Below are 72,089 nucleotides of genomic sequence, written 5' to 3' on the forward strand. Positions count from 1 at the left end.
CTTCTTCAAATGTACAGTTCATTTGGAATTATCCAGTCAGAGAAAAAAAAGAATAAAAAATGAAAGGAAATCAAGAAAGCCTGCAGGATTTATGGTTCATGCAACCATACCTATTATAAGAGTCCTAGGAGGAAGGGAAGGTAGGGGAGGAAGAGGAGAGAAAATCTTATTTAAAGAAATAATAACTCCTCAAATCTGGGGAGGAGAACACATATCAAAATCATAGAAGCCCAAGGGCCCAGACAGGTTGAATACAAAAGGTCTACACCTCTTCATACTATATCAGCACATTATAATTAACTGTGAAAGACAAAGATTCTCTTTAAATAATTTTAGAAGAAGCACAAGAAACGTGTCTTGTCACACCCAAGGGAACTCCATAACACTATTAGTGAATTTCCCAACAGAAACTTTATTATAGGTCAGGAGATAGTGGGATTATATGTTCAAAGTACTGGAAGAGAAGTACTGCCAAATAAGAATACAAAGAATAAGATGCAAAGCTATCTTTTAAAAATGAAGGAAAGAAAATTGAAGGAGTTTATCATCAATTATAGACCTTCCTTACAATAAGTACTTAAGGGAGGTTTTCAAATGGAACACAAAGTCTGTTAAATATCAACATGAAAGTATAAATCTCACTAGCAAAGATAAAGTATATTTGACTATCATATAACATTGTAATGGTGGTGCATGAATTACTATTAATACTAATGTAAAAGTTAAAAGACAAAAGTATTAACTATACCAACTACAACCACACAAATTGGTAATGGATTAATAATGTAAAAAGAAGTAAACTATAACTTCAGAAAGACAAATCATGTGTAGACTGGCAAACATATAGAATTTCTATATGTAATTGACCTTAAGTGGTTATCAAATTAAAATATATAGTAACAATTGCAAGCCTCATAGTACCACAAAAGAAAAACTTATAGTAGTTATACAAAAGAGAAAGATAAATGAATCAAATCAAACTATTATTTTAAAAAGTCATCTACTAATGAAGGAAAACAGCAAGAGATGAAGGGAGAACAAAATAAATGAAAACAGATAATGAACAAAATGGTAATAGTAGGTGCTCACCTATTATGTTAGCTTTTCATTGCGGTGACCAAAACACCCAACAAGAACAACATAGAGGAGAAAAAATTAATTTTGGTTCATGGTTTCAGAGGTTCAGTTCATGGTCAGCTCATTCTACTGTACTGGGTCCAACGTAAGGTGGAGCATCATGGGGAAAGGGCACAGCAGAGGAAACCAACTCAACTTATGGAGGCCAGGAAGCAAAGAGAGAGGGTGGGAATGGGCTTCAGGGAAGATGTACCTTCCAAGGAACACCCTCAGTAACCCACCTCCTCTAGCCATGTGCCACCTGTCTATAGTTACTACCCAGGTAGTCTGTTCAAGCTAGGATGGACTGATTTGGCTACAGGTCTTGTAGTCTAATATTTTCACCTCCTGCATAGATACAGGAGCTTTTGGGGGACATCTCTTCTCCAAACCATAATGTCTATCAACAAGCACTTTAATTGTAAATGAATTAAATTCTCCAATTAATGAGAAGAAAGAGGCTGAATGGATAAAAGAAATGAGATCCAGTGCTATGCTGTCCACAAGAGTCTCACTTTAGATATAAGAACACACACAGACTGAGGTAAAGGGATGGAAAAATATATTCCATGCAAATGAAAACCAAAAGAAAACAGGGGTTGCTATACTTATATCAGAAAAAATGGACTTAGAGAAAATCAATAGAGACAAAGAAGGTCTTTATATAATGATAAAATTGTCACTTCAACAGAAGGATATTACAATTACAAATTGTTATACCCAACATCAGAACACTTACATACATAATCAAATATTGGCAGATCTGAAGGGGAAATTTGACAACAATAAAATAGTAGTAGTGGACTTGAACCCCCACTTTCAATAATGATTAGAATGTCCAGGCAGAAAGTCAATAAGAAATAGCTGCTTTGAACAACACTAGGCCAAATGGATCTAAGAGATTATATGCAACATTCCACCCAACAGCATCAGAGTGGACTCTCTGTGCATATGGAATGTTCCAGGTCAGATCACATTTTAGGCTGTAAAAAAAATCAAGTTTAAGAAGACTGAAATTTTATCAACTATCTGCTCAAACCACAGTGCAATGTAACTAGAAATAACAGAAAAAAAGGAAAACTCACGAAAAACATGCAAACTAAACAACACAGTCTCAAATAGGAGGAAATAAAAAAGAATTTTAACAATTTTTAGACAAATAAAAATAAAACTTATTAACTTACCAAAACTTAAAAGTTGCAAAAAAAAAAAAAGCAGCCCTAGGAGGGAAGTTTATGACATTAAATGCCTATGAGCGTGAGGCTCTGGGTTTGTTCCCTAGCACCACATTAAAAAATAAATAAATAAATAAATAAATAAATAAATAAATAAACAAAATAAAGGTATTGTGACCATCTACCACTAAAAAAATTATTTAAAAAATACAAGAAAAAAGATTACAATTAAACAATTTAACTTCACAACTTAAGGAACTAGAAAAAGAACAAACTAAACCCAAAGTTAGCAGGAGGAAGGGAATAATAAAGAACAGAAATACATGAGGGGGGATAGTAGAGGATAGGAAAGGCAGCAGAATACAACAGACATGAGTATGTCAATAAGTAAATCAGTGGAAGTGTAACTGATGTGACTCTGCAATCTGTATACGGGGTAAAAATGGGAGTTCATAACCCACTTGAATCAAAGTGTGAAATATGATATATCAAGAACTATGTAATGTTTTGAACAACCAATAAAAAAAAGAAATAGAAAGTAGAAAAACAATATTAAAAAATCAGTGAAACAGGTGGAATTAGTGAACAATATGCTAAGTGAGATAAGTCAAGTACAGAAGACAGATATTGCATAGTTTTACTTACATGTGGAAATCCAAAACAATTGAACTCATAAAACAGAAGGTAAAATGGTGGTTACAGAGGCAAGGGGGTGGGTTGAAAGGATACAAAATATTAGGATGAAATAATTTTTTTATATCTATTGCACACTATAGTAATATAGTTAAAGTGTACTGTAAATTTCAAAATGGTTAAAGGTAGATTTTGAATGTTCTCACTATAAAAATGATCAGTATTTAAGGTTAAGAATATGTTAGTTTCATTTAATCATTCCACAATGTATTAATAAATAATGTCATTTTCTACCTCAATATATGTGTGTGTATATACTCACAATGATATGTAATCAATTTGCAATAATATAGAGTTGACAATGGCTACTTCAGGAGCAGTAGGGGTCAGAGAATTTTAATAAACATAAAAGCTTTTTAGTGCTATTTGACTTTAAGAATTATGTACATCCACTACTTCCATAAAGATGAAAAATAGATGATTAAACAAATCCTTTTTGCTTTTAGCAAAGTAAAGGAAAATGATGGAAGGATGTTGGGAGGATGATAGCATTATAATGGGATCTTTTTCTAGTTTTGTCTTATTCTGTTTCTGTCAAGGTTCCCCTGGTCCCACTTTCAACAAGTTTTATTACTTTGCATTCAGAAAAAAAAAGTCACTATTTAGGTGAAGTTAATACCTTATTATATCTTCAGGTACTTACTCTGGTGCCTTAGATCTTAGGTCAGAGAAGCTCCTTTTTTCTTTATCAAAAGCCATATTGCCCTCCCCCCTTTTTTTTCTAAATATTGTGGAACAGCTCCTTGCCTTCTTCCTTCAGGAAGCTACACGTTCCTGTCAGTGGCTGGCAGAGTGCTCTCTCACTTGAGAAGCTCTAGAAGAGCCAAGTGGAGTTGCAGCTGTGGGCGATGGAAATGGAGCTGAGGAAGGACACCTGGCTAGGCTGAATGCACTGGGGCCCATTGGCCAAGGAAGCCTGCTGCCAGAAACTCAAGCGAGAATCCATGACTGGTCTTGTCGTGAGAGAATAGATGTCTCCAGTGAAGGGTGTGAGTTCTCAGAGGAGAGGAGGAACTCAATGGAGGACCAGAGTGGTTCTTGGCTTATATGATGGAAAAGCATAGACAGAGGTTTATTTAGGAAGGTAAATTCACATGTAAGGGAGAATATGGGCTGTCTCAAGAATGAGAAGCAGCCCTGACTTGGGCTGAGGGTCCAATATTTCAGAAGGGCTGAATCAAGGGCCAGACTGGAGGTGGATTCAGGGTGGAGCTACACAATTTCTTGCCAGTTTTCCCATGCTTGCGTATTTCCCTCATTTTACAAGGGTGTGAGCCAAGGTTTACAACTGTGTTTTCTGAATCTCAACGGTTTGATCCTTCATTCCAATGGCTTGAGGGTGTGTAATTCTGTATTTCTCTTTCCTTATCCTAAATCCCTTTCTCAGTCTCATTTACCCAAGTCCAGAAGAGGGAGAGTTGAAGATGATTGAGGAGAGGACAGGAGGGACTGGGGTCTGGAAGTTGGGAGAGCAGATGGCTGAAAGCTCTCTCCTCTTGAGGCCAGAGGTCATATGGGATAGTGGGAGAACACTATACCTGGGAACTGTCCTGACCCTACAATTCTGTGCAAGTCTTTGCCTGTAAAGTAGAGCTCCTCTTGCAGGGCTGATGCAAAAATTAACTGTGTTAAGTGGTCTGTAAATTTAAGGTGCTTTAAAAAAGTACAAATAATTATTAATCGATATAGTTTAATATTATATAGGAAACTGGTGCTGGCTCAGTTTATCCTTAGATTTTTGTCTGGGATCTTTCAAGTATTTATCATTGTGGTTTCGTCTCATGACAAAGACATGTAGATTTTTCCCAGCAGCTACTGTTGATTCAATGAAAGAATTTCAACAGACTTAATATTAACTTCAACAGAAGTTATTTCTTTAAAAATTCAACACTTTAAATCCCCACTTTTTTATAGTAGGAAGAAAATAGATAAGGTCTAGAATGGAATATTAAGAACTAGCAGTATAGAAATAAAGAGATAAAGGCATAAATACCTTCATAGGGCTTTGAACAAAACTTCACAGTGCCTGGCATTTAGTCAGCCATTATGTTAAGCTTAATTATTATTATATTTTTGGGTACTGGGGATTGAACATAGGGATGCTTTACCACTAAGCTACATCCCCACCCCATCCCCCTTTTTTGGAGACAGGGTCTAAGTTGCTGAGGGTCGTACCAAGTTGCTGAGGTTAGCCTCAAACTTGATTGTCATACCTCAGCCTCCCAATTCACTAGGATTACAGGCATATGCTACCATGCCTAGCTCAGGGTTAGATTTTAAATGTGAAATTTTGGGAAATGTTTTTACAATGGAGTGGACCAGTCTTCCTAGCGAGGTTCCTATTACATCAAGCCTTACTGACCAACCCCAGTGAGGTTATATTTGAACTGGACCAAACATGATTTCTTCATAGAGAAGACAGAATAACCCTGAATTCCACAAGTTACTGAGTTTGTAGTTAGAAAATCAAATTTGAAGGAAACTATTATCATTACACACACTGAGCATCTGGATGGGATTCAGGGTAGAAAACTTCAATCTTTACCACTCATTTTTGCCAAAAGCAGGCAATGGGGGAAGCAGAACAGAGTGACTTAACACATAGACAGATACACTTAAGGGGCAGAAATCAGAGAAAGCACTGGTTGTACAATTTTCAAAGGAAAGGCTCTTTTTTTTTACCAGCAGATCACAGAATCAAATATTAAAGTTTAATACACATGATCCCTACCTTTTGATAGTTTAACTTAATGATTTTTTGACTTTATGATGGTGTGAAAGTGTACCCATATGTCATTCCAGTTTTCTCTTTCAGTACAGTATTCAATAAATCACAAGAGATATTCATCACTTTGTGATAAAATGGACTTTGTGTTAGATGATTCTGCCCATCTATTGGCTGAGTGTTTTTAGTATGTTTAAGGAAGGCTAGACTAAGCTATGATGTTCAGTAGGGTAGGTGCATTAAGTGCATTGTCAACTACATGTTCAATTTTTGATGTTTTTTTCAGGACATCAACTCAGTATGAATTGAGGAATGTTTGAGTGTAAAACCAGAGAGCAAGAAGAATGAAAACAGATTAGATAAGGGGCATCAAAACACAGATAGGAAGTAATTTGTTCTGGTGTTCTATAGCCTAGTAGGGTAACTATAGTCTACAATAAGCTATGGTATATTTCAAAATAGCTAGATGGGCACAAAGGTCAACCCAATAGATAGAAATGATTGTTTGAGAAGATGAAAATGCTAATTACCTTGATTTGATCATCATGCATTGTATACATGTATCAAATTACCCTACTGCACCCCACAAACACACACAAATATTATGTGTCAAAACAAAAACAAAACAAAATCCCAAACCCAATCAGATAGAAGTAGAGTGAACTGTGATGGCTGGTGGTTATCCACATGCCTACTCCTCACATCAGCTTTGGCTGAGCCTCCAGAAGGGTCTTTGAGGCCTCTTTGAGGTTTCCTAGAATACCTCCAAGTACAGACTGAAACCACAGTTTTACAGATGGGGAAATGAGGTCCCAACGTCAAGAGATAAATTAGAGAGAGCATATCCTTTCTACCACATCATTCCTCTGCCTGTGGACTGGTTGGAGATTCTGGGTGTCTCTTGATTCAGCTTCTGTTCCAGGAAGGCAAATGCCAAATTTGGGAGTTGTAAAGGGAAGCCAATGTGAGGCCTACCCTGAACCAGTATTCTAGGAAGAGGTGCTCACCTTCTAGAAGCAGGCTTAAGATCACTCAGAAAACAAGTCTTCTTCTCAACCAGCCTTAAAATCGAAGGACAAGGATGGGATCTTGAGGGATTTTCTTTTTTTTTTTTTATTATTAGTTGTTCAAAACATTACATAGCTCTTGACATATCATATTTCATACATTTGATTCAAGTGGGTTATGAAGGCTCTGGGTTCAATTCCAAGCACCACCACACACACACACAAAAAAAATATGAATGGGCTTTTTTCATGAGGGATTTTTTAAACACATTTCCTACATCAGACAGGACTTGGTAGCATACAATGCCAACTGCAATAACATAAAATTCCAGCAGAGGGCACCATTACTCAACAATTGAAAATGCCCACCAGCATCAGCTTGGAAAACCAAGATGTCTCTTTATAAAACGTTTTTCTTGCCCGCAATATTCCTAGTTCTCTGCAAAGAACATAAGAATAGTCATTCTGACAAATAAAAACTTATCAATCACACAGAAGTCTTCTAGAGTGTAACTTTCAAAGCGTTAGGTGACTACTAGACATTACTTCTTCTACACAGTTTGCCTATAGGCACTTTTCAACTCTCTTGAAAAATCTGGTTTAATGAATGGCCAGAGCCAACCTCTCAGAAGAAGACATTTTGAGTGAGGGGAAGGTGAGAGGGCCTGGGCTACCTGCTCAACTGGTGTCCGGGGACTGTTGTATACTTTACTTCTAGCCCCACCATTGCCGGAAAGCCAGGAACAGAGTCTCACTTCCCCAGGGGAAATCTGGGTTCAAAGGGTTGCTCCCAGAGATTGCAATATCCTTTGTAGATGTCCCATAGTCTAAGGGGTAGGAAGGACAGGTGGAGAGGTTGCCAATGCCATAAATGGGATGAGTGACAGGACCCTTCCTTTTAAAGAATGGTTTAGATTAGTGGTTCTCCAGTGGGGGGGGCATGTTTTATCACCACCCCCACAGGGAAATGTTTGACAATATGTGAAGACATTTTTTGGTTGTCACAATTTGGTGTGTGCAACTGACATTTAGCAAGTAGAGACTAGGGAAGCAGCCTAACACTCTACAATGTATAGGACAGTCCCCCACAAGACAGATGATCTGATCTAAAATGTCAAATAGTGCTGAGTTTGAGAAATTGTTGTCTAGACTTGGGATCAGTAATTTTCAAAGTGTGGTCCCCAGACGTAATGTGTCAGCATCACCTGGGGACTTATTACAAATGTAAATTCTTGAGCTCTACCTCTGACCCACTAAATCAGGAGCTCTGGGAGCAACCTGTGTTTTATACACCTTTCAGATGATCTAATGCAGGCTCAAGTCTGAGAAACTTGTCTAGGGAATATACCACTTGAGACGGAGTCTAATACTGCTTCAGAAATAACATGCTTACAGTCACTGCAGGCTTGTTAACATTTAGATTATGATTTAGTTGTAGTTAGAATTTATATTTCTTTTTTTGGTACCAGGGGTTGAACCCATGGTTGCAAAATTATTGAGTCACATCCCCAGCCCTTTTTAAAAATTTTTAAAATTTAGAAACCGAGTCTCCCTAAGTTACCTACGGCGGGCCTCGCCAAGTTGTTGAGGATGGCTTTGAATTCATGATCCTCCTTCCTTAGCCTCCCGAGTGGCTGGGATTATAGGCATGTGCTGTCACTACTGGCTAGAACTTATATCACACTTTGAGGATATAAAATAATGCTCCCAAATTTGCCTGTATAAAATATACTTGAAGTGCATTTTGAACTTTAGATTCCCAGGCTCCCCTGAGACCCACTAAGTGGGACATCTCCCTAGACAGGGCCTAGGGATGTGTATTTTAAATAAATGTCCCAGCGGGCTGGGGATGTGGCTCAAGCGGTAGCGCGCTCGCCTGGCATGCCTGCGGCCCCAGGTTCGATCCTCAGCACCACAAACAAACAAAGATGTTGTGTCCGCCGAAAAACTAAAAAATAAATATTAAAAAATTCTCTCTATCTCTCTTTAAAAAAAGAGTTTGATATTGGTGATATCTTCTACCTGTTTCCTAAACATCAAGATGATCTTGATTTATTAAAAAATAAATAAAATAAATGTCCCAGGAAAATACGATCAATCAGATCTGAAAACATTGACTTCAGAAGGCAGTTTTAAGAGTTATTGATCAATGACATCATCCCAGGATTACCCCTGTCTAAACTAAAAGTTCTCAAGGTTGAAGACAGTTACCTGGGAAACTTTGAACCCCCCTCCCCCTGCCCAGGCCATAAGGCAGAGAGAGATTACATCTGAACCTCTGAGGGTGGGATCTAGCAAATAGCACTTTGAAAAGCTGCCCAGATGATTTCAATGTGCAGCCATGTTTAGGAATCAGTGACCTTAGAAAACAGTCTGGCAGTTCCTCAAAAATCAAACATAAAGTTACCATATTACCCACTGATTCCACTCCTAAGCATTTACCCAGAGGACTGAAAACTTGTTCATACAAAAACTTGTTTACAAATGTTCATAGCAGTGCTATTCATATAGCCACAAAGTGGAAACCAAACAATGTCCATTGGCTGAAAAACAGATAAACAAATTAAGATGGAATATTATTTAGTGATAAGAAGGAATGATATGTTACAACATGGATGAACCTTGAACAAATTATGCTAAGCAAAAGAGGCCAGATGCAAAGAGATCACATTTGTATGAATTTATTTATATGAAATATCAATAATAAGCAAAACCATAAAAGCAGAAAGTAGATTAACAGTTGCTAGAAGTGGTGTGTATGTGTCAGGTGGGGGGATGTACAGTGATTGCTTAATGGATACTGGGTTTTATTTTGGGATGATAAAATGTTTTAGGACTAGAGGTGGTAGAATATTGCATGTACTAAATGCCACTGGATTGTACAATTTAAAATGATTAAAATGGCAAATTTTATGTTAAGCAACTTTCATATCAAAGACAAAATCAAAACAATGAAAGAAGTGGTTTATGAACTTTCCTAATAGAGGTAGATTTTAAGAAATCAGGCAAAATCTAGATATATTAGCTCAGCCGGGAAAAGATAATCTAAAATAGACAATATGCCGTATCTATGCTCCCATGGTCGTGGACTCTTGTTAGGGTATGGAGTAAATAATTCTTTTGGAGTTTGATTGGAATACATATCAAATCCTATGATTAAGAGCAAATAATCTAGTTTTCATTTGTCAGTTGAAATTTTGTTGATTTGTCTCCATAATCTGAAAGGTTAATTGTTTTATATGTTCAGAGGTTGATGGAGAAAGTTATTGTTGAGACCAGTTTTCTTCAAGTGTGGGGTGAAGTCTCAGGTTATTTAAACTGAATATAAACAGGAGAACCACCTCACAAAGCTGCAAGTTTAGGGACTTGTAGGCATTTGACAAGTCACATTTAGGTAGCTAGTCATCTGGAGAGGGAGGCTACAGTGCCTAACCTTGAGGTAGAAAGGTCATATGGAGGTCATAACCCCATATCCTCAGTCATTTGCAAATGAACCTAGTAGGCAGGGAAAAATAGGATTTTCTTCTGGAAATTCAGCTTGTTTTATTTTTATTTATTTATTTATTTATTTATTTATTTATTTATTTATTTATTTAATATCTGCCCCCACTTACTGGACTTTAAATTTTACAAGGGTGGAGAACATTTCTATTATATTTACCACCATATATTCAGTAGTACTCAGCACATAGTAGGTGGGTTCTCAATACATCTCTGTTGATTGACAGCTGAAGGCCCTAGGTCAGGCCCTGATAAGTAGTAAATGCTGACAGCAGGACTGCCAAACAGGTAGTAGGGTGGGTTAGGGCAAGCCTGAGCAAACCTTAAGAACACAGTTCTATGGGTACAGAGAGTGGGTTTAGCCCGTGACCAATGACCAGTGCCGGCTTCATGAATGAAGGTTCGAAATGTGAGAAACCTCTAGGGAGTTTTGAATTAAAGAGACAAGACTCTAATTACCTTTAAACCAGCTTCAGGACAGCTCCTCCTAGCTCCAGCCTCCAGCCACCTATTGTGGTAGCGAGGTTTACTGAAGAGGCTAGCAAGGGAGAGAGAACACGCCAGGTGGACTTTTATTGGGGAACAAAAAATTCTGGGGAAAACCCCATCCAATGAAAATTAAGGGGGGCAATGTCCCAAGGTCAGGGGCGACGATTGGGTGTTCGGGGTAGTGGTCAGACACGCCTCCGCCCGGATAAGCCCTCAGACCTGAGAAGGGTGGGGAAAGCTCTGGACACAAGATGTGCCTAAGCGCCTCTCACCCAGCCAGGGAGATAACTCAAATCACGTGAGAGGATGAACTCCCACAAGTGGGCTTGCTCAAACCTGAGGATGAAGGAGTACAAGTCAAAAGAGGCTTCCTGAAAGCAATGGATCCTGAGTTGAATCTCAGAGGACCAAGGGTTAGCGAGCCAGAGACTGGAAAGGCAGTTCCTGCAATGTGCAGGGCCATAGAGGTTGCCCAGCCCTGGGACTATGGGGCAACTGTAGGGGTCAGCCTGGTGAGATCAGGTGGACACATGAATGATAGGCCTGGCCTTGTTAGGATTCTACCCTGATGGGAGCAGGAAGCAACTAGAGGAAGGAAGACATAGATCTATGCTATTGTAGAACTCACTAGGGCTTCTATTTGAAGGTTGTGTCTGAATACAAATTAAAGTAGCAGTCTGCTGAAATAATCTTGGAGAAGGAATAGAAGGGAGGATAGGACTCTTTTGTTGAATTAACAGTGATTATGTACATGAAGAAGAAGGGAAATATTGTGTTTGGGGTAGATAGAAAATTGTTGAGATTTGGAGACTGCTGACTATTGAAAGTGACATAAAAGAAATCTAAAGGTAGTAATGCTGCTGCTGCTGCTGCATCTCACCTAATACCTATTAAATGCTTGTGTACCAATCCCTGTGCTAATTTCTTCCCATGTCATTGTCACTTGATTGCCAGCTCTGTCTCAATACAACTCACTGAGGTAGAGACTATTTTTATCCTCATGTGTGTGTGTGTGTGCGTGTGTGTGTGTGTGTGTATGAGGGAACTGTGACCCAGAGTTTATGGAGTAGTCAAGCCTTGACCTAGGGCAATTTGACTTGGAAAGTTGCACTCTTAACTGTATCTTGTATTGCCCTCAAGTTCAGTTTGTGTTGGCCAGGTGGGTGATGGCACCTCTCCCCCAGTCTGAGGATATAGGAGGAAAATGGTTGATAGAGGGGAAATTGAGTTTAGGACTAGTTGAGCTAGAGACACAGTGGATTATTCTGTGATAACCAATGGGTATTTATTTGCTATTCAAGAGAGCAGCTCTTGGGCTGAGGATGGAGCTCAGTGGTAGAATATTTGCCTAGCATGTATAAGACCCTGGGTTTAATCCCTAGCAACATACACACACAGTTTTTTTTTCTTTTTAAGAAGACAACTTGGAGAGACATTGGCCTACAGACAGTAGTGGAAGTCATGGGGATGAATAAAACAATGTAGGAGAGAGCATGAGAGTAAGGAGAGAAAAAAGTTAAGAATAGGACCAGAAGACAGCAAAGAACCAAACACGTCCTTTGGCAATGGACATCAGGAAGTGAAAGTGGAGCCCTTAATAGCATAAAGGAAGAAACTTGGGAGGTGACTAGGGGAGAGGTAAAAAATCTACTATTCTAAGAACTTGGCAGTACTAGTAGTAGGAGAGAATACCAAGAGAAAGGGACCAGGAGTACAGAAAGCCTTTTCTTTTCATCATTAAGATGAAAGAGATAGCAATGTTAGAGGTTAAAGAAATGGAGTTAGTAGAAAGGATATTTAATAATGAGTGGGAAAATTAGTACAACCACTTTAGAAAGCAGCATGGAGATTATTCAAAAGACTAGGAATGGAACTACCATGTGACCCAGCTATTCCATTCTGGTATTTATCCAAAAGATGTAAAATCAACATACTGTGGTGATATATGCACATAGATGTTCATAGTGGGCAATTCACAACAGCCTCATTATGGAACCAGCTCAGGTGTCCATCAACAGATGAATGGATAAATAAAATGTAATATATATATATATATATATATATATATATATATATGTGTGTGTGTGTGTGTGTGTGTATACAAACACACATACATAATGGAGTTTCACTTAGTCATAAAAAAGAAACTATGTCATTTGTGGGTAGATGGAAATGGGGAACATTATGCTAAGTGAAATAAGCCAGACTCAGAAAGTCAAGGATCAAATGTTTTCTCTCATACGTGGAAGCCTGAGAAAGAGAGATAAAGATATACACACATATGTTTGAGGAGAGAGACAGAGGGAGAGAAAATCTTTAGTCTAACACTAAAATAGGTGGGGGAGTCTCACAAAAACAGAAAAACAATAGAATAGAGGAAAGGAATCAAGAGGGAGGGAGGAGGAGAGAGTATAGGGAATAAAATCTACCAAATTATGCTGTGTTTATACCACAATGAATCTTGTGTGTGTGTGTGTGTGTATAATTATAATGCACAAATTAAAATAACAGCAATAGAAGGGAGAATAATAGAGTAAGTGAATCATTAGAAGATGGCAAGGAAAAGGTGGGAGAAAGGGAAAGTACAAGGGAATGAGATTAATCAAATTATGTTATGTGCATGTACAAATATGGTATGCTGAATACCACTATTATGTAGAATTATAATGTACCAATAAAAAAAATAACAAGTGGGAGAGAAGTGATGGAGTGACATACCTAGAGGGTAAGGGTATCAGCTTTCAGAAAGAATAGGAATGTTTTGATTCCAGAGAAAAATATAGGTTTGAATCCATTTCAAACAGTACACAAGGGCTTTAGAAAGGTAATATTTGGCTAACAGCTCCAGGCACCATGTTCTGATATCTATTGCTGTGCTTTCACTAAGGCACCCTTCCTATGGGTTGCCCGAAGTCAATGACTGAGCATGGCAGGTATATAATTTCCAAAGAGCCCACTTCTAGGAGATACAGGACCGACTCAAGGATCCCCTAGTGGCCTTGCTGAACCTTCTGTAGATTGTATAGTGATCTTGGCACTTTCACCCAACTTTCCTCCCCTCTTCCCTTAACTGGGAGGTCAGAACTGCATTGTGTCTGTTTGGCTCACTATGGCTTTTTCTAGTTTGTATCAAAGGAATTTTTCTTAAAATCTTTGTACATTTAGTCTGCTTTATAGAGAATCCAGACTCACATAGCCACTCGTAGGCACAAAATGGATAAAACTCTAAAGGTTGAGCCAAGGAAATATGGATCCCTCAATAACAGATGTTGACTACAGGGAGACTATAATGGGTCTGAGTGTGAGAGTAAAATGGGCAGTGCAGGATCCTGGTCACTATCACAGATGTTTGCACTGGGATCCAACACAGGCACAAAGTGGACTTTTAGGAGGTCTAGGCAGATATGGCCACATGAAGATGGGTGTGAATATAGATAGACACAGTGGTAAGGGGATGACAGGCAATGGGGGAGAAGCCAAAGGTGTTCCCACAGAATTATCTAAGAGTAGGAAGTGAAAGTCAGCTACTGAGAATATGGCCAGCGGAGTGGTATCTTGTAAAGTGAAGGAAAATGGTTGACTGAAGGGGAAAGAACAAAATGAGTTTAGGACAAGCTGAACTGGAGACTAGATTATTCTGTTATCCAAAGGCCATTCATTTACTACTTAAGATAGGGTTTCCTCCAGTTTTGGAAAAATTACTATGGGAAAATGAAGACAAAACTGATAATGGATGTAATGAAGGGAAGCAAGTGGGAAAGAGGTTGGAGTAGGAGGATGGGAAAATACTGAAGGGCCTTTTACAGAACCTGGGATGATCTTTGGATTTTATATTAACTGGTAAGGGAAGTAACTGGAAGTTTTTGAGCTGGGATACCACAAGATCTGACCTATATTTGAGAAAGGCCATTTTGGTCACTGTAATATGTAAGAACAGAAGAGTTTAGAGGCTTCTGCAGTCATGCAGAAAAGAGATGATATGGCTTTGGGTAGAGTGGGACTAGTACTGATGCTGGTACATGAGTAAATTTCCCTTTAATGACTTCTTTTCTGCCAGTAAAATATGAAATAAGGGCATCAACATAGAGGGGGGCTGAATGCATAGATGGGGTTGTGCTTTTATCTACGCAATGGACACTGGCCCATTGTTATTCACTGCTTATCAGAAGTTAGAATTTACCAGAAAAGCCAACAGTCTGGAAACTAGGAATATGCAGTTCTTAATTGTACCATATGACTGACATGTAACTATAGTTAAGAGAATGGCCAGATACTTATTAAGCCAGTTTAACTGGGACACTGGACCTACAACGGTAAGGGAAAAAAGGTAAAAAAATTAAAAGTTATAAAAATTAAAGTTTAAAACTGCATATTTAATGAAAGTCTTAAATATATGCACAGTTTCATAGAGAATCCAGACTCACATAGCCACTCGTAGGCACAAATGGATAAAACTCTAAAGGTTGATCCCACTATACATATTCTTTTAAATCACTTTATGTACTTTCCTTGGTAAAAGATTAGTACTCAGCTTATCTTCCCAATGAAGTATTTACTTTATTTCTTTTTGAAGCCATTAATTGCCTTAATTTCTATTTTGCAGTAGTTACTGACATGTATTCCTTGTTTACAGACTGTCCCTGATTTTTTAGTTCTGTAAAATTCTGTGTGTGTGTGTGTGTGTGTGTGTGTGTGTGTGTGTGTGTATGTGTGTGTCTGAATGTATGGGCACGTGCACTCATAAAAAGACAGTCCACATAATGAAAACTTTTTTTAACAAATATTTGCCTTTTAAAACAAAAGATGTGCCATATATTTTTATTAAATCATAGAAAACATTTGTATGCAAAAATGTCCTCTTTGGGGAAACTGGAATATTAAACATCTGGGTAACAAAACAGTTGAAAGATACATCTTGCTTTAATCTGAGACAAGTGTTAAGTGGTCACATTTACTAAAATTTTTTTTAAAAGTTGAGATAATTAGTAACAGGCTTTCCACCATTAGGCTAAAGGAATAATATCTCTTGTAACCCTCAGTTTTCTTTAAAGATGTTTTTATTACTTAAATCAACATGAGTTTAAAAGACAATACTTGGATTCTGAATACAAAATCTAGTTTTTAACCTATGCAGGCTTTTGAAATCTATAAATGCTGGATTTTAGGAGATGGTCTCATTCCACAGGGCTAAGTTTCCTTTCTACAACAGCAAAAATGTATAATAGTGTAGAATATATTTCAGAATAAGTTAAATATTAAGACAGAGTATGGCAATAATGTCCTACTTTTCTTTCTACCAAATAAATTTCAAAGTTCATCCTAATCTTATACATTTACAAAAGGGTGAAGACTGAGGGATCCACTGATACTGAAAATATACAAAAACCATCAGAACCATATCCTCTAAACACTTTGGCGGAATATATACAAATGGTTCTGCCAGAATCATACTTGTATTCATTCCACAGGGAATCAAAATGAACACACTCTGAAGTTCACCAAATGAAAATGGGCAGTGGTTTTGAAATGTTGTCACTTGTTCTGCTACTGAGCAGAGATCCAGAGGTGACACTGACATCTGCACTCACAGCAAATAATTATATAACATAAACACAAGTTAAATATTATCAAAATCATTTTAAATTAAATTGAAGACCACTACTTTTAAGTGCATGAAATATTTTCCCCCTAGTTTCTTAAATGCATCAGGAATCAACAAGGAACACATTAGAGGCCAATCCGCTTCTGCTGAGAAGTCCCAGGAGTAAGATATGAGATCTTCAGGGGAGGTAGGGAGCAATTATCCGCTCCAAATGGAGGCATGATTTCAGAAGGTCATTTTTCCAAAATCAAGCCTAGATTTCAGACTCATTAAAGAAGAAACTGAAAAATGGAATCTTTGGGACTGGTGTCTTGTCCATGTGGCAATCTTTTCCAGGTGAACATTTCTTCCCCAACATCCTTAATACTGTAGGCCTCACTTGAAACCACCCCCAGGTCCTGGGCCCTCATTGTTGATCTGTAAGACCTAAAGCTCTCCCAGGAAAAGTGTAAACAAATCTGGGGAATACGGGGTTTCTTCAAGGTTTCCTTATATCAGCAAAAAACCTCTTGGGCTAAGAAAAATTATAATAGGAAGAGCTACCCCAATTGTTGACTTTCCACAAGGGCTGTCTTTTGTTTATCCTGCTATGGAAAACTACATAGGCAAATCAAATACTTTTGGCCTGGCTTACTCAAAGAGTATTAAATAGTCAGACACATTTCTTTGGATTACATTATTCCTGAATTATGACAAATGCTTATCAGAGATTTTGGTCTACCACTTTGTTACTGGAGGTGACTTGGAGACAAGGCCAGACTCTTGTGCAGGTTGGGATTCTGGCTGTGTCTGTTTCTACTGCGAACAGATGAAAACATTGTGTTGCAGCCTGGCACTTTGCATTTGTGGAGCTGGCGGAGGTGCACAGTTTTGTAGTGGGCCCTAAAGGTTCCTTTGTTACTGTAGGTCTTTTGGCAGAGGTGACAGGTTATGGGCAACCCAGATGGCAAGCTGGCAAGACTCTGGTCAGCCTTCTCCATTAGGACACAGATGGGATATTCATCTTCCCCAGGGACAAGGCCTGGTCCTTCACAGTTCCCATCACTGTCCTCCATAAGCACAGTGCCTTCCTCACTCACCCCATCAGAGTCCCAGGAGGAATGGCTGCTGCTCTCTGACTTCATGCTTGAGGTAGTGCTCAAATCCAGGATGGTGCCCTCACTAGGGGGGCCAGAGTTGCAGCTCTCCAGGCTGGCACTGTGGACTTGGGTTATTGGGTAAATCAGACTGCCCATTCGACTTGTTCCCTTGAAGATGACAGATGTTTGGGATGCTTGCTGTGTGAAAGTCACATCCTGATAGGACTCCTTAGCCACATCTTTTATAAGGTAAGCTGCACGAAAATGGTCTTCACTGCTCTCCAGTGCTTCTTGGTTCAACACTTTTGGGTGGAGATTTAGATTTGAACTGTGTCTATAAGAGTGAAAAGATAGTTAGCAATCAGTTGGAATGTTTCAGAAAGAAACACTGTTCTTAGTAGAGAGACTTACTAGACATCAGGAAAAACTTGTGGAGTGAGAAAAGTGATGGTAAGGTTTTAGGTCCCTGTGTTTAGTGCATACCGGCCCAACTGTTATTCACTACTTGTCAGAAGTTAGCATTCACCAGGAAAACCAATAGTCTGGAAACTTTGGTTTTTATCATCAGATTAACATAATACCTCATCAATAGAGAATGGCTAGACTACTTCAATTAGGCCAGTTTAAGTAGAACACTAGAAACAGGAGATCCTAGAAGAATATCAGTCACAAACTACAAAGACCTAAGCAGAGGATTTTATTTCAATGAAACCAGGAAATATCACTTTCTTGAACTGCACTAATATAGTCATTGAGTACCTGAAAAATGGCTAGCATCATTTATTGAAATTACAATATTTTAGAATTGAATTAAATGTTATTAAGACTTAGCTAACTTGTTTCCTTTTATATTTTAATGTGGCTATTGGACAATATTAAAAATTTCCTATCTGGCTCATTTCATCTTTCTGTGGAATAGTGCAAGTCTAGAGCATCTGTACACACTTCTCAAGAAGCTCTACAGGTGTGGGTTAAAATCTGGCAATAAATTGTGTGTATGCATGTAGATTAGTTCATATTTGCAGCATTTCACAATATACCAGACGGAAGTTTTGCAAATACAGCAGTGTGAGCATACCACCAATCTTCTACCCAATGATTACTCCTAAAGGGCAGATAATGAACATCCATTATAACACATGCCTTTTACTCATATGTTATCATTTGGATGTAACTTGTAAATCAATGTTGTTCTTGCTTGGGGATCCCGTTAACCTCTGACAAGCAAAACTAACCTTTATGAAGGGTTACAATCTTATAGGGAACAGAAGAATAATCCCAAAGAAAATGCCTTTCCCAATACAGATAAGATTGTATGCCAGGGTCAAATTGGGAAAAACATTCTTACTAAAGTGACTAAGAATGGAATTTTCTTTTTCAAATCTCCTAAGATATGTGTGTATATTGGAGACTTAATAATATTTTATAAAACATATAACATTTACTATGTAATTTTTATTAATAATTTTTTGGGGACATAATCAAAATTATGCTCCTAGTTTACCCACTTTGCAAGCAGCACTTCTTAACTGTAATTCTGCCCTGTGATTATGTCAGCATTCTGAGTTGAAGGGCTAGTATGTGTTGGTAGAAAACCAGACACTAGATTAACATATAGGTTCCGGTACACACAAGTGGTTACAAAAGAAAAAAACCAGACAAATATATTGACTGGAACCTTGTACAGAAAGGTCTCTATTGCAACAAAGAAAACCTCTGAGTCTTTGCCCATCTAACTCTTTGAGTATCCATGAATATTAAGAGCTAACTTATGAGCTCCTCTTCATCCTTCTTTAGCCACAGAAGGTTAATTACATTTCCAAAGGTTCCATGTCCCCTTATGACCAATAACTACCACAAATGCAAAACCTTTCTAACCCTCTGGACCATGTGCCAGGCTTTTGTTTCCAAGACCTTGCAAACCCTGTTCCCTTATCTTCCCTTCAACTTCTAGCTTCCCCTTCAACTCTTCTTCCTGACTTCTATTTTAGTTGAGACCAGTGGTTCTCAAAGTATGGTCTGAACAATCCTAGTGGTCCCTGACTCTCTTTTAAGAGTTTTCAAGGGTGGTCTGAACAATGCCTGTGGTTCCCCAAGTCAAGTGTTCATAATTAACATATTATATACCCTTTTTACTCTTATTCTGGGTGTACAGTGGAGTTTTCCAGAGGTTACTGATATGTGATATTACAACAGACTAAATGCAGAAGCAGATTCTTACATCCAGTTGTCTTCTAACTAAACCAGATAATAAAGAGATTTGCAAAAATCTCTTGCAACAAAGCCACTCATCTCCCTAATTTTGTGTTTTTGAAAATGTAGTTATTTTTTCCTAAAAATGTTATTACAATAATATATACTTACTGTTATTTCAAAGTGATACAACAATTTTTTTTTTGTTTTGGAAAACATACTTATTTTTTCTTAAAAATGTTATTATAACATGTTTATTGTTTTTTCAAAGTGATATGATGAATATTTTTTGTTTCAATTTCTAATATGGTAAAATATTGATAGCTATAAACCAAACAGAGAAAAACTCTTGAGGGTTCTTTGCTAAGTGTTTATAAAGCGCTGTGCAATCAAAACATTTGAGAGTTCCTGGTTTAGAGGCATTCCTTCTTCCAAGAAGCTTCCTTAACTTCCCAAGGAATCTGGTGAGGCACCTTCCCCTGTGCCCACAGCAGCCTACATTTCTTCCACTGTAGCAGTTTTCATCATATTCATCTGTAAATGATTTTTACTGTTTTGTCTCCTCTACTACTCTGAAGGCCTTGTGGGTAGGGATGTGTCCCTACTAGCTAATACAGAAGATTCTTAATAAATATTTGTTGGCTAAATAAGCATTCAAGGTACTGACCCCCTCCCTCCCTGATGGGTCCTGATAATTGCTGCTGGCAGTTAACAGTGGCTCGAAGATGGAAAGTTAGTTGTCCTTAGAGCAACACATTTCTCATCTTTGACTCAGAAATGGTGGTAGGCTTGGGCCTGTCTACAAAGTCCCATTTAAAATGGTATCATTTTAAGCATAGATTCTAGGTACAATGCATTCCAAGTTCTACAGGAGTTAGTAGTTTTAAATTTAGAATACAAGACATGTTCTTCTTGTGGTGGGGGGCTCATATCTACAAATAGGCCAGAACATAAAAAAATTAAATACATAAAAAAGTAAATATCAAATAAAAAAGTATCCAGAATCAATGTACACTCTAATCTAGTGGATACTGAAGGCCAGAACAGTCCTGTAACTATCAAAGATAACCTGACTGATATGACTACCTCTTCTTAACAACAGCTTATTTATGGACAAACATTTCTCCTTTGAAAGGAGAAGGACTAGTTCACTAATTAGGGTACCTTGGTGGTTTGGTTTAACATCCTTGCAATGGAAACAGGAATTTTAATATCTCCTGTGCTCTATCCTATTTGTTAAAGACAATGAGTATGTTCTTATGAACCCTATCCAGGAATGTGTGTGGGAGTCTGTACATTTTCACCCTCTTAACAAATGCGGCATTACAATTTGGACTAGGTTAGTGGTTGTGTTAAACTGCTTCAAATTGAGCTTGTTTGAGCCAATATTTATGATACTATAAGTCATCTGATAGCTGATCCTTTCCCTAAGTCTGTTAGGGTTGTTTTTTGGCATGCTTGCTCTTCCTTTTATAGGGTGACCTGGAGTATGGTTAGGGACCCAAGTTCATGAAGAAAAGCATAAGCAAGATGGTAACACCAGCTTTGTGCCTCCAGAGTGATGAGACATGCTCCCCGGTTAGGCATAAACAGTTTGACTCTGTGTATCATGAACACCCAGCATCTTTCAAACATACAACACAGCCCCCAATCACCTTTATTTTTTGATATCCTAGTATTTAAAAAACTTTAATCAAGCAGTTATTCTTTCTTTCAAATGTATCTGTTTAACTAGAAATCAGAGAAAATTTTCACTTGATGGGCTTCATACTATGAAATTGAAATTAGACAAGTTTTGGGAAACTATAGTGATAACTTAAAAAGCTCCTTTCCCTGTCCTGAGTCAAATAGCTACTTGTCTTTTAACCAAGCTTCTGATGTGAGAACTACGAAAGTATTCCTTATCTCACACCTTTGGGCCTGATGTGTTTCTGAATTCAGAATTTCTCACACTTCAGAAAGGTAGAATGATTTATAAACTGAAATATTATGTTAATGCCCCTATAATAAATTCATTAACATTTCTGTACTAAATATACATAAAAGTCTGCACTAAGATAGATTAGAAAAAGATTACTAATAGCTTCATGTCATTTCAGGTCAGGTTTTATAGCCAAGAGAGTTGAGATTTTTGGAATTGAAAGTTTGTGAATGTGGAAATATGGAGATTCATAGAACAATGATTCTCACACTATGATCCCCAGAACAGCAACACCAGCATTGCCTGGAAACTTGCTAGAAATACAAAATTGCAGGTTTCATCCCAGAAATTCAAGGAGTAGGACCCAGAAGTCTGTGTTTTAACAAATTCTATGGATGTTAAAGTTTAAAAATCACCACCTTAGAAAAAATAATTGCCAAAAGATGCCTTACCTGTCTCTGCTCCTGCGGGATGGAAAAGTGGCACTACAGCCCTCCACTGTGCATGTGTGTGTTTCTTTGGAATGCATATTTTTGTGGTGCATTTTCACACTACAAGCATTTTTAAAGGTCTTTTTGCAGATGTCACACTGGAAGCGATTTTCTTCCTTCTGTCTTGCTAATGCATGCTGATCCATGTGTTCCAATTCTTTAGAATCTTCCAGACAAGGAAAAGTCATCCCCCTGTTTGACAAAGCACTGAAGAGTCCTCCAGCAAGTAGGCGCTGCTGTAGTTCCATGTAGTCAGGAAAAGGAACTTGGGACTCCATTTCAGGTGTGAAGTGATTTTCATGGCCACCATCCTCCACTTCCCTTGGCACCATGGTCAACGCTAGCTTCTGCTCAGTCTCCCTCTCTGAATTATGTGTGGCCTGTTCAGGGGTTCGGCTGACAGTTTCACAGGACTCTATCACTGAGTTAAGATGGCAGGGCCTCTTTAAGCTTCCTGAGTGTGTGTGCTGCTCCTCAGGTGTTCTGTCTGGCTGAGGACTACAGTCCTCTGGCTCATCTTCACTGACCACCTGCAGGGGCATGTCTTCATCTGAACTGAGATTGTGCCTTTTCTCATTAGCTATTTCCACAGCTTCCTTCTCTATTTTGATTGGCATACTGGACTTCCGGGATTTCTTCTTAGGAAGAATATCAAATGGCATTTCATTGGAAACCAGTTGTTCTGGGATTGAAGAGGACAGTAGAGGGAGAGAAGGCAGCATCCCAGGTGTATTTGCCAGTTCAGCAGGAGTAGCTGGACTACGGTAGAAAGGAAGGACTGGTTGGACTGTCTTTAGGTTGGGGAAAAGTACACCATTTTGTCCAATGCTGGAGAAGGATGGTTGGCCTTTGGAATCCTCCCCTGGGCTACTGTAGCTGGGTAGAGGCCCACAGTCTGGAGACATCACTGTGAAACCTGGGCGTTTGTAGTTCTCAGAGCTTGCCAGGCTAAGGCTGTTCCTGATATCTTTGTCCCGGTTATTTCTGTTCATTGGCATGTGAAGTCGAGGGTTGGGGTTGGCACTGTGGCGGTTCCGGCTCCTGAGGGAGCTAAACACCATGTTACACCCTTCGATGGTGCACTTATGCTTGATCTTCAGGTGGACGGCGTTGTAGTGGATTTTCAGAGTGCCTTTGTCATAGAAGGTCTTCTCACATGCAGTGCAGAACACCCGCCCCTTCTTTGTGCTAAGGTTGGTCCTCTCATGCTTCACTTTGGCCTCAGGGGATAACTGTGTCCTTTCAAGTTTAGTGACTATGCTGTATGAGCTGGAGTCACTTGAACGGACACTGTCTTCTTTTTGAATAACAGAATCTGGACAGTTTAAACATTGCTCTTTTTCAACCTGAAATGGTGTGGAACTAGAGGTTAAGAAGCTGCTGTCAGAGAAGGGCCCATGGATTTCCTGTTTGGGTTCCTGGCTTTGGTCCTGACCCTGTTCCAACATATATTGTTCAGGCAATGACCCTATCAGTGCAGGAGGCAGAGGGTTGAAGAACTGGAAAGGCAGCATGAAAGTCATGTTGCTTATGAGGTTCTCAAAAGGGTGTATGCTAGTGGGGTTTCCTTTGTCCATAGGAGTGGGGAGGCTAGAACTCCTGTGGCTGCAGCTCTCAATGAAAGCCCTGATATCTACATTTGCTGTGGAAGGAGGTATGATGATGGACTGTTCTTCTTTCTCTTGAATTGCCATGAGCTCAACTATGGACTTGGTCTCTCCAAAACGAAGGAACTGCTGCAAGGTAGCCACTTCTTCCTCGCTAGTCATGATGCTCCAGTGATCCAATACCTTCCCTGACGCATCCTACATGGAAATCAGAATTTAAAAGTGTGATCAATTTACCACTCTTTATGCATTCCTTTAAAAAAGTAGTCATTTGATTAAGGTCTTCATTAGACTACAGAGAGTCTTTGTGCATTATCAGAAAAAGATGACCCCTCTGGATGAAAGTGTACAGGGCTTGTGGACTTCAGCCCCTGCCCACCTCACCCTACTCTCCTAGGACAGAAACTTTGAATAAAACATAAACTGCACAAATGTAAGCAATGATCTTATGACAGGTTCAGAAAAGAGAAATAAAATTATATTACTTAAGCCCAAGTAAGGGAAATTCAGTTGTTATTTTTCACCTCATTTCAAACCAACTGATGTCTTACATGAGGCATAATCATTTTCCCCACTAAAATTAAAATATACATCATTTGAACAATAGTAACTTCTTTATCTAAAGAGTATAGATGAAGCAATCAGACTAGATATAGCTCAAGTATTCATTTGTTGCAAGTTTAATAATCTTCCCAAGCAACTACAGAAAACAAATGAACCTGTATTGATCTATTGCTCATGCTCACAAAGCAGAGCTGTAATTACACTGGAGTGTTGGAGATCTTTCAAACTCTAGCAAGGCCTAACTTTTCCCAAAACTACAATAAATATTTTATCACAGAACATGTATTTGATGGCCTACTGAGATTTTTCACAGTGTATGTAAGAGTTTTGAAGACGATAAGGAACGTAACATTATAAATTTTTCATGTACTAGAGGTTCAAGGTAATTGATTCCATATTTTTAATCCTAACACTAGAAAGCAAGATTATTAGGATCATTAAATATTGATCTATGTCATAATGTAATATCATAATGCTACTGTACATAAGTGGCTGTTTCTAGACTGCAAGGGGTCCAGCACTAGAAGTGAGCAAATATATTTCCAGGGTAACTTTATGGGTTTTAGAGTTAAGCAGAAGTGGGTTCAAACTACGGACTTAACATATACTAGTGCAATGAATTTCAGCCAGACCTTTAAAAAAATACTCTGAGATTCTGATTTTTCAGTTAGAAAATGGTGATAATATACTTACTTCATAAAATTACTGGAAGAGTGTCAGGTATTTAGTTTTTGTTTTTAATGATATTGTCCAAGACTGAAGTTTATTTTAGCATTGGAAATATATTCACTTCCCATTTCACTGCAATTTTTACTGAATTTTCTAGTATAGTAGCAAGAAAAAAGTTCTGCAAATGTTTCATATCTTTTCAAAAGATAAATATAATTCATCTCAGGAAATATGTTCTTTTCTTGAGAACCTTGATTGCCTCTCTCAATATAAAACACGAAGGCTTACATCTATGGCATGGTCTGGGAAGAAAGGTTAAATTGTTCTGAAAATAAATAACAGAAAAAGGTATGAAGGGAATGGAACATTGATGAAAAGATGAGAAAATGTGAGGAAGACAAAAGAACTGCAGGGGAGGAGAGGTAGGGGGAGGAGATGAGGGAGGAGGGAGAGTTGAGGGAGGGGGAGGAGATGAGGGAGAGGGAGAGGGAGCATGATCACACAGAGTGAGCAAGCTAGTGCACAAGTAATAGAGAACATATGAACAAGTGCAAGAACACAGAAATATTACAAGAAGTAGAGCCTAGGAAGGAAAATCAGCATTGGGATGCCAGAAAACTTTAAAGAACAAGATGGAGCTACATAAATTGTAAGCTGCTTTCTGTGTGGTTCTGGAATGTAAGTTTCCTTTCTGACCCCAAATTCTCAGTAAAATCTGATATAGTAGCATCTTGTGTCAGTAAGTAGTTTGAGAATAATAAAAGAACTGAAGGTACCACCTAATTGGGACAAAAAGTTTACTATAGTAAGAGGTAGCTTAGTGAAACCCACATTAAAAAAAATGTCACGGTCCCACAGCCTGAAGTTCCACAGATATCTTGGGAAGAGCAGAGGATTTCCCCCATAAAAAATATTATGTAGGGGCATAAGTCATTAAAAATATTAATGGGAAGGATGACCACCAATGACTATTACTAGTAGGCAACTAGGTCATATCAGTTACCGGGGTACTAATTTCAGAACAGTGACCATGGTCACTGTACCTGCAGCACATATCCACGAATGTAATCCTGAAGGGTCCAGTCCAAGGCATGCAAGATCTGGAGAACCTCATCTTGCTTCAACACACTGAAGAGCCGGTCCAGTAGGATTTTCAGGCGAACGGGGATGGCCTGCGTCCCATAGAGCATGAGGCTGCTGATATCAAACACCACATTGGATTGGACAATTTCCACCTGGCTTGTTGGATATACTGGGGGAATCCTCAGCTTACTTAGAGCTGAAAATAAAATTGAAGAAATATAATTTTGAAAAATTCTACATTTAGGAGAAGGACTATACAGAAAATAGGCTGGGGCTAATTCTCAGTTATCTGTCTCAGTAGAAAGAACATGAATATGCAAATGATTAGTAGCCTTAATACCTATCAGCTTTAAGTTATTCACAGGAACTTGTAAACTAAAATTGACCGGCTTTAAGGCTTTTCTCCCTTTCTTGAGGTATCCCTATGAGTGAAGTTATCACAAATAGGGAAGGGACAGGGAAAAACAAAGGTGGCAAGTGAAAATCAGTATGGAAAATCAGGAAGCAAAGAATCTAGAGGTGAAGAATCTGGACTTAGGAATCTGGAAGATCTTGGTTTAAGCCTTAACCTAATGTTTTCTACTTGTGGGGCTTGACAAATTAATTCATCTAAATCCAAGATGTTCAGTGCAACAGCCACTAGTCACATCTGACTATTTATATTTAGAGTAAAATAAATTTAAATATAAGAAATTCCATTCTTTGGTCACACTACTCCATAGTTACAAGCGGCTAGTACTGACGGATGTCCAGTTATAAATTTCAGGTAAACCATGAATAAGGGATATTTTTATATTAAAATTTTATTAGGGCAAACTGAAGCTAAAAAAATAGAGGTTACTTATTAGTCTATACCATTCCTATCAGTGCCAAATAAATAGCACTGAAGTTCCAGTTTCTGCATTTAGAATGGGGTTAATAATGCCACGTGTGGTGGTGCATGCCTGTGACTTGGGAGGCGGAGGCACAGGCTGAAGGATCACAAGTTTAAGTAGCCTCAGAAACTTAGTAAAGCCCTAAGCAACTTAGTGAGACCCTGTCTCGAAATTTAAAACAAAAGAGTGGGGGTATTGGGAATGTGGTTTAGTGGTAAAGTGTCTCTGGGTTCAATTCCTAGTACAAAAAAAAAAAAAAAGACTACTCTAGAATGGGGTTAATGAGATACCATATAAAGTTGTTAAAATTCAAAGAGATAACATGTAAAATCTTTCAGCCTGTTACCTAGAACATACTACTTAGTAGTTAGCTGCTATTCTTAGATACTAAACCAGTCCCTGAATATCTGTAAGTTATTATGAGGGAACACTATAAGCCAAGAGAGGGGGGAAAAATAAAGTTACCATGAGCCACCCATCCATGTCTGCATTGCTCACACTGACGATGGTTTATTTTTCCAGGTTTGAAACTTTGGCAACTACAGTTCAGAGTACAGCTGATAGCCTGCAAAAGAGAACACATGTGTGCACACCCATGTAAATGCTGTATTGAACATAACACTGCATTTATAAAACAAAACACATGCCTCCATTTAGCATCATTTATTGAGCAACAGTGCCCACTGTGGCAAGCCCAAAGGTGTATGTAGTACCTCGGAAAGGCAATCAACTGGCCCAGCACTCAGGAGACTATAAACTTCACAGATTTTTCTACATATGAAAATGGACAAAAAATATCAGGATTTATAAGATATAGCTTAGAAGGAAATATGCCACTTTGTTATTAAGAGCATAGAAAAGGTCAACAACCACACTTTTATCAGTCTCTAAGCTGACCACAGCAGTAACTCTGCAAGGTGTACAGAGGCCATCTTGGGATAAGTAAAATGGTGAACACTCTGAACCAAAAGTATTATAGGTATGGAATTTGTTACCCCCACCCCAGGATGCGGTAGAGGCTGAAAAGAGAAATAGATCTGAGAACATATAAGGGTTGACTACATGAGGATGATTTCCGGACCCCATTTACTGGAATATGTGGCTGTTAGAGAAAGAGGTTGGAAGATAGAATCCCTGCATTGATGCCCCAGTTACATGTTATTGCCCCAGTTTGGTGTGGATGTGTAGAATATACAAAAATAAAACTGAATCAGAAAACAGAGATGTGTATGTTCAACAAAGTTCTAGTGTTAAGAGCGAAGCTTCATATATATTTTTAAGATGAATTCTTGAAAGGAGATAGAGGCCTGAAGAATATAATCTATTATTAAAAAGAAAAAGCCTTAAAGGAAATCTGTCAGTGAGGTTCCTGGGAAGAGCCTTTGGGTAGAATCTACATGATTAAAGAAAGTCTTGAAACTGGGGAGACTGTGTATGTTTGGAAGAAGGAAGAAAATGCCTTACAATTATAGGTTGAGATCCCTAATCTGTCAATTGAGGAACTATGTGGCATTGCACGGAATACAGGGAAGGGAGAATATGGCCAAAGATTTGGGAAACTCATTCCAAAGAGTATATCACCAGTCTTCCTTTAAAAATCAGTTGCTTGTGGGATTTTAAGATGGTATAGACACTTTGGAAAAGTTTATATAAAAGTCTTTTGGAAACAGTCTGACAGCTCCTCAAAAAGGTGAGTTTATAGACCCAGAGGGGTTGGGGTTGTGGCTCAGCAGTAGAGTGCTTGCCTTGCATGTGCAAGGCCCTGGGTTCGATCCTCAGCACAACATAAAAATAAATAAAACAAAGGTATAAAAGAAATAAATTTTAAAAAATAATAGACTCAGAAATTCCACTCCTCAGTATATAGTCAAGAGAAGTGAAACATGTCTATACAAAAACCTGCACATGTATTTTCATAGCAGTATTATTCACAATAGCAACATTATTCAGCATTATTTCACAGAAGTGAAAAGAAACCCAATATACATCAACCAGTGAATGAATAAACAAATGGTATATTCATATAATGGAATACTATTTCCAATAAAATGGAATAAAGTACTGATATATGATACAACATGGCTAAAAACATTATGCTAAGAAGCCAGGTACAAAAAGTCACAGATGTTTATGATTTGTATGTGTATGATGTATGTGTATGAAATATATGATTTCATTTACATAAAAAAGTGGCTATGAGGAGCTGTGGAGGGAAGGGAAGTGACTGTTAATGGGTGGTGGTGGGAGAGTGTTGTTTTTATTCTGTTTACAAAAGCAACTTCATTGAGATATTTGCTTATCATTTAATCCATGCATTTAAAGCATACAGTTCAGTGATTCTTAGTGTATGCATAGAGTTATACAACAATTATCACAATATAATTTTAAAACATTTCATCATCTCCAAAAAGAACATTGTGCACAAGTTTATAATGGATATGTTTCATTTCTCTTGGGTAAAGTCTAGAAGTAGAACTGCTGGATCATATACAGGTATACCTCATTTTATTGCATGTTCATTTACTGTGCTTCATGGATATGCAATTTTTACAATTAGAAAGTTTGCAGTGGCCTGGTGAGGTGGTGTACATCTGTAATCCCAGCAACTCAGGAGGCTGAGGCAGGAGGATTGCAAGTTCAAAGCCAGCCACAGCAACTTGGCAAGGCTCTAAGCAACTTAGTGAGACCCTGTCTCAAAATAAAAAATGAAAAGTGTTGGAGATGTAGCTCAGTGGTAAGGCCCTTCTGGGTTCCATTTATGGTACCAAAAAAAAGAAGAAGAAGAATGTTAGTTTGTGGCAATCCTATGTTGGACAAGTCTATTAGTAGCATTTTCCCAACAGCTCAGATGATTATTAGTATTTTTTAGCAATAAAATGTTTTAATTAATTGTTTTTTTAAAACATAATGCTACCACACACTTAATAGTATGGCATAAACATAACTTTTGTACATACTGGGAAACCAAAAACATTTGTATGGTTTGCTTTATTGTGATATTTACTTTATTCCAGTAGTCTAGACTGAAGTTCATATTTCTGGTATGCCTGCAGTAGCACAACATTTACCCTTCTAAAGAACTGCCTGTTTTTCCAAGCACCTGTACCATTTTAATTCCCACCAGCAATGTGTGAGGGCTGTGATTTCTCAGAACATCCTCACCAATACTTGCCATTGTCTTTTTTTTTTTTTTTTTTGATTAGAGCCATTCAGGTGGGTGTGAGTGGTATCTCATTATGGTTTTTATTTCCATTTCCCTGATAGCTAATGGTTCATCATCTTTCCTGTGTTCATTGGCCATTTGTATGTCTTCTTTGGAGACATACCTGTTCAGCTATTTAGCCCATTTTTAGATTGGGTTGTCTTTTTTGCATTGAGTTGAAAGAATTCTTTATATTTTCTAGATACCAATTCATTACCAAATATATGATTTGTTAGTATTTTCTTGCATCCTTAGACTATCTTTTCACTTTCTATATCAATAGTAACTCTAAATGTTAATGGCTTAAACTCTCCAATAAAGCGACATAGGCTGGTAACATGGATTAAAAAAACAAATCCAACGATATGCTGCCTCCAGGAGACACATCTGACTGGAAAAGACATACACAGGCTCAAGGTAAAAGGTTGGGAAAAAATATACCAAGCACACGGTCCTCGTAAGCAAGCAGGCGTGGCCATTCTCATATCGAATAAAATCGACTTCAAGACTAAGTTAATCAAAAGGGATAAGGAAGGACATTATATACTGTTAAAAGGAACCATTCACCAACAAGACATAACAATTATCAATATTTATGCACCAAATAATGGTGCTGCGACGTTCATAAAACAAACTCTCCTCAAGTTCAAGAATCAAATAGACCACAACACAATAATCACGGGTGACTTCAACACACCTCTCTCACCATTGGACAGATCCTCCAAACAAAAGTTGAATAAAGAAACTATTGACCTCAATATCACAATCAATAACTTAGACTTAACTGACATATATAGAATATATCAACCATCATCAAGTGGATATACTTTTTTCTCAGCAGCACATGGAACCTTCTCAAAAATAGATCATATATTATGCCATAGGGCAACCCTCAGTAAATATAAAGGGGTTGAGATAATACCATGCACTTTATCAGATCATAATGGAATGAAACTGGAAATCAATGATAAGAGAAGGAAGGAAAAATCCTACATCACATGGACAATGAACAATACGTTACTAAATGATCAATGGGTTATAGAAGACATAAAGGAGGAAATCAAAAAATTCTTAGAGATAAATGAAAATACAGACACAACATATCGGAATCTATGGGACACAATGAAAGCAGTTTTAAGAGAGAAATTCATCGCCTGGTGGTCATTCCTCAAAAAAAGGAAAAACCAACAAATAAATGAGCTCACACTTCATCTCAAAGCCCTAGAAAAGGAAGAGCAAAACAATAGCAAATGTAGCAGAAGGCAAGAACTAATTAAAATCAGAGCAGAAATCAATGAAATTGAAACAAAAGAAACTATTGAAAAAATTAACAAAACAAAAAGTTGGTTCTTTGAAAAAATAAATAAGATCGACAGACCCCTAGCCATACTAACGAAGAGAAGAAGAGAGAGAACTCAAATCACTAACATACGGGATGAAAAAGGCAATGTTACAACAGATGCTTCAGAAATGATGGTGTCCTTTAAAGCACAAAAATTTACAATTTGACCAGGGTTTCTTCCCCTCCCCCATGGTGTCTGTGGATTAGAGCCCAGGGCCTTGTGTATGCAAGGCAATCACTCTACCAACGGAGCTGTATCCCCAACTCCCAGGGTTTCTTTTTGAGGTAATGAAAATGTTCTAAAATTAGAAATCATGGTTGCACAACTCTATGAGTACACTAAAAGTGACTCAACAGTACACTTTATAAGGGTCAATATTATGGTATGTGAAGAATGTGGAGAGAATGCTAAGAAATGGGAGAAAATCTTTGCCACCCACACGTCAGATAGAGCATTAATCTCCAGATATATAAAGAACTGAAAAACTTAATGTCCCAAACCCAAATAACCCAATTATCAAATGGGCAAAGGAACAGAACTGGCACTTCTATGAATGGTCAACAAATATATGAAAAAATGTTCAATATCTCTAGCAGTTAGAGAAACACATATTAAAACAACACTAAGATTTCATCTCACTCCAGTCAGAATGGCAATTATCAAGAATACAAGTAACAATAAATGTTGGTGAGGATATGGGGAAAAAGGTACACTCACACATTGCTGGAGAGACTGCAAATTGGTGCAACCACCATGGAAAGCAGTATAGAGATTCCTCAGAAAACTTGAAATGGAATCACCATTTAACTCAGTTATCCCATTCCTTGGTATATACCCAAAGAATTAAAATAAGCCGTACTACAGTAACATAGCTACATCAATGTTTATAGCAGCTCAATTCACAATAGCTAAGCTATGGAACCAACTTAGGTGCCCTTCAAAAGATGAATGGATAAAGAAAATGTGGCATATATACACAATGGAATATTACTCAGCCATAAAGAGAAATGAAATTATGGCATTTGCTGGTAAACAGATGGAACTGGAGGCTATCATGCCAAGTGAATATAAGCCAATCCCCAAAAAACAAAGACCAATGTTCTCTTTGATATGCAGATGTTGCAGGGGTGGGGGATGGGGGGTGTAAGTACTCTGGATTAGATAAAGAGGAATGAAGGGAAGGGAGGGGGAATAGGAAAAGATGACAGAATGAATCAGACATTTTAAATGGTCATGTAATCACATATGACATACTTTCCTATGTGCATATGTGATTACATGACCATTTAAAAAAAGAAACTAAAAAATAAGAATTTATCTTAAAAAAATAAAAACTAATGACCCTGTTTAAATACAGGTTAAAATTTCCATGATTTGACTGTCTTCTATTATTTCTTTAGGATTATGATGGGCCTAAATAGAGCTGCAACCAAGGATTTTCAGGTGAAGTTATTAGGGCTGTTCTTAACTGAGGTGTGCCACAGACAGTAACAGCAATGCCTTATCTATTCAAGAGGCTATTAAAAAACAGGAAACATATGAGAAAAGGTTTTGCTTTTTATAAAGTCACATAACATAACACAAAAAATGAAATCACAACTCTGAATTACTCTAATAAAGCATGCATTCTCCAGAGTGAATAACATCATCCCCAAAGGAGTGAAAATTGGTTCTTGTGAGGTGAAAAAAATTACTATTCTTTTCATGTAATAAGCACAGATACATATATATACATAAAAAGATATATAGTACATAGTATGGTACTAAAATTTCATTGGGGAGGCACAATTAGGAAAAGAATTCTAAAATCTCTTTAGGTGTGGGAGGTAATGAAAAGACTGAGAAATACTGTTCTAATGCTAGAAATTATTTCATTCTTTGGCTACAGAGTTTCTATTTGTACATGCATGTAAAATGTATAAAATACATCTATATAACTATACTTCACACATTATATAGTTATTGTGAAGGCAAGTTGAAATGTAAAAGTGAGTGATGGTTTAATTTACATTACATATCATCAAAACAAAAAAGCTTTAAAGGCACTGTTAGGTTTGTTTGTGGCACACGTTAAATGTTGTCCAGCATCTCAAACTTAGCCACAACCCTATAAACATCAGTTTATGGATGAATCAGTCATTTGTATATTGTCAGTAACACTCAGTACGGAACTCTGAAATATTTCGCAATCTAGATTTTATAACTATGACTGTCAAAGGAAATTTTAAAAGATGCCATTCACTCTTTAAAAACAAGATGTTGAAACTGTAAAAGTAAATGCATATTTCATTTATTTGGAAAATAAGATCTGTTTTATCCAGAGAAAGAGATATTCTTGAGCATACGCTTCCTCCAATTTATGAAGACTGATCAAAAGGCATGGGCACATGAAAAATCCCAGAAAATGCTGGGTGACCCTGTCTCAGACTCAAAAGTGCTAAACCATAGTGTGAACAATTCTAAGTACACCTAATAGTCTTAGACTGAATCGCATTTCTTGTCTTATCACCTGATTCAGGATTTCTCAACTTTGGCACTATTGACCTTTTTGGCCAAATAATACTTTGTGGCTGTTATGTGCATTTCAGTGTCTGGTAGCATCTACCCACCAGATGCCAGTTACACAAAAAATGTCTTCAGACATTACCAACTGGCCCTGGGACCTATATCACCCCCAGTTGAGACCAGTGACCTAATCTGACCATTCAGTTCCAACAGCTTTCAGTTTGGGGAACAACAATTTATGTACAGTTCCAACATATGCATGCTGCTTTATAAGAAACATTCATTAACAAGAAACTTTCATGTGTTCTACATGAACCCATCTGAATAAGGCTTAATAAAGCTCATTAAACAACTATGGAAATAAATCTCAGAGGAATTATTTATGAACTAAAAAACCTAATTACAAAGTCTAAGAAAACTTCCAATATTGAGGCCCTTGGATTTTTCCACCCATCTCAGAATTCCACAATGTTGTAAAATTATAGCACCATCATTTAAAGATAAATTAAAACTTCTAAAAGGAAATCAAACCAAAAAAATTCTAATTACAGGACGAAAAGTACTCATGTAAATCAAAATGGAAAACTCTTTTAAAATTTACATCCTTTCCTTTGGAATCCTAATACTTATTCCATTCTTCAGAAACATAAAGCAGATGTTTATAACATTCTGAACTCATCAAGACATGATTATTGCTTCTTATGCACTCGTCTTAATCAGACTATTTCCAGAATTGTTATTAGTCACTTTGATGTGCTACAAATCAACATTCAAAATTCTGGTTTACTTTTTTGTAACTATCATTTTCTCATTCATTCATCCAAAAACCACTGACACACCTAGAATGTGATGATTCTGTTTATTTGCTGTCTTGGAATAAAAAGTTATGACCTAGTTTTTTGGGGATGTTGGGGGACTTACTTCATCTTCCAGACACCAATGCTCTACCTTCAGATTGGGGAGACTATTTTGTGGCCCTCTTGCCAGAGATGCTGAACTGAATTCCTGGCAGTGGCTGGCCCAGGCTTATAGTGGGCTGGATGCACACATATCTAGCACTGGACAGTATAGGACTCTGATGGATTTTTATTGAGCTCAAGAATAAAAGCTGTTTTCTTTAAATATGTTTTCATGCAGATATTTTTATATCACCAAATATAAATTCTGGAGGATATTCTTAAGGGACTAGAAGGAAGGGGGAGAAGGGAAAACAGAAGATTTTGGGGATTCCCAGATTTATAACATTGGCCCTGGGAGGCCATCTGTGATGTGGCAGAGGCACAAAGCCGAATTGTATCCAGTCAGGTATTATTGTAGGGTTAAGTTAGTCTGCACTATGCAGTACACTAGACACATGTGGCTATTTAAAATAAATGAAGTCAAATAACATCTAAGAATTGAGTTCCTTGGTCACACTAGCCACAGTTCAAGAGCTCAGTAGTTATATGTGACTACTATATTGGACAGTAGAGATATAGAACATTTCCTCCATCACAGAAAGTTCTATCGCATAGTGCTGAATTCAACAGTGAGACTAGCCATCCTTTGACATGTAATGTGCATATTTAATATGTGATTTCATATAATCCTCACTGCCTTAGTGTGAGAAGGGAATTACTCTCAGGAAGCTTAAGTTTATGGAAGGGTGTAACATTTAAAGCCAAACAGTTGGTAAGCTTTACTGAAAATTTATTACAGTCAAGATACTATACTAAGCAGTACACATGTTCCCTCCCTCCCTCCCTCCCTCCCTCCCTCTCTTCCTTCCTTCCTTCCTTCCTTTTTATCACATCCACATAGGGAGGTATTACTAGCCCAATTTTATAGTTCAGAAAGTTGGGAAACTTATAGGCAGTAAGGGTGGTCTCAAATCTGGATACAAGGGGTGAACTATACATTGAAATATCAATATTTGGTGCTACCTGTGGTTTCATTTAATATTTATAATGCTCAGAGTTAGGCATTGACATATACTTCTGCACATAACAACATTAAATTTCCATGTAGCAAAGAGATTTCAACAATTGAATAAGTATTTACTGAACATTTATGAGCCAGGCATTATTCTAAATGTTGAAACAGACTCCTGTCCTCAAGGAGCTTATTATATTCCACAGGAGACAGAAAATGAACAAGTAGTCTATGGCCATACCACCCTTAGGGTCAGGCATGGTTAGTTCTTGGATAGGAGAAAATGAATAAGTAAACAAACAAGATCCTTTCAGAATAAGGCAAGTATTATCCAAGAATTAATACGAAGAATGCTAATAATTTCACTAGGTGGCATGGAGAAAAAGGGACAGGAGTAAGTATCTTCTAGATGGGGTTATCATTAAGGGCCTCTGAGGAGGTGGCATACAAACTGAGTTCTAAGGGATGGCAAAGAGCTGGCCATGTGAAGATATGAAAAGGGAGGGAGTGCTTTAGGCAGAAGGTACAGCAAGTACAAAGGCCCTGAAGCATGAAAGAGAATGGGGTGTTCAGGGAATAGAAAATAGGCCAGTATAGCTAGAGTGACCCTAATGTAGTGAATGGTAGAAAATGAGGGGCAGAGAGGCAACAGAGGCAATTCAACATAGGACCTTTTGGGGCAGGCTAAGGAGTGTGAGTTTTGTTCTAACAGCAAGTCTTTTTAAGCAGATGCAAAGTGAATATGATCTGCCTGTTAAAAAAAATACCTTTGGTTGCAAAGCCAGAGCATGTGAATTTCTTCCCATTTACCTCACTAAACTCCTTTCATGGAGAGATAGTAAAACCCAGGGTTGGCCTCAAACTATTCTTATTTCTGTTTAAGCCACATAGCCTTCTTCCATGCTGTGGCACCTTTGTCTTCAAAACAGGTTGGGTACCCATCCCTGTCAATCTCAGAGGCTGTTAGCCATATTAATGTGAACACAAAGATGGAGAGTTGAAAAGACCAACTAGGACTGCTAGACTGTTATTGCCACCTATCCATAAGTAAGTTCTTAGGTCCTCTGAGCTCTGATGATCTGACTCTGCATAGACATAGCAATCAAAAATATATGAGATAAAAACCTCCTTAAAGTTGCTCCACAATGAATCATTCCTGAAGAAGACAATACAACAATTAAAACTCTAAACTAATACCTAGTAACTAGCACTGGACCGAATACTTGGTAAATCATCTGCTGGTATCACACGAGAGAATAAATGAATGACTGAATGAACAAATCAATGGAGAACTGAGCCATGCTTAGGATTATGGATGCCCTCCTAATATTCTTTTTCCTGATCTGCCTTGGTAAAAGAACCTTAATTTCTAAGTCCCAACTGGTGACCAGGTGACTAAGTACTGGCTAATGGCATATAGGAGAAGTTACTGGTTGGAGCATCATGGAAAGCTCTTGATAAATCAGAGCTGACTGAGCTTAGATTCCTGTTTTCCTTTTCCTCCTTCCTGGAACAAGAAAATGATGGTTGAAGCCCAGAGGGCATTTTGTGACTATCAGGCATCCTTAAGGTCATACCCTAAGGATAGACTGAAAAGAAAGGATGGTGACCATTTAGGTGCACTAGCAGCCACATGTAGTTCCTAGTTTACACACTGATCCTCCTATTGACTGTGGAGAGGGCCACATTAATATCCACATGGAAACTAACTCACTAGTAGAGATTACTAAGGGTCAAGTTTAGAATCTGTGGTCCTTTCTTAATTTTGAAATTCTAAGGTTGTGCCAGATTCTCAGTGGTAAGAATCATTAAGTCCCCAATTTGAAATCAAAGAATCCAATCTGCCAAACCACAAATCACTTTTTACAAGTCATTAAGTTTTAAAATAAAATGCTTCAGGTTTTTCCAAATTGTATTTTCAAAATGTTGACTGTAGACAATTGCTATTAATATGTTTGAGTCCTAGAAAATTGCAGTGCATACCAAAAACTGCCAACAGGACACCATAATCCAAACAATGCATCTTTTAAAGAAGTGGGGACCACCCTTAGCTGTAACGAGAAGGTTTGGTTTCTCTTCGTTTGCAATGAAAATGACATTTCATCCCCTGTATGCTGCATCATTCAAAGGTGGAATCTACTGCTCTATAGAGCTGCTCTGCCTCATACCCATTCTATATTTCTTTCATGTTTTTCTTATTAGAACCAGTTTTTTCTTTCCTTCCTTTCCTCCTCTCACTTTTCACTAATTTCTTTCATTTTTTTTTAAGTTCATCTCTGTTTTTCTCACATACGTGAACCCACAGAGGTACAATCAGTATTCAATTGCAAATAGTACCACTATTTGCCAGATGGGCAATAAAGACAACTGGAAAGAAAGAAGAAATCTCGTGAAATTCCTTTATGTAAGAGAGCTTATCTTTGGCTGTTAGCACTGGAACTGAAGTCCACCTGGAGAAATACACATGGGCCAGATGTTCATCTCATCAACCTATTATGCCATCATCTTCCAACAATAGCTTAACAAAATGATGACAATTTACTCTAAAAGTTTTGTTGGAAAAGCTACTACCATGTACTAGGATCTATGAGGAGCTTTGTGACTGTACAAACATGAGTAACTTTCAGTGTTATTGCAGTAAAGGAGCACATGGCTTCACTGGGAATAAAAGTCACACAACTAAGTTGGCCAAGAACAGCAGAGCAAAGAATTTGATTTGTCAAAAATTATCACAAGCCATTCACCGTGTTAAAATCTAACTTAAAATACACTCAAACACAAAACTTATTTGCCACCTTCACAGAATGCTAGTTATTCTGAAAACTGGTAAACAAAGGGAAAGAACCAAGTATGAACCCTTTTCTATACAAGCTATATTTCAGAGTAACAGAATCAATGATGAGACAAAGATTGTTTTTGAATGTGAATCAAATAAATTAAGAACCCGAATACCACTGTTCCACAACTCCTAATGAAAAAGAAAACAACCAGGCCATTTTCCTTTGGATGGAAGGCTACATATCACCACACATCTGATGTTCCTACTAATCTGAATCAAATCAAACCTCAATTCCAATGTATGGGGGCGGGCAGAGGAATATTTAAATGATAATACAAGGAAGAAACCATTAAAATCCAGACTGGGGAGCACATATATAGGATAAATAGAAAAGCTACAAGAAAAAAAGTAAACCTGTACATTGAAAGACAATGAATAGACCTGACTTGGATCCCAATTTGAACAATGGTAATATAGTTTATTAGAAAGTTTCAACACTGAATGGAAATTTGTTGACCCTGATATTGAGAAATAATATTTTGATGCTGGGGGTTGAACCCAGGATCTTGCTCATGCTAAGCTGTCCTGACACTAAGCCATACCCCCATACTGTGTGTGTGTGCACGTGCGTGCGCAAGCGCTCTCCTGTATATTGTTTTTGTTAAAAAAGGTGCCTTTATATTTTAGAGCTACATATTAAAATATTTGTGAATGAAATTATGACACTAGGATTTGCTTCAAAGTAATCCAGTGCTGGTAGTGGTAAAGGGATAAGGGAATATAGATAAAATGAGACCGGCTAAGAGTTCACAACTTTTGAGCTCCCAAACATATCAGAAAGCTTCACTACACTACCCCAATTTTCATTTTAGAAATTTTCTGTAATAAAATATGAAAAAGTAAATAGGTCAAAATTTCCATCTCTCCAAAATTTTTGTTTGAGTGAGATGGCAAACAGATGAAGAGAGCAGTGTTATGCAGAGACCAGAGGAGACTGCCTCTAGGGGGAAGCAGGCATGCTTTCAGTGCATGTAGGAAATTCCATGGGCCTGTACACAAAGAAAGTCTCACCATGCCCATGTATGTCAGGCCCAGGAGCACAGAGCACAGGTTTCTGTTAAGGGCAGTGAGAGTAATCTTGAAAGGCAATCTAAGGTGGGGGTTGGGAATAGGCTTACCAGATGCGCACTCAGAAGTTTCTCTGTTGGGTTCAGGGAACATTAGGGTTCTGAACAACCGGGAGGCACTGTTAATCATGATCATGATTGAAAGAAGGGATTTGAAGAACCCCAGAAACCAGCATTTGTAATGTAAAAATGACACCAAAGGAGAACTGACAAAATCTGGGTTCTCATTACAAATAAGGAATAGCAGGAGAGGCTAGTCAAAGATAACTGAGAGCATGGAGAAGGGCCTGGCTAAGACAGGTGGGAGGTAAAGTTTTTTCAGGTGACAGATGCTGGGCCAAGTCTACTTGTGTACAAAATGCATGCATGACACACTTGCAGTGTTCTCTTGCTGCTTAGTTCAAAGAAGGTAATGGGGAAAAAACTTGTTCTTTGAAGTCTATAAATCAAAGTATAAATATTGTGCCAAAACAATTTAACATCTGTGCATTTTTTCTTAAAATTATTAGTTTTTAAAACTGAAAATATAAAAAAGTTTAAAATATGCAAATATTACCTTAGAAACCAAACCAAATCTTTCTTTTAAAATTTTTTTCCAATTATACAGAAGTAAAAGTGATATGGATATATAAAAATTTCCCTTTGTAACCTAAATTTGGGAGACCTCAGAGGTATTCTTCAAAAACATTTGATAACAAAAATCAAAGAAGTTAAATGAATGTATAGAGAGCTTCTAAACATAATTGAATCAACCAAGGGGGAGAAAAATAAACAAGACACTTAACTTTAGGATGTTAGCTAAAGTGGCCAGTTACATAAGGAATACAACTTCACTACTGGTGTGATCCAAAATAAAGGTGAAACTGTAAACATTTTTAAGTAAAATCTTATAAACATTTCTTTCAGGCACTTAATGAAAATTAGATTTTCAACGCTAAATTTTTAAAAAGAAAAGTTCAAATTAGTTAATTATGCCATCCTAATCCCTGTTTTAAAATTTAGCATCTGTATCATCAAATGATAGAGTTGGCAGTATAAAATTTTACCTTCATTATGAATAATGCAAGAAATAATCAGAGGGCTACGGAACAAGGACAATTCTTCTGGAAGCTGGTGTAGAGCTGGAAAATAATTTTCATGTTTGAGTATATGATATGATTACACAAACAATCTGCAAGAAGGGACAATCAAACTAATATAATTGTATGGAAAAGTTAAAAAGCCTGAATGAGAGTTTATCTGAGGTAAACATTTCCTTCTACCCATGTCTGCTTGGATCTGGCCTTCATATTTCATTTCCCACCTCTCTTTTCCTTCACATTAACTGAGTGAAATTATCATCCTCTGAAAATAGAGTTCTATTGTTATTTGTTAGACTGATTTATAATAATGAGCCCACATGTGGACAGGAACAGTGATGCTTGTTTGCTTATAACTATGCAAAGTTTGAGAAGGCCTTAAGTTGGACCCCAGAGAAGCAAGGCTGCTGTTTATACCCACCCTCTGACTAATGTAAGCCTGTGTCTACGTAGAGAAATGGTGCCACATTGGAATCCTGGAGTTTCCAGAATTAGGAAAAAGGACTTCAAAGAATGACAAGATAAGGAGAAATAAGGTTTTCAGGTAGAAACCAATTTAAAAGGGGCCGAGGGGGGGGGACAAAAAACCCCAAAAGTTCCAGATGCTTCTTTTAACTAACATAGTTATCTTTAACACTTGTCATATAAATTGTCAAAAATGAACGAATGAATAAAATGAAAACTCTGCAGCAGAATACTCAGAATAATGTAATTTTATAAAATAGTATACTGACTCCCTAAATCTTGATCTTAGATACCAAAATGATGGGTGGCTCAGCACTGAGATTTTGCCACAGCTAAGGTATTTCTAGGTCTTTCTAAAAAAGGCTGTTTCTGGCAAAAGTAACTCACTCTAAATGACATCTGTAGAGAAAATTCACCCTGGAGTGAAGCACACTCCTCCTGCAAATAATTTACCTTGTAGAACCTTCAGGGCGACTCTTTTAATGACCACCATCAAAATAACTTCTCAACTATATATACAAAAGCTGAAAGACACTTTGCCTCCCACCCCATATACTACAGCTTAATTTTACTAGCAAACTGAACTTTTAAAATGTTCTCCTGTTTATATTTATCCTTTGAAAATTATAAATGGAAATTATAAATGACAAGTGTAATGCTTATCTGTTCTATGGGGAAACCTATACATTCATGGAATGGATTGTCTTTCCAACCCAATGATCCTGAGGTATAGAATGTTGGCATGGGTCTGGTAAGCAGGGCTAACATGCATGGGAGAGATGTAATAAAAATATAATAATCTTCTATGTAAACCTTATGTTTCTAAGGCAACTACTCCCCATTGGTTAATATTTCTAGTAGAAATTATACCTACAGCAAATAGATAATTATTTCACATACTGGTAGACATCAGCGGCCAAATAACAACCTCAAACTTGTAACCAATGTCTCTCTAAATGAAGAAGAAACACGTCACTAAGTCCTTAGCAGTCTAAAGAGACTGTATGAGTACAGACAATATTAAAAATTAAATTACGCAGAGGTCTGAACATAATTATGAGTTTCCAAAGTATGAGCAGCACCTATGTTAAGTGAAGATTTCAACACTTCTTCTCATCATTTAACTATAACAGGAACATGTTCAACTAACAGTTGAGTTGAAACAGTAAGAGTTTCAGAGTAAAATTAAAGTTTTCAAACTTATTAGACAAGAAATCAAATAATGACTCATGTCTAATTATTTTTAACTGTCGGAAGGTATGCCAAAAAGAATAGTTATTTATCAAAATTCCTCTTAGCAAAAGGGGCAGGTATCTTTTCATACATATTTAAAGGAAAAAAAATCAGATCCAAATTTGTAATATTCAAAGTGATGTTCTTTTATATGCTGATTTTATTTTGACACATAATTTTAATGAGGTTTTAATAATGTCTGTCAATAAATCTGGGAAGGAATAATTGAGAAGGGAGTATATTATCATTGAACAAAAGTTTTAACACATAAACACATTTGCAAACTCAGTCTATGAAATCTTCTGAAGAGATCCCATAAAATCTAATCATATTAAGACAATAAAAGAATGAAAGGACACTAGGGGGAAAAAAGATCTGCAAATGCTATTTTTCAATTAAGTTATAGTGTCAAGCCAAAATCTTGTCGCTTTGATGAGAAGAACGTATTTTTTTTTTTTTTTTTTTAAAAAAGATTGTTGCTGCATCTGCTCCATGGTCCCATTCAGTAACACATGTCCTCCCCTCACCCTGACAGGGATTCCCAGGACACAGGGGGCCTCTTTCAGGCCCCTTAAGTGTTAACAGGAGGCCTGGCTGAGACCAGACGTCTGGTCCGATTTAAACGCCCTGTCTTCGGAGGGCCCTGGTGAGCGCGGTCATAAAACTAGGGGACATCACTGCACCCCAGTGTGCCTGGTCGCACCCGCAGAAACACACAGCTCCACTCATACCATCAAGGCTGCTAGCTGGCATTCCATTTAAACTGTCAAACCCAGGCCGATGGCAGCCCGCAGCCACAGAGATGCCTGAAATGAGAAGAACATGTTTCCACACCGCATCTGAGAAAGTTTGGCTCGGAGCGACGCATTGATTAATATCAGATCTCCTCCCTCGCTCCTCTCGACAATCGTGTCACATCTGGCTGACAACCTCTCAGGAGCTGACGCGAGCCAGGCCGGGGGCGCGCCACCCGCAGCGGCCTCGCTCGCGCCCGCCGCCGGCTGGCAGAGCGGAACCAGTCCCGCACTGGGCCCCGGCGCCTCAAGTCCCGGCACGGAGCAGCCCCGCACGCGGTCCGCGCTCCCGGGCAAGCACCTTCAGGCAGAGGCACTGCCGCCTCGGGGACCCGCGCTCGCTTCCTGCCGCTTGCAGGTGCGGGTCTCTCTTAGGAGTCCGACACCCCCTCGTCCGCTCTCACGTCGGGCACCGACGCCCCCACCCACCCCAGTGCTCTCCGGAGTTAGGACCGCCTCGCCTAACGTCCCGGGGACGAGGTCAGCAGTGGCCTTGATAAAGCCGCCCTGCAAGCTTTCTGACCAGACCCGTCTAGTTGTCCATTTGCAGTGTTTGGTCGTTTTGTTTTTTTAAAAGACACAGGACTTGTCCGCCGGCGGACAGGGCCCTCACTGCCCCCGTCTGTCTTCGCAGTTCTCACAGAACCCACCCCAGGCTACACCCGCAAAGCTCTCCACAGAAACAAACTTCAGGTAGAAAACCGGCGGCTTGAAATAGCAGCTGTCTCATTAATTCTGAGGTAAAAAGGGTTCGAGCGAGGGTAGGGGGAGGCTCTCTCACAAGTCGGAACGGTGAGTGCAAATGTCCCCGGCTGAAACGCGGGCGCTGGCAGAGCTGGAGCGTGTGGGCAGTGGCGGCAGGCAGACCCAGCGCTTGCGACGCGCCGGCGGCTCCGGGACGTCGGGCGTCCACGCGCGCGAGTACTCCGTGGCCCCCCAGAGGGAGGCGACGCTCCCCCCGCCCCCCCCCGCAACGCCTGCGCCGCTGCACAGGTGGCCCTGCGTCCCAGGTCCCGAGCGGCGCTCGTCGCCCTGCGCCCTGGAGGGCGCTGCGCTCACCTCGGCCATCCTGCGGCTGCAGCGTCGGGGCTCCCGGTGCGTGTTTCTGGCCCGGGCTGCCCCGCGTCCGCCCCAGCTCGGCGGACGCCGCCGCATCCAGCTCCGCCGTCGGGGCCCGACGCGGCGAAGTGGGCGGCTCCCCGCGCCGCGTGTGCCCGCGCCGCCCTGCGCCGGGCCTCCGCGCCGCCCCGCCCCTCCCCGCCCCTGGCTGCCGAGCCTCGGAGCTGCTGAACCGCCGCCGGAGCCGCCTCCAGCTCCGGACACCGCCCGCTTGAGCGCTAAGTCAGTGCAGCTGGTGCGCGACGGCGGCCCAGACCCGGAGATCGCCGGCCGCTGCGGGAGGGGTCCGCCCGCTGGGCTTGAAGGCACTTGTCGTGTCTGACGCAAACGTGTCCGCATTTGCCTCTTTGGGGAGGGCAGACGCTCTGAAGTTCTCTGGCTGTCCTCTCTGGGGCTGACTGCCTCCCCAACCTGCCTGGGGCGTCCTCGTCCTCGGGTCCCTCCCTCCTTGCACCAGAAACTCTTTGCAGCGAAGGTGTGCGGGCACGTCGCAGGACGCGAAAAAAGGGGGTCGCCAGGGGGCTCTATTAAAGAAACCAAACAAGCACCCCCTTTCCTTCTGCAGCGACTTTGCTCTTTGAGCTTCAGTTTGTTTCAGTTGTAAAATGGCGTTAATTTCTCACCTGTCTTCTTGTATACTAAGGACAAAATGATATTAAGTGTAGTGGAAAACCAAACTGGAGTTGAGCTCTGATGGACGGATGGGGAGGGGCCTGCCCTGAGAACCTGCTTTCTGGGGCCTGAGGACAGAGATGACCCACAGCTGTTGAAGCAGGACTCCACTTTCCTTCTGCCCAGGGCAGGGCAGAAAAGAACCTGAGACAATCAGGCCTTCTTTCCTCTCTCTTTCAGAGGATGCCTGACACTGACTCTGGAAGACATGGGCAGATCTCTGAAGTGACAGGAGGGAACTTAGCACAGGAGAATGAAAGTATACGGGCTGCATGGGGTCCAGAGGGCCCTGCTGCCTCTTCATAGGCTGGCCTCACATATCTGGCATTCTGGCCAGGTGAGTGTTCTAGGTCTATATCATGGGGCCCTTCTTGAAGGCTTGAAGTGACATGACCTCTTGCAATCAGCCTTGGCCTGTGGGGAAGATTCAGTTTTTCATATGGCTAACTTCATGAATCCTTGCTTTATTAATTTCCAGTCTAAACTGCTTACCTCCCATTCCCCTACATCACTCCCACCCAACACCCAGGATTTAAGACTTCCTTCTTTTTGCTCTTTTACTGTTGTTACACAATGCTTTCTTTAAAGAGTTCTGAAATGTCATCACCTTTCAGAGGCCTTCCCTGACCCACCAAACTTCCACTTCATGTGCTTTTGCCCTCTCTTGCCCCTGTCCCCAAGCACTTTTTTTTTTAAATTTTAGTTGTAGATGGACACAATACCTTTTATTTATTTATTTATATTTTTATATAGTGCTGAGTATCAAACCCAGTGCCTCACATTTGCTAGGCAAATGTTCTACCACTGAGCTACAACCCCAGCCTTCCCCAAGCACTTGTTTCTGACTCTTTTAACATGTTTATTGTATTTTGTAGTCTAGTTGTGGTGTGTCCTTGTTTTAACTACTTTGGTCATTACTCATCTTAGTAGCTTCTCCGCTATGAGTAGCATAAAACTTGAGACAAAGCTCAAGTTTAGAGTTAGAATGACCGGGCAGAGCGTGTTCTGAGCAGTTGGAAACTACCAGAGGAAGTCAGCTTTCTTGGCCTCCCTTTCCTCATCTGTTAAAAAAAAAAAAATGAAACCCTGTCTCAGGCCAGATTGGCAAGACTAAATAAAATAGTCTCTGTTCTGCAAATGCTGCTCTCTTCCTTTCCTTTTTGCTGTATCTAAAACTGATTTTTAAATTAAATTTGTTACAAGAGGGGTTCTTGGTTGCATATTATTGAAGGGCTATATATGCTTATTATAAATATACCAAAATGTTTAAGTCCCAGGTAATGGCCCACTTCAGTGTCTTTAATATGTCCAAAGATTTGGGTCATTATCTTTGTGTTCACTTCATGTGTCTTTTGTTTGTTTTAGTAAAAGCTATCACTTGCAACAAATGTTGGGATCAACTTGTTTAACTCTATTCCTGGTTCTGAGCATAAGGAGGATTTCAGCAATACAGAGTTTGAACACAAGCTACCTCTCTGAACACACATCAGTGGGGTCAATGGCTACGTTTTTTCAAAGAAGACAATCTTGACCCATATGTAGGGAATTAGTAGGTCTGGGTGAAAAACACTAATTAATCTTTTGCATGTTCATCTAGAATCATGTACCTAATAGCACCATGTGATTTCTGAACTCAGTTCTCAAATTTATTCCCCAGATCTGATGGTCTTCTCTGTGATTTCTTGGAAACATAAGCAGAAATTGGGACAGAGAAATCACCCTGGAATATACAGAAGAATGTGGTACTGGCTGGGTCAAGATTGCACAGACCATGTTCTTATTCTTCTCAGGTTGCCAGTAGGATTTGGCATGGCCTTCCCCTTTTCTAGACTTTAGCTTCTTCATCTGGTGAAGGAGGGCATACCTGAGAGCCCACCTCGCTCTTAAAATCTTCACTTTTTGCTTCTGTGATTCAGCCTTGCCATTTTCTTTTTGTATCAAGTTTCCTGTCTTAGCAAGTGATAAAAACAATGTCTTCACTAACTTTATAGTTGTTTGAACACAGGGATAAAAAAATCTTTACTAAAAGGGGGAAAAAATAAAATCACTGTGACCTAACTTGATCTTAGGGAGGCAAGAATTAACTCTTTGGAGATGAGGGACTTAGTTGGATTTCTGTCTCTGAATGAAGCCTTTCCTAGGGTGGGTATGTTGTGACTCCCAGTCTCAAGAATCAGCCACAAGTGCTGAGGGGCTGGGCTGGTGGAATCAGGGGGGAATGGGCAGGTGAGGACTGGAGAGCCAAGGCCTGTCTGAAGTGGGCAGTTGTTACTCTACTTGTCATCAGCTGGGAATGTGAGCTCAGTTTTGCCAGATTTCCTGAGTTTTCAAGAGAAGCTGGAAATGTTCTGATGTTTAAAAGTTGGCAACTAATTCAAATTTTTGATAAATATAGTTTGAATCAAACAAAATGCTTGTAAGCTGAATCTGGCCAATGTGCTCTTCATTTGCATGCTCTGCTATATATTTTTGTCTTCCTGAGGCTTGGGGTTGAAGTACATAGTAGGTGTGCAATAAATATTTGTAAGTGAATATTATGGTGAACAGCTCACAGCCCATCTTAATTCTAAACAGAATTATCAAAAGCCACACTGAGTTTATAAGCCAACCCTGTGTTAAATTCATAGTCCAGAAGTATCTGATAAACCTTTCTAGAATTTACACCATAAAGACTGTTCAGTTGTTTGTAAATCTGTTAGGAAACTAATTCTCACAAGCAATTTTTCCCTAGTAGGTACAAATGAGCTTGGAAAAAAAATGTAATTAAAAGTATTTTAAATCATGGGAATCATTGTATTTAAAAGAAAAAACTCTATACTTTTTAGCTAGGAGGTTTGGGTGCTGATGATAGGAACATTGTATTACAGTAGGGCGGGCAGGCAGGCAGGCAGGTAGGTAACTTGCCCAGGGAGGTAGCCGCCTCTCACCTGAGCCCACCAGAGGCCCAGAGGAGGAGCCAGCCCTGGGGCTGTTGGCAGGAAGACTGGGAGAAAGCCTGCAAAGGCTTTTGATATAGAAAGTGGACAGAGAGCTGCAGCCCTATCAGAAAGTGTGCTGTGGTGGCCTCTTCTGAGTCCTGCACATTCCTCTGAGGACAGTGTCAGGAAGCACCAGGAGGTAAGAGTCACATTTGTACCGTCACCTCCTGGCCCAGACATGGACACCTGGTGGTGGCAGGTCTGGGCATATCTGTAGCTCTGCTCCGTGTTGGAGCCTGACTAAGCAGCACTTGGGCCAAATTGGCCCCCCCACGCAGCTGCCTGCTGCGGGGCAGGCGGGCCTGCCACAAACCTGGCACAGGTGTCGCAATTTTCCCGTTGGAGTACCAAGGCTGCTTCTTATTGAGGGAGAAGAGATGAGACCATTCCAAAGACAGTACTGGGTTTTGGTGGCAGATTTTTTTCCCTGTCCCTCTACTCTCACATAAGGCCTGGAGTTAGAAGAACCAAAATATCCTGCAGGTTCTGCTGCACAGAAGTGGACACACCATGCCTGGCATTTTGGGTTTTCATAGTCAATGTTGCCAAATCTCAAGGAGGTGGAGGGAGGGGCTTATCAGCGAGGAAGAATGATAAACATAATAGTAAATTTAAAAGTGAAACAAACCCATGCCTGATATTAATTGCCTCCCTAAATATGTCTGCCAATGATGTGACTTGTGAGCAGCAGCGGGCCCCTCTGGAATCAAGAAAAAAACACTCATTTCCAATATGGATTTGTTATGGTTCTTTTAAGTATAATGCTTGGGAAAATATTGCAAATATTTAGCTACCATTATTTTGGTACATCTGGGATGTGTGAAGTTATCTTCTCATTTAGTCTGTCCTCCATGGCCTTTAAACATTGATAGTCACAAAAAACAAACAAAACAAAACAAAACTGTGACCTGTCTTCCAAACTACTCCTTCTCATCTCCAAGGCAGTGGGAGGAAACTACCTGACTGGACACTTTATTTAGTACTACAATTACATTTCTGAACTCAAGGAGCTCTATTTCTAATTAGCATGTATAAGAAATACTTAGTTGTTTGAAAATCCCTTGGACAGGCACTTTACAGGTTGAGTTGATGAATTTTGGGTGAATATTCTGAGGACAGAACAAGTACTGCTTTGATATGTTTGGGGAGGCTGATGAACATGCATCAGAAAACTTTTAAGGTACATTATTAAGATGTGTTGTGTCTTCTGCACATTATGCAAAGTGAAGGAGAAAATATTTGGGTTACCATAACTGATAATTCCAAGTGAGGTCATACTACTTTTTGAAATTTGAAGAAAAGGTTAGAGAAAATGGGCTACAGGACAGAGATTTTAAATTGTTCTCTATTGCTTACTGATCTCAAGCTTAAAAAACATTTCTTTAGGGCTGGGGTTGTAGCTTAGTGGTAGAGTGCTTGCCTGGCAAATGGTATTGTGTCCATCTACAACTAAAAATATTTTAGAAAAAAAATTTCTTTGAAGGGGAGGCCACACTTTATTTTTAAGGGGAAAAAAAGCAAGCTTCGAGTTACCCATTTTGTTATGCTTTTTTAAAAGTCAAACCATCTTTGAATGTCTGAACTGGCAAATTTAGAGGAAATAGAGTCTTCTTAACCCAGCTTATCTCTGATCTTGAATAATAAGCAATCCAGAGTCTATGCAAAACAAAGAATAATAGTAGGCACTATGCAGTGATTGCCTCTTACCCTCTATTTTATTCCTTCCCCACTGTGTAGTGACCAAGTCCTCTGGGTGGTTATCAACCTCAGTCCCACAGTGATTGGCTCAGGTAACCCACCCTTAAACCAATCAGCAAGATATTTTCCTGGCCACAGGAACTGGTTCCAGATGGTCCAATTAGTTTAAAGTTCAGAGCTTTGGTGGGTATGAGAAGCCAAGCTCTTTTCCTGTAGGCCTCAACAAGGAGATAATGTGATCCATGTTGTTGCTGGAAGTCATCTTGTGAACAATAACAGAAAATCAGTCAGGGGATGGAGCTGACATATGGAGATGAGTAGAATTGAGAGAATTGGGAAATTCAACTGAAACTCTGATTAATCCATTCCTGAAATCTTTGGCCTTTTTAGATCTCTGAAAAATTAAGACATGTTTATCATTTATGTCAGGTGAGATGGCTTTTTGTTTTCCATCTTATGTTCAATTGGAAGTTTCTCAACTTATAGAAACTTACATTTAGTTTTAGTGGAAGATTATTCTGTGATGAAGAATAAATGAACTACCAAGTGTCCTCTGTCATAACAGTCTTTTGTTCATTCTTTGCACTTTTATGATATTGGTGATAGAGAATTAGGAATTTCCTAACAGAGGCCCTCAATCCACAAACCTTGGACCAGGTGAGGAGATTCTTCCAATCAAAGCACATTGATGCTATAGTCATTTATTCTTTACTCTTAAGTAAAGTATTTTCCAAATATGCTCTGATCACATACTTAAAGTTTTTGAAGATATTTTTTCTTCAGTGGCTCTTGAAACTTTAGATAGGCACTGTTGATTTTTATTGCTAGCACAATGCATTTCTGTACGTAGTAGGTGCTTCATAAATATGGGTTTTACCTATATATGTATAAATGTTGAGACTTAAACACACGTTTCTGACTTGTAGCCTCTTAAAATTACCTTCTTATAAATGGCATAATGGAAGACTTCTAAAAATGTAATTGCTAACTGCACTTGGAAATCCACTTTGTCAAACTGTGGCTTCTAGCACCTTGTCTCAAACACCAAATCAGTCTTGATGCCCACGTTTCCCAGAGGTGTGGCTTTTAATCCTCAAATTACAACACAAGTTTTAACAGGCCAGTTTTGTCTGTCACTAGGAGTTTAGTAATTAAAAAAATGCTGCAGCACTAATGGTTTATCAAAAGGCCAGTAAGCAAGTTGGAGACAGTATACAGATAACAGACCTGGTGTGCTCTCTGAAGGAATTCATTTGAGGAGCACCCCCATTCTCTCTGTTAGGCTTAATTCTGGGCCAGTTGCTGAAACAATGTAAGACTTCCAAATGGACGCTAGAAGCAAGCCCTGACCAGAGGTTTTATATATGAACAAAACCAAGGGTCCTGAATGTCCATTCTAGGAATCACACATATCAGAGTCATTTCACAGCCATGGATATTTTGCAATAGCCTTTACTACAAACACTTCAATAAAAGTTAGTGGTTTTCTCAGGAGTCCAAAACGGCACATAACAGCCAATGAGTAACCTGCAAGTAATGCCCGTGGTGACAATTTTGCTTTGTTCTGTGGGAGCATAAAAAACCCAGTCAGGACACAGATTGCTCTTCGTGAGTGTTGGGAAAGGAAAGTCCGCATATTCAAAGCAGGGAGTGTTCTCTTTATCTGTGGTAGCTGCCAAGTCTTAAATACTAAAACATGTAGGTGTAGTTCAGGAAAGAGAAGGCGTTTCAAAGATAGCTTGATGGAAGACAAGGAAAAAAAATACTGGCTTATTTGACGTAGATGTAAGTTTAGCCCTGGAATGGTAACCTTCTTTAAAACCTTGGTGTCTTCAGATCCTGACAGAATGGGTCTGACATATCCTCAGGCCAGTGCTTCTACAGGGCAGAATTCCTGCCTGAACTTCTCCTCTCACTTTCCCTCTTCAGGACACCCCTAATGGATTGCAGATGTCCCATTTGGTTAGAAGCACGTTTCAGATACATCTGCCTTTCTTGCTTTTATGCATAAAACACCTGCAAATCTTTATCTTTGGTTAGATTTACCACACATTTGAAGCTTTGAAAGTTTGGTCCAGTGGGAAAGAAGAGCATGTCACCACCCTCCTTCTTAAGTTGAATTCCATACCTGACAATAGCCTTTGGGGGATAGGTTTTCATTTCTCTTTAAGGATATTAGTAAGACTTTAATAGCCTCAGACCTATTCAGTGGAAAGCTAATTAATTTCTTTAATCCTGTTGAGTTTGGGAAAAATCCATGGTGACTATGTAGGCAGATATTTTGTGTGCATGCAAGTGTGTATATGTATCATATGTTATCTTCCTGATTTTCTGAGTGTTAACAAGGAACATGAGACCACAGCACCAGGGAAAGAGAGAACAATATGATGCTGGCAATCTGGCTAGGATGTAGTCACAGGACCCACTTCCTTAATTGTACCTTGAAAATACCTGTGATGTATTTCTTTTTTAAAAAATTTTAAATTTGTTTAAATTAGTTTTACATGACAGTAGAATGCATTTATGCACTTTGATATATAATACATAGATGGAATATAATTTCTCATTTTTCTTTTTTTAAGAGAGAGAGAATTTTTTTAATATTTATTTTTTAGTTTTCCGTAGACACAACATCTTTATTTCATTTGTATGTGGTGCTGAGGATCGAACCCAGCGTCGCACGCATGCTAGGCGAGCACATTACCGCTTGAGTCACATCCCCAGCCCCTATTTCTCATTTTTCTGATGTACATGTTGCAGAAACATATTTTGGTCATGTAGTTACATATATACATACAGTAAAAATGTCTGTTTCATTCTACTATCTTTCCTATCCCCACACCCCCCCCATCACTTCTCTCTGCCTAACCTAAGGTAATGCTGTTCTTCCCTAGTGCCCCCTGCCTTATTGTGAATTAGCATCCTCATATTAGAGAAAACATTTGGCCTTTGGTTTTGTGGGATTGGCTTATTTCACTTAGCATGATATTCTCAAACTCCAACCATTTATTGGCAAATGCCATAATTTCACTCTTCTTTAAAGCTGAGTATTATTCCATTGAGTATATACCACGTTTTCTTTATCCATTCATCTACTGAAAGACACCTAGTTTGGTTCCATAGTATAGCTATTGTGAATTGAGCTGCTATAAACATTGATGTGGCTGTGTCACTATAGTATGCTGATTTTAAGTCCTTTGGGCATAAACCAAGGGTTGGGATAGCTGGGTCAAATGGTGGTTCCATTCCAAGATTTCTGAGGAATCTCCATACTGCTTACCATAGTGATTCCACCAATTTGCAGTCCCACTAGCAATGTATGAGTGTATCTTTTTTACCTCTTCCTTGTCAACAATTATTGTTGCCTATATTCTGACAGGCGTGAGCTGAAATCTTAGAGTAGTTTTGATTTGCATCTCTAATTGCTAGAGATGTTGTACACTTTTTCATATATTTGTTGATCAATTGTATTTCTTCTTCTGTGAAGTGTCTGTTCAGTTCCTTAGCCCATTTATTAATTGTGTTATTTGGTTTTTTTTTTTTTTTGGTGTTAAGTTTTTTGAGTTCCTTGTATGTCCTAGAGATTAATGCTTTATCAGAGATGCATGTGTTAAAGATTTTCTCCCAATCTGTAGGCTCTCTCCTCATGTTATTGTTTCCTTGCTGAGAAGAAACTTTTTAATTTGAATCCATACCATTTATTGATTCTTAATTTTACTTCTTGCATTTTAGGAGTCTTGTTAAGGAAGTCAGATCCTAGGCTGACATGGTGAAGATTTGGGCCTATTTTTTCTTCTATTAGGCACAGTGTCTCTGTTCTAGTGCCTAAGTCTTTCATCCACTTTGAGTTGATTTTTATGCAGGGTGAGAGATAGAGGTTTAATTTCATTTTGCTACATATGGATTTCCAGTTTTGCCGGTACCATTTGTTGAATAGGCTATCTTTTCTCCAGTGAATGTTTTTGGCACCCTTGTTTAGTATGAGATAACCGTATTTATGTGGGTTTGTCTCTGTGTCCTCTATTCTCTACCATTGGCCTGTGATGTATTTCTGATAAGTGAGTAAATCCCTCTAAACTCAAGGAAGATTTTAACCACTCTCCATACTCATTCATCTTTAGAGTATTTCATCCCTTCATCTAAGGAATGACAAATGCCATTTAAATCGTTGTGAGATAATAAAATAATGAACTGCTTCTGGGAATGTTGAGAAGAAAATCCCATTCAATGTGGTTTTATAAGTAGGCCGGAAGTTTTGGCTAGCTGCATACTAATTTTATAACTTTAAACAATACATTTATCATTTGGGGCCTTAGTTTCCTCATCTGTAAAATGAGGGAGATGGATTCAAATCATTTGTTATTCCACAAATAATCATTTCCTTCTATGTGCACTGTACAGGCACTGGAAGACACAACAGATCCAGTCTTGCTCTTGTGCAGCCCCTCAGAGTAGCATCACTTCTTGATTACTTCCATATCATGCTGGCATTAGGAACTGGCTTAGAACTTTCCTCTCCACCTCCACATTCATTAATTCATGGATTTTAGTGTTCTCTACAGGTCTCAACTTCCTCTGTCTTCAAACTTCTTGACCCATTCCCAACCCTTTTAATACTTAAGTGTATTTTGAACCTGTAGAAACCTTTAGTTTCTTACTCCTATGTTACCTGTATCTGTCTCCTCATTCTCATTTTTACCTATGGAGTCAGGACCCTATTTCTATCATATAAATTACTCTCTCTAGTAATCAATGGTTCCCAATAACACACTCTTCTTCTGCAGCACCCACCAACCAAATTCTAAACCTGGATCAGTACTATAATGAACTTCAGCTTCAATAGGCACACTGAGTGTTGATAGAGAAGCAAAATGATGTCAGAGTTGGTGTTACCACAAATTCTACCCCAGAGCCACATTTCCGTGGACAACTCCCTCCCCTGTTTCTCTCAGTGATCAAACCAGAATACCTACATACTTATTTTAACCTTGATTTTTTCTCCAGTCTCAGAGGAGAAAACCATCAAACCACCCTTTGAGATCCTATTAGTAATAACCTTTCTTTATTGTATTTTCAACATTCCCTTTCAATTAGTTCCCTTGGGCTCAGCCAATATACATTTTAATTTATTTTATTTTTTTTAAGAGAGAGAGAGAGGATATATATATATATATATATATATATATATATATATATATATATATATATATTTAGTTTTTGGTGGACACAAAATCTTTATTTTATTTTTATATGGTGCTGAGGATGGAACCCAGCGCCCTGCGCATGCCAGGCGAGTGCGCTACTGCTTGAGCCACATCCCCAGCCCAACCAATAAACATTTTTAACCCAAATAGTGGACTGTCTTGTATATAGGAGCCCCCTTTCCCCTTTAATTCTCTCACTGTTGATACCCTTGAACAGTTCCCTCCTGCATGGACTCTAGACTTGACTGAGTAATTTGCTTTGGCCAAAAGGTCATTAGCAGGTGTGATGTAAGTAGAGGCTTTGGTGAGTGCGTGCATACTGAGCTTCTTTCACTTGGAGTCTAGCAACACATTATATCCTGATGGAGAGAATAGCCATGTGAAATAAGCCCTAGAGAAAAGAGACCATTTTGATAGGAAGGTTTAAGCACATGGACAGAGAAGTGTAGAGTCCCAGTTAGCTCAACCAGATGACCTGACAGCTAAAAAGCACCCAAAGGAGAGACCAGCTGAAGACTCAGTTAACTGATAGGAATCTAAGAAATAATAAATACTTATTTTAAGTCACAGGTTTCAGTGTGATCTGTTATGCAAAGCAGATGATAAAAATAACCCTAAAAATTGAAAAAATAAAATAACAAACAAACAACAGATCCCCCAGAACATTCCTTTAATTTCTACTCTCTCTACTCTTTCTTGTTTTCTTCTCCAAGTTTTTTGAATAGTCTGGTGTTGCTGCCTGAACTCTTCAATTTCTAAGCTAATAGATGTGCTTCAATAAGGGTTCTCTCTGCTGAGCTAGTCTTGTGGACCCCCTTCCTTGATTTCTATGATGCCTCAAACTCCTTATTCCTTTCTCACCAGATATTTTCCATTCCTTTATTGGCTTCTTCTCTCACCATCTGCCCTTTCATGTCCTCAGGGTCTGTCCTTAGCCAGCCCCCCCCCCCCCCCCCCCCCCCCCCCGCCTCCCGCTTTTTAAAAATACTTCATCCTCTGCCTGGGTGTTCTCTTTTACTGCATGATTTCAACCACAACTTTATGATACTGATGATTCCTAAATCCAGCTGCTAAATCTGGGTTTGTACCCTATGAACACAATGTAAGAAACAGGCACAGTGTTCTGCCTGTAGACCAGGGAGTGTGTATTCATTTTCTATAAGCACCAAATCATTTTCTGCCTCCCTGCCTCAATTCCTGTCTCTTCTGGCCTGCACTAGACTCACCATTGCACACTGCTCTCAACATAGACCTTTTAAAGCACACTGTCCTCCAAGATGTCTTTGTTGATAGTTGCCTATTTTCCCTTCCCATGCTGGGTTAGATATCCCCATTTCATGGCTGTAGTCTGAGAATAGATTTCCTTAGAGTTTAGCACATTTTAATTGTTTGTTGATATGTCCCCTCCCCATTTAAATCTGAGGCCCTGGAGAGCAAGGATCATATCTTCCTAATAAAGTATCTCCTAGGGGTTTTACAATGTTCAGTGTATCATTTTTGCCCCAAAATAGATGTTCAATAAGTGATTGTTGAAAGAATGAATTGTAGATTTTCATTTAAATGTTCCCATTTAAGGTGTTCATTTTGGTACCTCTGCATTTTAATTTAATTAATTTTTTTGTGGTTCTGGGGGTCGAGCCCAGGGTTTCACACATTAGGCAGGTGCTCTATCACTGAGCTATACTCCCAGTCCCCGTTTGAGGTTTTCATTATCTCTATTGCAAAGGGAAATTGGCCTATAATTAATTGTGTCTATGTAAGTCAAAAAAGTTTGGAGTCCATGGACATGCTTACCTTATGGAATCAATTGATAGCTCCTAATTTCTCCAGTGTTTAAGTTTTTCAAACATGGAAATGACCTGTTACTGTAAGATTTGACAGTATTCCTGATCCCTGGTGGTAGGGATAGATTTTTTTTTAATTTTTTTCCCATTTATTTTTCCATATTAATCTTAAGTTTTTTTGTATCTTGCACTTTAAATTATTTTGTTTATTTTTAGGGAGAAATTTGCAACTACTTGCTATTTTTAAATTTAGTAATGTAATTATGTACAACTATATAATTGAAAATATATTTTAGCTATTTTTATATCATTTTCCTAAATTCTAATTTTGCTTTCTTTTCTCTTAGATTTGCCACTATATTATTTATTTGTTCTTTAAACAAATAAGCTTTCATCTTTATTATTCCCCTCTTATTTTCCTTAGGATGTGTATGTTTGTGTTCTATTTATAGAAATTCAAATGGAACACTTTTTTTTTTCCAAAAAACCACTTCATGAATTCAACTCTAAAAATATATTTAGCAGGTAGGCATAGTGGCACACTAGCCATTTAGGAGGCTTAGGTAAGAGGATTGCAAGTGTGAGGCCAGCTTCAGCAACTTAGTGAGAGACCCTAAGCAAATTAAGAAGACCCTCTCTCAAAATAAAAAAATAAAAACGGCTAGAGATATGGAGATATAGCTCAGTGGTAAAGCACTGGTAGGTTAAATCCCTAGTACAAAAAAAAAAAAAAAGAATATGTTTAGCTACATTTCCTATGTTTGCTTATATAAGCCTTCATAATTGTTTTTCTAAATTATCTTATTGTATTATTGATATTTTTCTTTGAACTAGATGTCATATAAGGCTTTTTGATTTATCAACAACCTTTTTACTCCAAACTTAATGATTTTGCACTTTATTATGTTATGATCACTTATTATTATCCACATAATTCCTACTAGTTTGAATTTTTTGAGAGGATCTTGCAAAAAAGTATTTTTGAATTTCTGTTAATTAAGTATAATTTATTAATTGTGCCTTAAAGTTATATTGTCATATTCATATTATCATATCATCTAATTCTTCTCTGGTACATCTTCTATTTAATCTGTTACAATTTAATTATAGTGTGTTAAAATTTTCACTGGAGTTGTATGTATGTGTATGAGTGTGTGTGTGTGTGTGTGTGTGTGCGCGTGCGAGATAAAGGTTAGGGACTGGGAATCTTGGAAGACTGCCTGGAGGGATGGTGCTAATATATGCATAGTCTAAAAACCCAAGGAACTAAATATAGTAAGGTAGGAAAAGTTACACCAATCAACTTTCCTTTTGTCCTATATGTCTGTTTCATTGCAGTTACTATCCTGTGTTATAATTTCTTGTTTGTATTCTCCATCAGACTAATAGCCTTGTTCATTACAATTATCCCAATAGGCACTCAATAAATATTTGTTCACCAAATAGATAAATAAAATATCGTTGGATTCTCTCTTTTCAAATGAATGTGAGATTCCATGGTCTCTACCATGGTACCAGTCTAATTGCTATATTTGCTCTGACTTCAGAGATTTCATGACATGCTTTCTCAGAGTTTGTTTTCTATTTTTGTGCTGACATGTGTATTCTGTTTATTTTTAGCTATTTGGAAGTTAATCACCATATTGTTGATCCTCGTAATAATTTCCTTTAAACATCTTAAATTTTTTTTTTTTTGTTTAGAATCTTTTGACCCACTTTTATGGCCAAAAAATATGGCATACTTTGTAGTTTCCCTTTTCTTTTTCCTACTTTTCTTATTCTTCTAAAATTTAAAATATCAGATAATAGGTATATTAGTTACATATTGTCATATGACAAATAACCTAAAATCAACTGATTTAAAGCAACAAACATTCATTATCTCTCAGGCCAGCTTAGCTGGGTCCTCTGTCTCAGGGTCTCTTATAAGTCTGCAATCAAGGTGTTGTCTGGAGCTGCAGTCATCTCAAGGCTCAACTGGGAGAGGATTTGTTTCCAAGCTCACTCATGTGGTTGTTGGCAGCCTCAGAAGATCCACTTCCAAGTTCACTCACATGGCTGTTGGCAGGCATCAGGTCCTGGCTGGCTGTTGGCCAGAGGTATCAGTTTCTTGCCACATGGGTCCATCCATGGGGCAGCACACAACATGGCAGAGCTTGGATGCTTAGAGCAAGCAATGGAGAGAGAGAGAGAGAGAGAGAGAGAGAGAGAGAGAGAGAGAGAGAGAGAGAGAGAGAGAAAGAGAAAGGTAGAGAGAGAAATGAGGGCGGGGGGGGGGACGGGGAGGGAACGCAAGACCTTGTAACCTAATCTCAGGAATGATATCCCATTACTTTTGCTATCTTTTTTTTATGTTAGAAGACAGTGAAGGTCCAGTCCATCTTGTGGGGGAAAGCTGGAATACCAGGAGGAAGGGGTTATGGGAAGCTATTTTAGATGTTGCATTTCACAGTTGAAAACTTTCTCTCCTTATCTTTTCAGTAGATGTATTAATCATTGAGACATCAAGAACACTCTTTCCCAAATACTTGTAAAAACTTAATGTAGATTTTTACACTTATCTCCATAACTTAATTTCAGTGACAATTATTTCTTTTCAATTATGACTTCCCAATAGTTCTCCCATTGATTCTGAACACAATGATTTGAATACTCTTCATGAATAGCACTGAACTTGTTAGTATTTTCAGTCTCCACAAATCTTAGAATATTGCCTTTATACATGAACAACCCATATCCAGGAATGGAATCATTGAGTGTCACATCTGAAAATGCTTTTTTTTTTTTTTTTGGCCTTTTAACCAGAGTAGTTTCAGAAGAAATATATGAAACAAGCCTGATTTTAACTTATTTAAATATGATCTCCCATACTCCAACTTATTATCAACTTATAGGTTACTTTTTTCCCTTGAGGTTTAAGAATGCACAAGGATTTGTATTAATATTGTTTCCCTTTTTATTGACCTTATCTGAGATAAAGTCAGTCCTCTTGATTTCTAGTACCAGGTTCCCTCCCTGCCCCCAAATACTGTGAGTATTGATAATCAAACTTGAACCATTTTTTCCTTTTTCATCATGAATATTTTATCCATGGGTTGATTGTTAGGTCAGTGTCCTCTTCTTTGTATCTATTGTCTTCTTTTAAATATTTTATTGACTTATTTTACATTTTATATATAATTCTTGATACTATCATTTATTTGGGTGAATAGATTTTTAGTAGTTTTTATTCTGATTTTAATGAAGACCCAGTTTCAGCTCTTGGGGATTCAATTTTGTTATATTCCCTTTTAATGCTGACTTGTTCACTGATGTGATGAATTCCCTTATCTCATTGGAAATATAAAACAGGTTTATCTTAAAGTTAACCTACTTCAGGAGGATTTTTCCTTTGGGGAACTCTTACATACTCTTTAGAGCTGCAAAATTTTTTCATAGGTCCCATGTTCCTTCTCCTTTGAGTTTTATTTTTTTCTAAAAGTCTTTACTGTACTTGACTGGAAGACCCGAGGGACTAGACTGCTTAAAAAACCCACATCCCATGATTCATTTGAACACGGAGAGCTCTCTCTGGGACTAGTGCCAAAGGTTCAATCAAAGGCTGCCAATGACTCCCTTAGGAAGTTCCTGAATCTGAAAATGAAGGATAGACCAGGAATAGCTGCAGGTTAGCTAACTTAAATCTTTCTTGGAATAGGACTAGTGTATAAATCAATCAATACATGCAGGTCACTCATCTCTCCTCTGCTGAATGGCTGAACAAAGAGAATCTAGAGCAGACCAAGTTCTCTCTTATTTATGCTGGTGAATTATTTCTTTGTTTTGGCTCATGTTTCAACACTTCTTCTTTATCTTATGCTTTTTCAGGTAATTTCTGGTCCAAATTTACAGTCTATATTTAATCTACCAATATATTTCTCCCTATTTTGGGTTTTCTGTCTTTCCTCACATCCCATCCCATCCCTCTGGGTTCATTTTTCTTCTCACTGAAGTAAATCCTTTGGTAGTCTTTTCAGTAAGGATCTATGCACTGCAAATGCCTTTGGACATTATAAATCTGAAAAGCCTTTACTTTTTTCTCTTACACATGAATGATAGTTTGGCTGTGTGACGAATTCTGAAGTGTTTTTTTTTCTTGTAACATTGATGATATTTCATTAGAAATTGTATGACTTCTGATATTTCTGATGAGTGGTTTGCTGTTGGTCTAACCATCATTTTATAGCCAGTAATCTATCCTGCCTCTTCCATAGCTTTGATTACTTTCTATATCCTTGATTTTTTGAAGTTTTGTAATAATGTAAGTAGGAATAATTTACATTCACTTTTCCTGCTCAGGATTTCAATATGAGGAAAAATTTTCAGTCAACATTTATTTGATTATTGCTCTCCCTCATTTCCTCTATTTTTTTTTTTTACTCTAAACTACTCTTAGAAATCTACTTAGAAATCTCTAATCATTATCTGGATTTCTGAATTGCTCTTGGATAATTGTTTTTACCTTTGTCATGCAATGCTTGATTCTGAATAAATTTCTGCTGCTTTTTCTTAGTGTGATATTTTTCTTTTTGTGTCCATTACAGATTATTTTTTTACATTAATCAACACATTTTTCATTTCTAACATTTATTATAATTATTTTTAAATTTTCCTCTTATTTCACTTCTGCCTACTTTTGTTTTATAACTTTTTATTCTTTTATGGATGTTATTTCTTCATTTATTTCTTTGAAGACTGAAATAGTTATTTTAATGTAATTTTTACCTCTATTATTGTCATTTCATCTGGAATGAATTTATCTACTGCTTATTGATTTAGAACTTCATGAAAGAGTGGAGATCAAACTTAAGATCACTGTAAAATAGAGATTAAGGCGGGACTCCCCTACTCACTAATGAAGCCTGAAAAAAAAATTCTGCCACCTGGACCTATAGTTTTGAAAAAGTCACATATCTAGGGAGATGGGGAAAACTCTGTCTTGCATCCGGGGCCTGAGAAAAGTCATCATTGCTCAGTGTTTGGATCTGTGCTGTTCTGCAATGATCCCAGCTTTGGTTCCCCTTCTCTCATGGGATTTTTTTAAATCCATCAACTCTGTTTACCACTTATAACTTTGTATTTCTGATAATTTTTTAGTCCATGAATGTGCAAAATAAGCACATTCTTTTTGACTATGACTATTATTGTTATTGTGTTTATACATTTTATCTGTCATTGTCATATGTTTAGAGTTGAAGAGGAACTCAGAATATGAATTTCACTTGATTTTGACTTTAAGTCCTGCTTCCAAATGTATAATTGATTTTAAAAGTTCAGTATCAATTTCATGTCTTTAGTGTGTCTGCCTTTCAATAAAATATTCTGGTTTCCAATAACAATTTAAAAACTCACTTACAATAAGCATTTGATATGATTCTTTAATCTTGAATCTCTAACTTATATCTATGTTAAAAATTAGCAAAATCATATTATATATTATTCTCCAAACTACTGCTTCTCTCAAAACTTAAATGCCTTTGAACTTGTGGATGTATGTCAAGGTATGTGACTACTCTATTGAACAACTACCCGTGTAAGTTATTTTCAGTTTTTGTTTATACCGATTTGGTTGCATTTCTTAGGCAGAGGTGTTTGATGACTTTGCTCCTGGACCAGTGCATTATTGGGGTTTGGGGCTAATAAAGTGCACTAAACATAGGTCTGCAGATGCCCTCTCTTCATCCAGGGTGGTTTGGACATCAGTGAACACTTGTGTTATTCCAACAGTGTCCACTAAACATCTGCATGATTGCCAGAACAAATTTGGAAGTGGGGAGGATGATGTCCCTGCCAGTGACCTAGGGAAGAATTTGAGGATATAGTCAATCACTCAGATGTTCTTTTCCCTTTCACAGTTGCCAAGGTACAGCTGCAACCTCTCCTCCTTGCTTCCTTGGCCCCAGGCTGTATGCACATGTGTGCCTGTGAGCATGTGTGTGTTTGTGTGTATGAATGTGTATGTTCTCTCCGATCTTCTTTACTTGTAGGTACAAGATAAAAACTTTTCAGAGTTCTCTTTGACCACTATTATCCAATCTAAAAGGGCTCCTGTCTAGGATTTAATACGAGGTATTGGGAGCATAAATATGAAGGGTGTTATAAAAGAAAGAGCTTTGAGGCTCATACTAGAAGCTAAATCCACATTATCATGGACAATGAAACTGAGTAGCAGGCATCCTGTTTTTTTTTGTGTGTGTGTGTGCAGTCCAGAAGATTGGTCTTACCCCACCAGCCTGTATGTATTATGAGATAGATAAGGCCACAGAATGAAGAATGTTTGAGTAAATGTGGCCAGGAGAAGTAGTACTTTACTACTCTACAGTTCACTTCCATTTTCTGTTTTGATGGTTTAAGCTTAGAAGAGTCAGATGTATAAATTCATCAGTGCCTGCCATGACATTTGCACTATATGAGGAAAAGAAGGGATTTGGTTCATATCCCTAAGTTCTCTTTCCTATTTTGCTAATCTCATTATATTGGAGTTCTGACAAGTGACTTTCTTGATTCTTGTCCCTATTACAAGAAAACTTTGATATTTTTATTATATTCCACTCTATTCTACCCTATTCTATCAGAGTCCATTTTTTACATTTTTTTTTGTTGTAGATGGACACAATACCTTTATTTTATTTGTTATATTTTTATGTGGTGCCAGATATTGAACCCAGTGCATCACGCATGCTAGGCAAGCGCTCTACCACTGAGTCACAACCCTGGCCCCCAGAGTCCATTTCATCTTAGAAATAGCCTAAAAATATCTATCAATGGATGAATGGATAAACAAGATGTGGTATATACATACAATGGGATATTATTCAACCTTAAAAAGGAAATTTATACCATGCCAAATATGGATGAATCTTGAAGACATTATACTTGGTGGGGAAATAAGTTTACAGAAGAGACAAATACTGTATGAGAGAGAGAGAATGGTGGTTGCTGCAGGCTGGGAGGAGGGATAAATGAGAGGTAGTTGTTTAATGTGTATAGATGGGTATAGATGGAAGCATCTTGGAGACTGGTTGCCCAACAGTGTGAATACACTGAACATTACTGAACTGTACACTTAGAAATGGTTAAGATGGTAAATTTATATAATATATTATATAAATTTAGAACTTAGAAATCCCCAAACAACACAGTGGAGTATTATGACAAAGCAAGTGGGCATATGTGGGAACATCTAGCAAGGAGCTCAGTCTGGAGGATCTCCCCTGAGGAAGTAGTGTGTGCACCAAGTCCTAAGGAATTAATGAAGTTAATCGCAGAACATGTCCAGGGTAGGGGCTGAAGAAAGCTCTAGACAGCAAGGGAAACTATGAATAGGTTAAGCAGCCATTGCCCAGTCCTTATCAAACACTGTGTGGGTTACTGCAGTCAAACAGTTTCCTGTTTTCAGTCTCTTTCTACCTACATACTGATGCCAGGTTAATTTTTTCAGAACACCACCTGGATCCTGTCACCCTCCCACTTTCCTGGCTAATCCTGCTAGAACTTTTTTTTTTTTTTTTTTTTTTTGCCTGCTGAATAACCCCTCTGCCTGGCACTCAGGCCTTCTTCATCCAGCCCCACCCTGGCTCTTCAGAGTCACTCTTCCGTTACTCCCCCGTGTGAACTCTTGCACCAGCCATATCCCTCTATTATTGTTCCCTGAATACAGTTCATTAGTTCCTGAACTGGCACCTTTGCTTATGCAATTTTTCCTTTCAGGAGCACCCTCCCTCTTCTCCTCAGGCCTGGGTCCTTTTTGTTCCTTCAAGTACCATCTTCCACTCCTCAAGGATCATTCCCTTTCTGGATTCTGCAATACATCATTTCATGTTTGCTCTTTGGTCTGTTAACTTCACCTTTCTCCTCCCCACCTTCACATGCATTACCTGGGAACCATGACTTACTCATGTCTGAATCCTTAGTGGTACATCCAAGGGGCTAATAACAGCACTTAACACATAACAGTCACCCACTGATAATTATTACTTATGATCAGTAGCTTATTGCCAGCCAGTGGGAGCTGGCAGACCCGAGGCTGATGTTCACCAGGGAAGCAACTTATTTACCATCAGCACTGCCCCCATCCCACCTCTAGCACCATTCTATCTGCTTCTGACATTCTTGAGCTGCACAACTCTTGACCAGGCCCTCCAGATGCTTAACAGGATTATCTGCCTAACAGCACAGCCCTCCCAGGCCAGCAACTTCATCTGGGAAGATGCAGGGGCAGGAACAGGCACAAATGCACATTTTCCTAAAGCTCAGAGGGACAGACACATTGAAGAGACACTTTTGGGTGTGAGGGGTGCCAGGTGGAGGACCTGCACTGATTCAAAGCTAAGTGAGTAGTTTAACTCAGGAGACAAGTCAGGTCCACAGACTGGAGTTGTGCAGAGCAACTCACTGACCAACTATTAGATTGGCAAATACAGCCAGTCGGTTGTGGGCTGGGAAGGAGTGGGGGCGGAGAGTGAGGAGGCGGGGTGTTGGGAAATCCACCTGGATGCCATCAGTCTTGCCAGAGTAAACAGAGCTGACAGGAGTACTTGCCGGCAGCCTGGTACAGGTTAGGGGGGGGTCACTGAAGCGGCCCAGTGACCCGCCTGCCTTAAGGTAGAGACGCTCTGGAATCTGTCACAAAGGACAGAGCTGTTTCCTGGCATTCCACACAATTGGGAGTGCATACACTTTTAAAATGTTTTAAATGTAAATCTGAGCTGGGATCAAAAACACACATTTAAAGCAAAACAAATAAAAAAGATCCCCTCCCCCTACCTCAAAGTAGGACCCATATTATAGATGTCATTATCAATAAAAAATAATTTTTCAAAAGGTTCCTTCTCAGTTTTCTTGAAGGTAGAGGATTTAGAAGAATCATCACATTTATAAGGCGAAAACTACCACTTAATTATCCATAATTTTCTGGCACAACAGAGAATCTAACTTAGTTGAAGGTCCTTTATTGAAATCCTGTAATAAAATGGAAAAAAGCCTATGATAATGTTGGAAACTTACTTCATAAGAACAACAACAACAACAACAACAACAAAAAATCCCCAAACATTCAATTCTTAGAGAGTACAAGTGTGACAGTGATTACTGGCATATTTAGCATACTTCACAAGAGAATTCCACAAACTACACAAAGTGAGAGAGAAATTGTGAATAAAAGAGTTGAGTAACCAATAAGGAATTATTTTGAATCGAAAACACCAGTAAGAGTATTGTTTATTCTTCCCTTCTGCTGGCACCAATGGGGGCCTTTTATGTGCATTGACTGACAGGAGTGGAGGAGAGCTACCCAAACATTGAAAGTCATGGCTAGGCCTCTCTAGCCCAAAAGATAACTCAAATGGTGTCTTGTAAGGCTGAAGAAAAACACTGCCTAAACCTGCCTGTACCCTCTATGATGTCCCACTGATTTGTTATGTCACCTTGGGCAAGTCACTTCACCAGCCCCTGTCTTGTTTCTTCACCTATAAAACAAAGATAGTAAACCCCTGGTGCCTCCCGGGTATTCCTGGCACTAATGAAGGCTCATAAAGTGCTTTGAGATCCTTAGGATGAAAGTCTCTTCAGAATAGTAAAGCTTGATTATTATGCTGCAAACATGACATTCCCATGAAAACCTTGGTCAGACTCTTATCCCACCTTTCAGGGAAGATTTAATAGTGGAGAGTTGTAATAAGTTCTTAAAGGACGGAGACCTCCATTACTGGTACAAAATACACTGTAGTGAACTAGTATATTAAGGGCTATTATCATGAATAATTCAGGCCAAGTTCTACTTACGGATTAATGAACCACATGTATGTTGTGATGCAGTGGATTTTCATTGTGGTTTTCCCTAACTGGCTAATGTCACAACATTTATTTATTCTCAGTGGATACTCCAGTTTGCATAGATTAGCAGGTTTGCTTCACATGACAGGTCGGCAAAGTGAACTTCTGAGGGCTACTTAGTTGCCTACTCTAAGAAATAAACCCAATTAGAGGTCTCTTCCCTTCTCAGTACAGAAGAGGAGGTTCATTAATGATAATGAGGGCTTGAGCTATACTAGGCCTTAAGTTTGTAATTAATCTTGTACAGACCTTCCCGCTTGAAAATATTGAAGAATATCAAAGTCATGAACATTGCCCCCGGCTGAAGCACATGCACGTGAAAAAGGGAGGGCAGGCTCATGCACAGACATTTGGCTGATCTTGGACAATGCTACTTCTGATGATGCATTTGCTTTGGAAAGTGCAACCATAATTAGCTCAAATGAAAGCCTTCAGATAACTCACCAAGTGTGGATACTAAAAATCCATAATTTCTATATTCAGTAACATTAAGAAAGATGTCCAGAGTAAGGGACAAAATGTGAATTTTAAAAGGCATGCCTAAAAAGAATTATGGATCCTGATGTATATTAATTAGTAGAACGACTAATAACTATCCTAAGACAATTTGAAACAAATATCCAAAGTATTAGTATATTAATGTTACATTGTGTGCTTCTTTTTTGTGATTTCTATCTCTTCCTGTGACTTTTTCCCCCCAATGATGCTGCCATTGGAATCAGCCAATTTAATATAATTAGTTATGCCAGTGTGCTCATGATTATATATAGTGAGAGAGGAAAAAGAGATTACCTTTTGCTAGAGATAAGGGTCACTTTAAGATTTCTGGAATGTTATTTGAAAAGGGAAAGGTGCTGGGAAACAGAGGAGGGATGTTGCCATCTTGCTGAGCTCTGTCTTTGCAGCTGGGAAACTCATGAGCAACTGATATGATGGTCCAAAATACTGAAAAAATAATTAAGGCCATTCACAATCATGAGGTTTATAGATAAGCAGGATAAACTAACCTTCAAAGGAATCTTCAGTTCTTTTCCTGACTCGGAGCCAAGTTTTCCAAATACATGCTGTGCTGTGGTACACCTCCATGCCTTTGCTCAGTAAGTACTTCCACCCACCTACTTCTCTGTCTGGGAAACTCCTACTTATCCTTCCATGTGCAGGTCCAAATATCTCCAGCTTTGTAGAATTTTTCTTGATGTTGCAGAGTTAGAGACAGATGCTTCCCTGTCCATGTTCTCATAACACTCAGTTTCTGACTCCTACTATGCTGTGTGGTATCTTATTGCAAGTTATTTCAGGGTCTATTTCCCCCTTGAGGCTTGAGCCCAAGCATTGGGACCACATCTTAATCACCTTTGTTGTCACAGAGTTGATATGAGAAAGTGCCTGGTGCCCAATACAAGTCCATGGACTCTAAATTCAAATATTTACCAACCCATGTGACAAAGGCATAGACCTATCAGAGCAAAGTGGGCTGTAAACAATTATCAGGGCTGTTCTGGAATATAGCCCTCTACCAACTGCAAAAGTGGTACTGAAAGTTTATTGAAATAAATTCAATGTAGCCTGAGTTATTGAGTGTATGATGGGGCTATTATGCCCATAGGACTAGGTGTCACCATTTTCCCATCTGTGTAAATGTAAAATGTAAATGTAAATTGTAAAATGGGAGAGTAATACCTTCTTCATGATGTTATTATATGTCTAAGATGTATATAAGTAGATTGACTCTGTGACAGTGTCCAAATCTATTAAAAGCTCTAGATTATTATCTCCCAAATCATCAGGAATGGCATGGGGAGGTTGGCCTGGAGCATATCAGACGAGGTTGAATGTAAGGGTCTTGGTGAGGTAGGTGGTCCTTATATTGGCCATGTGGTACAGCAGCAAGTAGAAAGAGGCAGCCAGTTTGGAGGCAGGCAGTGCCTGGTGGGACACATGTCGGCACCACTTTTCAAGGGCAGTGGTTCTCACATTAACTATACATTAAAATCACCTGGGGTACTTTAAAAACTTCCTTTGCCCAGGTTGCACCTCTGGTGAATTAAGTTAAGATATTTGGGGTAGGGCTCAGATATGGGTGTTTTCTAAAACTCCTTTGGATGATTCTGGTGGACAGCCAAAATTGAGAATAGAGTCTAAAGCCTAGAGAGGTCCTAGATATAGATGCCCACAGAGGCCTGGCAGCTTATGTGATTGAGTCCTATGTAAGACAAATGGGAGCAGTGAGGACTGTGGTAAACTGGAAAGCACATGTCCTAAAGATTTCCAACATCTAAAAAATGAATTCACTGTTCAAGCCAAATGAAACACAGCTGTGAGCTGGATTTGGCCTATGGACTATTGGTTTGTAAACGCTGCCCATGCTAATATTGCCTGGGAGGTCATGGAAGTTTCTCAGAATAGGTTAAAACCAAGGCTCAGGAAGTGCTGCTGAAGCCATTAGCTGTATGCTTCCCAAGGTTTTCCCTGCACTCCATTCTCTCCAAGTGGTATCTCCTAGATGCTATTGTTAATTGGCTTTTAAAATTTATTTTATATGCTATTATATTTCTCTTCAGATGCCCAGATAATACATTTTAAAGTGCCACTGCAGCACATGCCCATGAAGGTTGAATTTCATCTTGGCAAATGTTTTTTCATGGGGATTATTGCTGACATGACTCTTGAGGCTATTGTATAAGTTCTACTGTACAAAGGGAAGTAAATCAAGTCAGTCACTCATTCTTGAAACAAAATCGTCAGGTGTTCTTCAGGCCAGCTCGTATTCTTTTTATTTCTTTGTGCCAGGGATAGAACCCAGGGGCACTTAACCACTGAGCCAATCCTTTTTATTTTGAAACAGGGCCTCACTAAGTTGCCGTGTCTGGCTTTGAACTTGCGATCCTCCTGCCTCAGCTTCCCAAGTTGCTGAGATTACAGCTGTGTGCCTCTGCAGCTGACCCAGCTCTTGTTTTCAAGACCATCCTTTTGCAGCATGGGGATTCTCTTTCCTGGTAGAGAGGATTGTAATGTATTCACTGCAAGAACATGCTGTAGGTGACAATTTTTCCCCCTCCATTTTGGGGGTTGAACCTATAGCCTTGCTTGCAACATGCTAAGCAAGCACTGTACCCTCTACTACTGAGCTTCCTCCCTAGCCTCCCTTTGGACTACGTGCCACTTGTCCCAAATACAACCTCTAGTGTGTTCTTTTCACATTTTTAGGGTTCAGAAGTCCTTGAATAAACTGGGTGTGGCCTGAACAAGGCTGAACAAGTCCTGTCACATTTTCCTCCCAACTCATCCCCACCCGTTATTAGTAAGCAATTCCCTTACTACGCTGAGGCCTCAGCAAAGTCCTTATCATAGGGTCACAATAATTCTCATCAGATTTTGCCCGTGGGTAAGGATGACCCAAATTTCATTTCTCTTTTCATTTCTTTTGCAGGTCTCTATAGTCATTGTAGAGGAATTAAAATCATCAATTTCCCATCTGTAATATATGAATTTATTTCAAGAACTTCCCTGTTTTGTGTTGAATTGTTATTCTTCTCTCAGATTTGCAATTTATCTTTAGCAAATGAAACTACTCATATCAATAGCAACCTACCACAATGAGAATTACATAGAATAAATGAATGACTGATGTCTCACTCTGGACCATATTCATCATGGGCTAACAACCGGCAGAGATTTATGGGGAAAGCTGAGGATAGTGAACGATTCCATTTTTAGTTCAGCTGAACATTTTTGAACATCTTTCCTTGTAGTGCCAGTCCCTATGTCGGAAGCAGGGAACAGAGATGAACAAGTAAGTTCCTGCCCTCAGGGAGCTCTCTGAATAGTGGGGTGATCCAAGAGTGCTCAACATGCCAGTGCTCTAACAAAGGGGTGTATGTACAAAGTGCTATGGGAGCACAAGAAGGAAGTGACTAACTCTGCCTTGGGGCACAGGGAAAGTCTCAGAGAAGCTGGGACATCAGGGTTGGGCCTCAAAGACACTCCCTTTCCCAGCATGAGCCTGACTCCAACTTTGGGGACAATGTCTTCCCTTAGGGGAAAAGCTGGTGTTGGGCCCCATTCCTGGCTTCCCAGGTCTCTTTTCCGAGATACCTTTAAGGGGAGAAAAGAGGGCCAACATAGGCTTTAAAGATCATTCCTTTTCCTCTTCCTCAAAGACTATTTTCTTTATTCGTTATAAAGAGTAAAGGGAGGGAACTGGGCATTGATGATCAGACTCATAAATAAGATGGTAGAACAAAAGAAAGGATAGGAGTGAAAGCCATGGTGTACCAAGGTTGGGGAAAGTCGGTGGAAGTGGTCCATAAATCCAGCAGGTTGGAGTCTTTTATTACTGACATTATTTAGAATTGTGGGTGCATAGAGATAATTATAAACAGACTTTTAGCTAGTTATATTACTGTTTTTAAATTCTCTATGGACAATGAAGCCTCTTTTTCCCTGCACCCCAGGTGGACTTCTCCATTCGTCACCAAATTAATTAACTTTCAAAAAGTTAGGACAAAATTGAACATTTAAGACTGATTTGGGACTTCTAACAGGTCCTGGCTTTTGTTGTGCCTAGCAGATAGCAGCTGGTGGGAGAAATTATGGCCTTGATCTGCAAATTTTGACCTCTTCCCAAGGATACAGTGCTGTGAGGGTCCATCACACCAAAAGCCCAATGGTTGTTCAACCCTACCTTGCTCCTCAGATGCGAACTGATAGGACAATGGATTGGGGAGCAGGAAAGGAGACCAAGGCTCCATTGAACCTCATATCCCTAGGTTCAGAAACAGAGAGCTTTGAGAAGATGCAGGACGTTTCTCTGGGACTACTATGGCCCTCTCATGAAGAGTAATCCTAACCCTTAAGGAGGCCAAGAAGTTTTCCTTTTGACAATGGCAAGATATTTGTTTCAACCCAGAAGTATAGAGTTGTTAAAAAAGACTTTGAAAAGACTCTCCAACCAGAATGCTTAATTTTGGACCTTATGAGTTTGAGCAAGTTACTTAATTTCTCTGTGCCTCAGTTTCTCATTCTAAGATGGATATAATAGTTGTACCTCTCTTAGAGGATTGTGATGAAGAAGAAATGGGTTTTTATGTTTGAAATTCTTGGAACAGAACCTGGCAAATAGTAAGTAATAAATAAACATCATCTGCTGTTTTTAGTGGAAATTGAGTCCCATTAAAAGTTGCTCAAGTTTGATATGTTAGCTGCTATGTGTTCAGTGTGTTTGGGTCTCTGAATTCTATATTAGATAGCTAGGGAAATAAAAATCTCTCTAGAATCATCTTTTCCTTGAAGTTGACAAGTTTCCTGAGGAGCAGAGTATATTGAGTTGGCAGAACTGTATTATTATGGTAGGAATACAACATAGAGAATGTTATTTCCAGATGACATCAGAAAGAGTGGAACTCCCAAAGCCATTCCCATTTTGTTCTGCTGTTTAAGTCTTGTTCCTGGCTTCCATTTTCTTTATATCACAGAAAACGAAATGTCCACTTCAATTTTACTTACATTCCTCTTTAGAGTAAGAAATAATTGT

At 38.8% G+C, this 72,089-nt stretch overlaps 1 protein-coding gene across 2 annotated transcripts; it reads right to left on the bottom strand.

Moving 5' to 3' along the window:
* Positions 1 to 17,036: 17,036 nt before the first annotated feature.
* Positions 17,037 to 44,383, bottom strand: BNC1 (basonuclin zinc finger protein 1; the record flags this gene model as incomplete). Of its 2 annotated transcripts, none has more annotated exons than XM_081292742.1 (5): positions 17,037 to 17,721; positions 21,954 to 23,797; positions 25,876 to 26,111; positions 27,256 to 27,355; positions 44,288 to 44,383. In XM_081292742.1, the coding sequence occupies 5 exons, from the start codon at positions 44,381 to 44,383 to the stop codon at positions 17,037 to 17,039; spliced, it is 2,961 nt and encodes a 986-aa protein (XP_081148868.1). The 2 variants fall into 2 exon arrangements, with proteins under 2 accessions (XP_081148868.1, XP_081148869.1); XM_081292743.1 differs by lacking the exon at positions 44,288 to 44,383 and adding an exon at positions 43,199 to 43,273.
* Positions 44,384 to 72,089: the final 27,706 nt, after the last annotated feature.

This window comes from Spermophilus citellus (assembly GCF_964194105.1).
Source record: "Spermophilus citellus genome assembly, chromosome: 4".
Lineage (NCBI taxonomy): Eukaryota > Metazoa > Chordata > Mammalia > Rodentia > Sciuridae > Spermophilus > Spermophilus citellus.